This window comes from Dasypus novemcinctus, chromosome 19 (genome assembly GCF_030445035.2).
Source record: "Dasypus novemcinctus isolate mDasNov1 chromosome 19, mDasNov1.1.hap2, whole genome shotgun sequence".
In the NCBI taxonomy this organism is placed as follows: Eukaryota; Metazoa; Chordata; class Mammalia; order Cingulata; family Dasypodidae; genus Dasypus; species Dasypus novemcinctus.
This window is the reverse complement of record NC_080691.1, coordinates 83,266,635-83,327,582: the sequence shown is the minus strand read 5'-3', so window position 1 is coordinate 83,327,582 and position 60,948 is coordinate 83,266,635. Positions and strand designations below refer to the sequence as shown.

At 65.5% G+C, this 60,948-nt stretch overlaps 5 protein-coding genes across 9 annotated transcripts in view; 2 read left to right on the top strand and 3 right to left on the bottom strand.

Annotated features, from left to right (window-relative positions):
• Window positions 1-674: 674 nt before the first annotated feature.
• PCSK4 (proprotein convertase subtilisin/kexin type 4) lies at window positions 675-9,814 on the bottom strand. Of its 4 annotated transcripts, none has more exons than XM_058282171.2 (15): window positions 9,626-9,814; window positions 9,329-9,433; window positions 8,038-8,130; window positions 6,915-7,043; window positions 6,758-6,834; window positions 6,590-6,678; window positions 6,097-6,269; window positions 5,812-6,024; window positions 3,914-4,014; window positions 3,741-3,844; window positions 3,523-3,640; window positions 3,137-3,224; window positions 2,813-2,937; window positions 1,504-1,626; window positions 675-1,373 (listed from the first exon to the last, which is right to left on the bottom strand). In XM_058282171.2, the coding sequence occupies exons 1-15, from the start codon at window positions 9,812-9,814 to the stop codon at window positions 695-697; spliced, it is 2,406 nt and encodes an 801-aa protein (XP_058138154.1). In that variant the 3' UTR covers window positions 675-694. The 4 variants fall into 4 exon arrangements, with proteins under 4 accessions (XP_058138154.1, XP_058138155.1, XP_058138156.1 ...); XM_058282172.2 differs by having other exon boundaries at window positions 837-1,373; window positions 3,045-3,224; XM_058282173.2 differs by having other exon boundaries at window positions 837-1,373; window positions 1,553-1,626.
• Window positions 9,815-10,578: 764 nt separating this feature from the next.
• REEP6 (receptor accessory protein 6) lies at window positions 10,579-15,777 on the top strand. The gene is made up of 5 exons (XM_058282170.2): window positions 10,579-10,745; window positions 13,067-13,160; window positions 13,282-13,420; window positions 14,094-14,262; window positions 15,602-15,777. Exons 1-5 carry the CDS (start codon window positions 10,631-10,633, stop codon window positions 15,637-15,639), a joined length of 555 nt encoding a protein of 184 aa, XP_058138153.1. The 5' UTR covers window positions 10,579-10,630; the 3' UTR covers window positions 15,640-15,777.
• Window positions 15,778-20,580: 4,803 nt separating this feature from the next.
• Window positions 20,581-26,377, bottom strand: ADAMTSL5 (ADAMTS like 5). Of its 2 annotated transcripts, XM_058282169.2 has the most exons (13): window positions 26,201-26,373; window positions 25,354-25,557; window positions 24,901-24,973; window positions 24,722-24,813; window positions 24,442-24,502; window positions 24,172-24,280; window positions 22,928-23,055; window positions 22,508-22,619; window positions 22,141-22,227; window positions 21,917-22,065; window positions 21,517-21,715; window positions 21,377-21,448; window positions 20,581-21,106 (listed from the first exon to the last, which is right to left on the bottom strand). In XM_058282169.2, the coding sequence occupies exons 2-13, from the start codon at window positions 25,371-25,373 to the stop codon at window positions 20,805-20,807; spliced, it is 1,404 nt and encodes a 467-aa protein (XP_058138152.1). In that variant the 5' UTR covers window positions 25,374-25,557; window positions 26,201-26,373; the 3' UTR covers window positions 20,581-20,804. The 2 variants fall into 2 exon arrangements, with proteins under 2 accessions (XP_058138152.1, XP_058138151.1); XM_058282168.2 differs by having other exon boundaries at window positions 21,377-21,715; window positions 26,201-26,377.
• An 8,962-nt stretch (window positions 26,378-35,339) lies between these two features.
• PLK5 (polo like kinase 5 (inactive)) lies at window positions 35,340-39,910 on the top strand. Its single transcript, XM_058282167.1, has 11 exons — window positions 35,340-35,474; window positions 36,326-36,421; window positions 36,525-36,641; window positions 37,071-37,200; window positions 37,282-37,369; window positions 37,440-37,535; window positions 38,069-38,267; window positions 38,352-38,478; window positions 38,648-38,715; window positions 39,064-39,135; window positions 39,483-39,910. The coding sequence occupies exons 1-11, from the start codon at window positions 35,367-35,369 to the stop codon at window positions 39,495-39,497; spliced, it is 1,116 nt and encodes a 371-aa protein (XP_058138150.1). The 5' UTR covers window positions 35,340-35,366; the 3' UTR covers window positions 39,498-39,910.
• Window positions 39,911-60,909: 20,999 nt separating this feature from the next.
• Window positions 60,910-60,948, bottom strand: part of MEX3D (mex-3 RNA binding family member D) — a 5,844-nt gene continuing 5,805 nt past the window's right edge. The window contains exon 2 of the mRNA XM_058282158.2: window positions 60,910-60,948. This exon is cut by the window's right edge and continues 1,333 nt beyond it. The gene's annotated coding sequence lies outside the window, so the exon portion shown is untranslated.

Here is a 60,948-nt window from a genome sequence, read left to right as displayed (position 1 = left end):
TTCACCAGGCACAGGCCTGCCACTTCCCATTTTCTCCTTGCTGCTGACAGGTACGCAGGTGTGATGGCTGGATCTGGAGCAGCTGCTTTGGACTGTGAGGCAGCAGCCACAGGTGGAAAATAATAACAGCAAGAATATGGGAGGTGGAGGGGCCACCCTCCAGCCCGGGACCCGGATTTAACGTGACGGAGAAATCAGCTTCTATGCTGAAGCTTCTGTAATTTGGGGATGTTTGGTTACGGCAGCAGAATTCTCGGCTTCGGGTTTGTGGGCCTCCCTACACAATTCTACACACACACACACACAGGTTCACACAGGAAGAGGACAGGAGAGGCGTGCGCCAACGCCAGCCTGCCGGCTTCATGGGATGCGAAGGCTGCAGGGTGTTTGTTTGTCTCGTTTGGCTGTACTTTGGGTTTTTTCTTGGAGGTGTCTTATTTTAAATGCCAGCGAGAACAAAGGAAGGTCTAAAGGTAAAAGAAAAAAACGTTTCCAACAGGATGGGAAAGAAAAAGGTGGGGAAGCGGTGGAGGCCACGTCCCGGGGCCTCGGGGCCCTCAGGCCCCCGTGTCCTCTGTGACCCAGGGGGTCTTCCAGGAGCCCACGGAACTGGGGGGGTGTCTGGTCCCCTGGCCACGGGGACGGCCCCCGGCGCCCCACGGCAGCCCTAAGACTTGGCACCTCTATACAACCTTTATTTGCAAATTTCCAAGGTCAGACGCAGCACCCGAGCCTGTTGGGTGCTGTCGTTTTGCTCCCTCCGCCTTCCCCAGGTGGCGGGGCAGGGAAGGGATGATCGGGGTCCCCGGGCCACCCCAGCCTGGGCAAGCGGCCTCTTTCTCTTCCACACGGGGCCGCCCGGCGCAGGCTGCGGGATTGCACACACCCTGCCCCAGGCCTGCGGGCGGCGGGGGGCCAGCTGGGGTCTCTCGGGGCCGGCTGGTTCGCTCGGAGTCAGGGGTCCTGACCAGCGACTCTCCGGGTGAGCTGGGGCGCTGGCGGGGGCGACCCCCAGTGGCCGAGCAGGCTGCCCGCGGGGAGGACGCCGCGGAGGGCGACGGCCAGCAGGGCCAGCGCCATGCCCCCGGGCGGGCGGCGGCAGGCGGCGGCAGCGGCCAGCGGGGGGCCGGCAGGGCCGGAGCAGGAGCCGCGGCGCGCGTCCAGCGTGGCGGGCGGCGGGCAGGCGGTGCAGTCGCGGGCAGAGCCGCCCTGGCAGGTGTAGCAGGACGCGTGGCAGCTGGCGCACACCCGCAGGGCGGGCACGGCAGGACGCCCAGGCGCGGGCGTCACCGCCCGCCGGGTGTGGTTGAAGTACCGCGGGGGGCAGTAGGCCAGGCAGAGGTGGGCCAGGAGGTAGGCGGGCCCGCGGCATTCTGTGCGGGGCGCGGGCGACCGGGCGTGAGGGTGTGGGGCCGCGCCCGCCCACCCGCTGCCCGCCCCGGCCGCACTCGCTCGCTGCCCGCTGCCGCCGCCCAGGGGGTCCTCGCCGCGCCGGGCACTCACCCTGGCACAGCCCCTCCGTGTCCCGCTGCACGCACGCGCTGCTGGTCACCTGGGAGCCCGTGGGCCGTGCGGTCATGTCCTCGGCCGTCCCGTAGAGCAGCAGCGTGTAGCGGAACAGCGTCCCTGGGCAGGCCGCGGCGGGCGCGGGGAGGGGACAGGCCGTCAGGCCGCACGGCGGGGCCCCCCCCGCCCTGGAGCCACATAACCTACACGCCACATAACCTGAACACCTACTGTGCACCAAATAATCTGAATGCCTACTACACGCTGAGTTCCTGGACACCTGCTGTGAATTGAGTTCCTGGATACCTACTGTGCACCAAGTAACCTGAACACCTACTGTGTGCATCAAGTTACTGGACACTCACTGCATGCCTAGTAACCTGTAATCTGAACACCTATTGTGCGCTGAGTTCCTAGACACCTGTGTGTTGTTTTTGGACACGTACTGTGTGCTGAGTTACTGAACACCTACTGTGTGCCTAGTAACCGGAATACCTCTGCAGGCCGAGTTCCTGGACACCTACTGTGTGCCGAGTTCCTGGATACATACTGCACACCAGTAACCTGAACACCTACTGTATACTGAGTTTCTGGGCACCTACTGTGTGCCTAGTTACCGGGCACCAAGAATCTTGAACACCTACCTCAAGCCAAGTAACCTATGCTCTGAGCCCTACTGCGTGCTGAGCTGCTGGACACCTACTTCACGCCAAATTCCTGGACACCTACAGCGTATTGAATTCCTGGACACCTACTGCGTACTGAGTTCCTGGACACCTACTGTGTGCCAAGTTACTGGACGCCTGCTGCACTCAAGTTCCTGGACACCTACTGTGCACTGAGTTCCTAGACACTTACTGTGTGCTGAGTTCCTGGACACCTACTGTGCACTGAGTTCCTAGACACCTACTGCGTGCCGAGTTCCTGGACACCTACTGTGTGCCAAGTTCCTGGACACCTACTGCGTGCTGAGTTACCAGACACCTACTGTGCACCAAGTTCCTGGACACCTACTGTGTGCTGAGTTCCTGGACACCTACTGTGCATTGAATTCCTGGATACCTACTGTGTGCCAAGTTCCTGGACACCTGCTGCACTCAAGTTCCTGGACACCTACTGTGCACTGAGTTCCTGGCCGCCTACTGCGTGCTGAGTTGCTGGACACCCACTGCATGCCTAGTAACCTGAGCATCCCTGCTCTGGGTTCGGGACACCTACTGTGCGCAGTGGGCCTGTGCACAGGCGTCTCCCGTCGGGACGCCCCTGCGGGGAGCTGGAGCCTCCGCCCCCCGGGCCCGGGCCTCACCCGTGTTGAAGTAGTAGCCCTTGTTCTCCAGGGTCAGGGTCCACGTGCCCTGGGGGTCCTCGTCCCAGAAGTGGGTGGACATGAACACCCAGTTGTTGTAGCCTTGGCCGCTGATGTCGAAGGGCCTGGGGGAGAAGGCGAGGCGCGGCTTCGCGAGCGCAGCACACACCACCGCTGCGGCGGCCCTCGGGCAGGGCCCGCGCTGAGACGGCGCTGCCCCGGGCCCGCCCACCTGACGGCCACGAGCGTGGAGCGGGTGCCCATGGGGCTGCTGAGGGCGATCTCCAGGTCCCCGCGGCGGCTGTAGGTCAGCGAGAGCCGCACCTGCACGTGCTCCAGCGAGCGGACGTGGTTGGCGTGGCCGGCGCAGGCCGACACGTTCTTCCTCACGTGCAGCAGCGGCTGGATGGTGCTGGGGGCGGGCGGGCCGTGAGCGCCCAGGAGGCCACGCCCACAGCCTGCGCCGCCCTGTCCCCTGGGGGTGGGGCAGGGGTGCAGGGCGGGCTGGGGTGGCCAGGGGCCGGCTGGGGGTGGCCTGGGGTGGCGGGGGCCGGCAGGGGGGCGGCCTGGGGTGGCGGGGCCGGCGTGGGGGCGGCCTGGGGTGGCGGGGGCTGGCAGGGGGGCGGCCTGGGGTGGCAGGGGCCGGCGTGGGGGCAGGCTGGGGTGGGGGGTGGCGTGCGGGGAGGCTGGGGGCGGGGCGGCGGGCTCACGTGGGCGTGTGCACCACGCGCACGGCGCACTTCTGCTGGGGCCGCGTGGGCGTCCAGGCGCGGGCCAGCTCCACCAGCAGCGCGGCGTCCAGCAGCCCGTAGCCGTAGTGGTGGCTCACTGCACAGACGAGGCAGCGCTGGGCTGGGGCAGGGCCCGCCGTGCCCGGCCGCCCCCTCCTGGCGCCCACCCGTCCCCTGCCGGCCCCTCCGCCCCTCACCTCGCCGCCCCACGCCGTTGACGCTCCAGTCCTCGGCCTGCAGCTGGGCTGGGCGCGACGCGCGGACCACCAGGTGCTGCATGTCCCTCCAGGTCAGGAACGGGCTTGGGGGGGGGGTGCTGGGTGAGCAGGGATCGGGCCGCGGGGGGCCTGGCCACACCCCTGTCACCTACTTGGCCTCCAGAGCCAGGGCGATGATGCCGGCGGCCAGCGGGGCGGAGGCCGAGGTCCCCGTGTGCTTGTCGGTGCACTGGTGATGCAGGTCCGTGGTGACCTGGGAGGGTGGAGGGGTGCAGGTAGAGGGGCGCACGGGGCTGGCTGCTGAGGACCCGGGCCCGCACTCCAGGGGACACAGGGCAGGAGGCCGGGCTGGGGGGAGGCAGTCTGGGCAGACTGCCTGGAGGCGGTGGGGTGTGGGGGCGATCCAAAAGGAGAGCTGGCAAGGGTGGGATGGGGGAAAGCATTGGGACAGGGCGAGCCACATGGGCCGAGGCCTCGTGTGGGGGGCAGGTGTGGGGGGCAGGTGGCCCAGAGGCAGGCCAGGGGCAGGGTCGGGTCCTCCTGAGAGCCTCGGGGAGCCTGGAGCAGGCTGGGGGCAAGCGCGACTGGAGCTGAGTTATAGGGGGCTCCTGGCAGGTGCAGGGAAGACCCCATGGTTGGGGTGGGAGCGAACGGGGCTGGAGAGGAGGTGGGGTGGAAGGGAAGGTTTGGGACAGGAGTTAAGGCGGCGGGCCCTGGGTCAGTCTGGGCAGCAGAGGCAGAGCTGTGGCATCAGGCAACGTGGGGCAGAGCTGTGGCGCCAGGCAACGTGGGGGCAGAGCTGTGGCACCAGGTGACGTGTGGCACTAAGTGACGTGGGGGCAAGCCATGGCATTAGGCAGCATGGGGCCACAGCCATGGTGCCAGGTGATGTGGGGGCAGAGCCGTGGCACTGACTGACGTGGAGCAGATCCGTGGCACTTAGCAGCATGGGGCAGATCTGTGGTGCTGGGCTGTTATGGGGGTAGAGTGTGATGCCAGGTGATGGGGGGCGATGGGCAGAGCTGTGGCACTGGGTGATGCGGGGGCAGAGCTGTGGCACCAGGCAAAGTGGACAGAGCTGTGATGCCAGGCAATGTGGTGTCAGAGCTGTGGCACTGGGCAACGAGGGCCAGAGCCATGGCCCCGGGTGACATGAGGGCAGATCCGTGGCACCGGTTGACGTGGGGGCAGAGCTGTGGTACTAGGCGGCATGGGGGCAGATCTGTGGCACCAGGTGACGTGTGGCACCAGGTGATGTGGGGCAAGCCATGGTACTGGGTGACGTGGGGGCACATCTGTGGCACCACGTGACAAGGGGGCATATCCGTGGCACCAAGTGACATGGGGCAAAGTTGTGGCACCGGGTAACCTGGGGCATCAGGTGATGTGGGGCAAGCGTGGCACTAGGTGGCATGGGGCAGGGCTGTGGCACCGGGTGATGTGGGGTAATGTGTGGACAGAGCCGTGGCACCAGGCGGTGTGGGGCAGAGCATGGCGCCAGGAGACGTGGAGGCACTGTGGCACCGGGCAGCGTGGGGGCAGAGCCGTGGCACCGGGCGGTGTGGGGCGGAGCGTGGCGCCGGGCGACGTGGGGGCACTGTGGCACCAGGCGGCGTGGGGGCAGAGCCGTGGCACCGGGCGGTGTGGGGCGGAGCGTGGCACCGGGCGACGTGGGGGCACTGTGGCACCGGGCGGCGTGGGGGCAGAGCTGATGTGCTGGGTGGTGTGGGGCAGAGCGTGGCGCCGGGCGACGTGGGGGCACTGTGGCACCGGGCAGCGTGGGGGCAGAGCCGTGGCACCGGGCGGTGTGGGGCAGAGCGTGGCGCCGGGCGATGTGGGGGCACTGTGGCACCGGGCGGCGTGGGGGCAGAGCTGATGTGCTGGGTGGTGTGGGGCAGAGCGTGGCGCCGGGTGACGTGGGGGCACTGTGGCACCGGGCGGCGTGGGGGCAGAGCCGTGGCTCCGGGCGGTGTGGGGCGGAGCGTGGTGCCGGGCGACGTGGGGGCACTGTGGCACTGGGCGCGTGGGCAGGCGTGGCGGGGCCACTCACGATCTGCAGGTCGGCGGCCACGCCGCTGCTGTAGGTGGTGGTGAGTGTGGAGGCACAGGCCTCGCTGTACCAGGGCACCTGGCCGCGCTGCGTGGTGCTGCCCACCGACAGCGTGTGGATGCTGTTGGTGTAGCCGTCGCAGTTGCAGTTGTCGTAGTGCAGCCCGCCGTTGCCCGACGCCCACACGAAGAGCGTGCCCAGCCCGCCGCGGCCCTGCCGAGGGGAAGGCCGCGTCAGCGCGCGCCGCGCGGGCACGGGCACCGGGGGGCGCGGGCCGGGCCTCACCTGGGTCACGCCGCGCCTGAAGGCCTCGCGGGTGAGCACGCCGGGGCCGTCGACGGTGCGGCCGTCGTCCTCGGGGCCCCAGCTGGCGCTGTAGATGTGGATGTGCTGCGGCCGCAGGCTCAGCGACTGCGCCTCGATGACGTCGGTGACGGTGCCGTCCAGCATGCGCACGCCTGCACGCGGGGGTCGCTGCAGCCCGCCGCCCCGCCCCGCCCCGCCCCGCCCCGCCCCCGCCACTCGCAGGCCCCGCCCCCTCCCCGCCCCACCGCCGGTCCCGCCCCGCCCCCGCTGCTCGCAGGCCCCGCCCCTCCGGCCCGGCCCCGCCCCCGTCGCCCACAGGCCCTGCCCCTCCCTGCTGGCCCCGCCCCCGCTGCCGACAGGCCCCGCCACCCGCAGGCCCCGCCCCTCCGGCCCGGCCCCGCCCCCCGTCGCCGGCAGGCCCCGCCCTGGTCCTGCCCCGCCCCCACAGGCCCCGCCTCTGCCGGCCCCGCACCTCCGATGCGGGCGTTGAAGGCGACGCCGGCGCCGCAGACGCCGTTGTTGGCCGTGGCCGCCACCTCCCCGGCGCAGCGGGTCCCGTGCCTGCGGGGCGACGGGGCGCGTCACAGCCCGCCCGCCCCCGCGCGCCCCCCGCGCGCCCCCAGCCCCCCGCCGCACCCACCGGTTCTCGTCGCTGGCCGTGTAGCGCGGCTGCGGGTCGGGGTCGTCGTCGTTGAAGTCGTAGCTGGCGAGGGCGTCCTGGGGCGGGGCGCGGCGTCAGCGGGCGCGGGGACCCCCGGGCGCCCCGCCCCCGCCCCCGCCCCTGCCCGCGCGCTCACGTAGTTGGCCCAGAGGTCCGGGTGGTCCTTCTCGATGCCGTCGTCCAGCACGGAGACCACCACGCCCTGGCCCGACAGCCCCTGGCTCCAGGCCTGCAGCACGCGCAGGTCCGGCTGCGCCTCGTTGTTCTAGGCGCCGGCCCGGGTCGCGGGGTCAGAGGCCGGGGTCGCGGGGTCATGCGCCCACCTGGCCCCACCCAGACCCGGCCCTCGTCTGGCCCCACCCGGCCCTGTCACCCACCCACCGCCCTGCCCTCACCTGGCCCCCTGCCCCCACCTGGCCCCACCTGGCCCCCTGGCCCCACCTGGGCCCCTGCTCTCACCTGCCCCCATCTGGCCCTCTGCCCCCACCTGGTCCCCTGTCCCCCACCTGGCCCCCTGCCCCCACCTGGCCCCCTGCCCCCACCTGGCCCCCTGCTCTCACCTGCTCCCTGGCCCCCTGCCCCCACCTGGCCCCCTGTCCCCCACCTGGCCCCCTGCCCCCACCTGGCCCCCTGGCCCCCACCTGGCCCACTGCCCCCACCTGGCCCCCTGCTCTCACCTGCCCCCACCTGGCCCCCTGCTCTCACCTGCCCCCACCTGGCCCCTGGCCCCACCTGGTCCCCTGCTCTCACCTGCCCCCACCTGGCCCCCTGCTCTCACCTGCCCCCACCTGGTACCCTGGCCCCACCTGGCCCCACCCGGCCCTGTCACCCACCCATCCCCCTTCCCCCACCAGGCCCCCACCTGTTCCCCTGCTCTCACCTGCCCCCACCTGGCCTCCTGGCCCCCACCTGGCCCCTGGCCCCACCTGGTCCCCTGCTCTCACCTGCCCCCACCTGGCCCCCTGCTCTCACCTGCCCCCACCTGGTACCCTGGCCCCACCTGGCCCCACCCGGCCCTGTCACCCACCCATCCCCCTTCCCCCACCAGGCCCCCACCTGTTCCCCTGCTCTCACCTGCCCCCACCTGGCCTCCTGGCCCCCACCTGGCCCACTGCCCCACCTGGCCCCCTGCTCTCACCTGCCCCCACCTGGCCTCCTGGCCCCCACCTGGCCCCCTGCTCTCACCTGCCCTCACCTGGCCCCTGGCCCCACCAGGCCTCCCTGGCCTGCCGCAGTGCCCCCGCCTGCCGCCCGCTCACCATGTACCACTGCTTGGAGAACCAGGGGTCCATGGGCGCCACCCAGGAGCGCTTCACCCGCCGCCGCAGCGTCTGCTGCTCAAACCACTGAACCTGGAACGGGGCCGCGCTGCAGTCAGCCCCGGCCCCGCCGCCAGCCCCCTCCTCGGCAGCCCCCTCCTCGGCAGCCCCCTCCTCGGCAGCCCGCCTCACAGCATGGCCCAGGGTGGGGAGAGGGCTGCGGCCACGGGCTCGCGCTTTGGGGTCCCTGCCCGCCCGGGGCTCTGTCTTCCACCAAAGTGCTCGGCCACCCCCTTCCGGGGTCCACGGACGCGCGGGCGGCGGCGGCCCTTACCCCCTCCCCCAGTCCTACCCCTGTCCGCACGGTCAGCTCCAACTCTTGCCCATCTGCCCGGGCAGCTCCTAAAGCTGCCCCTTCTGGCTGAGCCCCCTCCCCAGGCCAGCTCCGCCCCGGGCAGCTGTCCTCTCCTCGTCCCAAGTCACCCAGCCGCCGTTCTGCCTCCCACTGCTGTCACCTGTAGACGCCCCATCGTCCTTACCACGGCCCCCATGGGCAACCCCCCCCACCTCCTCCGGCCACAGCTGTGCCGTTCCGGGGTCCTGCCGACTGCTCTGCACCCCAGACCCTTAGCACATGCCGTTGTGCCTGCTTGGGCTGCTCCTCCCGCTCTCACCACCGGGCCTCCCGTTCCCTAAACCAGCTCCTGACCCCATCTCAGCAGCACGGCCCCTCTTCCTTCCAGCTGCTCCCCTGCAGACTTGGCGGCGGACTCCGTCCTCCCTCCTGCACGCCGTCCGGTGAACCGGCCTGTCCACACCCGGTGCCTGGCTCCCAGCTGCCGCAGCCCGTCCCCTCAGCTCCCCGCCCATCCTGTGGCTTGCCAGATGCCGCCTCCCCTTGACGACTTTCCTCGCCTGGCCCCCTCCCCGGTCCCAGCGCAGCCACTAACGCACTGGGGGTCCCCGGGCAGGCCCTGCGCCCTGTGGAACCCTGTCCTCTGTTGTGAAGGGAACCAGTTCCCTTGTGTCCATCCCAGGAGCTGGGGGGCAGGCAGCGGACTTGCCCGCCGGCCCCTCCCGGAGTCGCAGGCGCCCCTGATCTTTCGGGGTGAGCCGCGCTCTCTAAGCTGCTGCTCTCCTTTTCCCGGTGAGGTCCCCACGGAACAGCCCTGGGAAGGTGACTTTCAGGGGTCACACAGCCAGGCCAAACGACCGGGAGAGCAGTGGGGCAGGCTGGCTGGCCGCCAGGAGGTGGCCGCGACCCGGGGGCCGGCCTCCAGGTCAGGCTCACCTGGGGGTCTTTCTTCAGCCGCAGGCGGTGGCCCCAGTGGGGGTTCAGGGACTGCTGGGCCGCGCCCCGGTGCCGCAGGTGGAAGTACTGCTCGTCGGGGAAGATCTGGGAATGTGGGGGGCAGCTGCATGGCCGGGGCTCCCCGCTGCACCCCTGCCCAGGCCAGGCCTCCAGCTGGGGAGGCTTCGGGCGCCCCCGGAAGCCCCAGGCTCTGGGGGCAGCTGGGCTCCCGACATGCGTGTGGGTGACTGGGGTCCAGCCCGCACCCCCTCCGGTCCTCCCCCGGGGCCCACCCACCTGCCCCAGGTTGACGAAGCCGAACTTGCGCGCCAGGCGCTCGGCCTCCCGGGGCCCCTGCGACACCCGCACGGCCCAGCTGCTGACATAGATCGGGGCCCGGGCCGAGGCCCGCCCCACTGCCAGGGGGCCGAGGAGGCCCAGGGCCAGGGCCAGGCGCAGCCAGAGCGCAGTCCGGGCGGGCCGCATGGCGGCGGCGGGGGCGGGGCCGCGGCGGGGGCGGGGCCTCCGAGAGCCCCTCCCTCCGGCCAAACCGCCGCGTCGGCCCGGCCCGCCCCCGGCGCCATAGCAACCCCCTGCGGGCTTCAGCTCCCAAGGGCCCTTGCGGCGCCCTTCTCAAGGGGCGCGAGGCCCCGGCAGGAATGGGGAGGGGTCCTCGCCGGTCCCGACTCTTCCGCGGGCCCAGACCCTCTGGAGCCTCAGTTTCCGCATTTGTGACCCAAGTCTAAATGAGCGGGTCAGTCCTGGCCACCACGGACCCACCCCTTTATCTGGCCCCGCCCCCCTCGCTCCGCCCCCCTCCCCCTGGAGGCGGCTCTGCTTCCTCTCCGGGCCAACCAGCGTTGTCCTTTCGGGTTAGCCACGCCCTGCCTCCGCCTCCTTTATGATCAGCCACGCCCCTCCAGTGACGCCCTTCCGGCTTCTCCAATCAGCGCGAGTCTTTCTTCCGCTCCGCCCACCGGCCCCGCCCTCCCCAACACGTTCCTATGTCGCCAGCTCCGCCCCCTCTGAGGCGCGTCCAATAATCTCCGGCCCCGCCCCTCCGGTGGTCACGCCCCACCCCGCCCGACCAATAGGCGCCCGCCGTCCGCCGCGCCCCGCCCCGGCCCGCCCGCGTCGCGGCAGCGCGGGCCCCGGCCAGCCAGAGGGCGATGCGGCGGGGGAGCCGGGGCGGGCCCCGCCTCCTTTGTCCGCCTTGCCCTCCCATTGGCCGGCGCGGGTGGCGGGGTCGGCGCTCGGGGGCGCGCGCGGGCGCGGGCGGCCAGCGCGGGGCCGGCGGGGGCCATGGACGGCCTGCGCCAGCGCTTCGAGCGCTTTCTGGAGCAGAGAAACCTGGCCACCGAGGCGCTCGGTGCGATCGAAGCCAGGACTGGAGTCGAGAAGCGGTACCTGGCGGCGGGTGAGCCGCGGCGCGGGGGGCGTCCGCACGCCGGCGCCCGGGACTGCGGGCTCTCGGTCCGCGCGGAGCTGCCCTGCCCGGCGGGGAGGCCGGGGACCCGGGGTGGGGGGCCCGGGCCGGGGTCTCGGTCCGCCCGGAGCCCCCGCCCCGGCCCCGCCCCGCGCCCCCGGGCGACGACCCCCCCCACACCCCCCCTGTGCCCGCAACCCCTCCACGCGTCCCGGCTCCCAGCGGGTCTGGAGGCCGTCCCTGCCCCCTGCCCGGCCCTGGGGACCCGCCAGGCCCAAGGCCGGTTCTTCCAGTTCCCAGCCGCTCCAGGGGATGACCCGCATCGCCTCCCAGCGAGGGCCCCGGCCTGGACGCAGGTGTAGGGAGCAGGTGTAGCAACTTCCTGTTTTTCCAGGGGGGACCTCGAAGAGAGCGAGGGGCGCTCCCAGCTCGACCCCCAGCTCAGGGGCTTATGTCCGGTGCTCCACAAATATCGTGGAGTTGGGTAGTTTGACCGCTGGGTGGGTGGGGGGCGATCACGAGCTGGGTTCCAGGCTCCCTTCCCTCTCCTTCGGGGACTTTGGGGAACCCCTGCCTCTCTCTTGCCTCTCTGCCCCTTCTTTGCGGCTCCACCACTTCTGCCGCCTCTTCCAGGAAGCCTCCCTAGAGCGAGTTACAAGTATATTTTGTCCGGACCCTCACGGTTTGGGGGCAGCTCCTGCCTGGGGCTTCTTCCCACCAGCCAAGGGATTCCCTTGCCAGGCACTCCGTGGAGGGTCCCCAGAGGCCCGGGGTGCCTGGCCCGGTGTGGCCTTCAGCCAGGCACGGAGCGGGGCTGGACTCGCCCTGGGCAGTCCCCGCCCTGCGCCCTGGCCTCCGTGCCTGGCCGGGGTGAGCGCAGTTGAGATTACAGAACACCAGGGAGAGAGGCAGCGGGGAAGCGCCAGCTGGGAGCCTGGGTGTTGCCAGGAAGGAAACCGAGGCACAGGGAGGCTGGATCCGCCCTGGCGGGAGCACCCCCCCCCCCCACCGGGACCCATCTGTTGCTGATCCCTGGGGCTCCCCCCACCCCAGCCCTGACGTCCGCGCCGTCCTCCTGGTGCTGAGGCTGCAGGAAAGGAGATTTGGGGGGGGGGGGGCAGGGAAGCCTGGGAGAGCCGCTCCCACCCCCAGCGATTCCTGGGGGGGGTGACATTTCTCCACCCCCGTTGAAGGTGCTGGACCCCGGGGGCCGCCCCCCGCCCAGTCAGTTGGCCAGTGTCCCAGGTGGCAGGAGGAAGCGGGTTGGAAGCAAGACGCCTGGACTCTGGCACCTGCCACTGCCCCCTCCCCCCAGCTCCTGACCTTGGACCCTGGGAGATAAAGATTAATGCTGGGGAGGCGGGGGCTGCCCTCTGGTCGCAGAGGTGGCCTTGGGGGAGGAGGAAGGGGCTGGAAATGCAGCTGTGGCCCGGAGCTCGGAGCTCGCTGCCTGGCCACCTCTGAACCGAGCTGCCTCCCTCTGAACCGGGCCGCCTCCCTCTGACCCTCCCTTATTTTCTGGCCTTTGAGATAAGGCAGGGAAGAGCCCGGCACGCAGCGATCGCTTTAGAAACACAGCAGCTGTTATCGGCTTCCCAGCGAACTTCAGAATGGGGGCGCCCACTCCTGGCTCCCCTGGCACCCTTGCCCGCCGGGAGGGGGTGTCCGTGTGGCCCCACTGTGTCCAGCAGGCGCCCCAGAAGTGCCGGGAGAGGAGGGGGAGGAGGAGTTCTCTGCCGGATGGTGTTTAGCTAACCCCACGGCACCCCGGGGAGGCCGGGGCTGGGATCACCCCTGTTACAGGTGGGGAAACTGAGGCCCCACAGGGAGCTGCCTGCTTGGTGTCAGGCTTCGAGTGCCCACAAAAGCCGAGGTTTCTTCTCCGGGTCCCAGCACGCTTCGCTCCAGTGGGTTTCGCTGCCTCCAATTAAGACGGGGGACCCCAAGGCAGTTCTGTCCCCAGGGTCACCGGGCAGTCCCCAGGTGTCCCCAGGGCACCGAGAGGGGGGAGCCCAGGGCGGCCACTCCACCCCTTTCCCGATGCCAGCCGCGCCGAGGGACTGTGGCCTTTCTTAGCCACCAGGAACCCAGTCTTGAGGACAAAACAGCCCTATTTTTAGGCCCCCACGCCCCTCGTTCCCAGCCCGGAATGGGGCGGTTGTAGCCGCAAGGTGATTGCTTATTCACTCGACAAACCCTGGCCAGGTGGCCATTCCGGGGGGACGCGGTGGTGGCCTGGGGCCCGGTGGGGCCCAGGGAGTGCCCCAGCTGCCGTGTGTGAGCGTGAGCGCCCTGCCCGCCCCTCTCGGCAGGCGCTGCGGCTCTTCTCAGCCTGTATCTTCTGTTCGGCTACGGGGCGTCACTGCTCTGCAATGTCATCGGCTTTGCGTACCCCGCCTATGCCTCGTGAGTGCACGCCGCGGGGGGCCGGGGGGCCGGGGGGCCGGGGGCCGGGGGGCCCAGGCTGCGTCGACCTGCCCTGACCCGCGCCGACCCTCTGACTGGCGCCGACCCGCGCCTCCCCCAGTATCAAGGCCATCGAGAGCCCAAGCAAGGAAGACGACACTGTGTGGCTCACCTACTGGGTCGTGTACGGCCTCTTTGGTCTGGCGGAGTTCTTCAGCGACCTGCTCCTGTCCTGGTTCCCTTTCTACTACGTGGGCAAGGTGGGCGCGGGGGCGCGGGGCCGGGCGGGGGACGCGGGGGCGCGCGTCCCGGGCCGTCCCGGAAGGAGCTGCCCACCCACCCTGGGGGCCTGCTGGTCGGGAGGAGACCAGGAGGGGTGGGAGGGGGAGCAGACCCTGCCCTGGGGGAGTCTGATGGGGGAGGCCCCAGTGGAGAGTCTGAGGGAGGAAGCCCAGGCCCACCTAGAGAGAGTTTGACAGGAGAGACCCAGGCCCACCCAGGGAGTGTCTGATGAGGGATGCCACAGTGGAGAGTCTGAGGGAGGAGGCCCAGGCCCGCCCAGTGAAGAGTCTAAGGGAGGAGGCCCAGGCCCGCCCAGTGGAAAGTCTGAGAGAGGAGGCCCAGGCTTGCCCAGTGGAGAGTCTGAGGGAGGAGGCCCAGGCCCACCTGGGGGGGTCTGAGGGGGAAGGCCTAGGCCCACCTGGGGTGTGTCTGAGGGAGGAGGCCCATGCCTGCCCAGTGGAGAGTCTGAGGGAGGAGATCCAGGCCCTCCTGGGGGGTGTCTGAGGGAGGAGATCCAGGCCCTCTTGGGGGGTGTCTGAGGGTGGAGGCCCAGGCCCGCCCAGTGTGGAGTCTGAGGGAGGAGGCCCAGGCCTACCCGGGGGGAGCCTGCAGGGGGAGGCCCAGGCCGAGGGTGACACGGGCGGCCCGCAGTGCGCCTTCCTGTTGTTCTGCATGATGCCCGGGCCCTGGAACGGGGCGCACGTGCTGTACCACCGGGTCGTTCGGCCGCTGTTCCTAAAGCACCACGAGGCCGTGGACAGCGTCGTGAGCGAGCTCAGCCGGCGAGCTCTGGACGCGGCAGCCGGGGTAGCCAGGGACGGTGAGTGGGGGCTGCGGCCGCCGGCCTGCGCGCCGCTTTCCGTCCCTCGGGCCTGCCGGCTGTCTGCCGGGTCTCCGTCTGTCTGTCCCTCTGGGGCACCCGTCCAAGTCCACCTGCCCCACCTCTCACCCTCACACGGGCCTGCGCCCCTGCCGCCCCCTCTCACTGTCCACCTCTCTCCCACGCTCTCGGGGAGCAGTCCTGCGCGTCCTGGCCCGCGGCCGGGCCCTCGTCACCCCCCTGCCGCCCTCAGAGCTGACCGTAGGTAACGTCCCTGGGGGAGGTAGAGGCTGCAGGTATGTGCGGGGTGTGTGCAGGTGTGCAGGTGTGTGCATGTGGGAGCGTGTGTGGGTGCAGGTGAGTGCAGGTGCGTGGGTGCAGGTGCGTGGTGGGTACAGGTGTGTGCACATGTCAGTGTGTGCCTGGGTGCAGGTGAGTGCACAGGTGTGTGCATGTGCGAGTGTGTGTGTGGCTGCAGGTGAGCATGGGTGCAGGTGTGTGTAGGTGTGTGGTTTTGAGCCTGGGTGCAGGTGAGTGTGTGTGCACATGGATACAGGTTAGTGCACAGGTGTGTGCATGTGCAAGCACGTGCATGGGTGCAGGTGTGTGCAGGTGAGTGTGTGTGCACATGGATACAGGTGAGTGCACAGGTGTGTGCATGTGCAAGCATGTTCAGGGGTGCAGGTGTGTGCAGGTGAGTGTGTGCACATGGATACAGGTGAGTGCACAGGTGTGTGCATGTACGAGCACACGTGTGGGTGCAGGTGAGTGCGCAGGTGTGTGCATGTGTGTGTGTGCATGGGTGCAGCTGTGTGTGGGTGTGCATGGGTCCAGGTTTGTGTATGTGGGTGCATGTACATGGGTGCAGGTGAGAGTGCAGGTGTGCACACACGTGAGCCTGTGCCTGGGCACACGTGTGTTTGGGTGTGCCTGGGTTCAGGTGTGTGTATGTGGGTGCATGTACATGGATGCAGGTGAGTGTAGGTGTGTGCGTGTGCAAGCACATGCATGGGTGCAAGTGTGTGTGCATGTGTCCATGTCTGTGTGTGCACGTGCAGGTGTGGGCGTGCAGGTGTGTGCACATGTGAGTGCAGGTGTGTGCATGTGTGAGCATGCGCCTGGGTGCACATGCAAGTGTGTGCCTGGATGCATGTGTGTGTGGGTGTGCCTGGGTGCGGGCGTGTGCATGTGTGTGCAGGTGTCCGTGTCCCTGGGTGCAGGTGTGTGCACATGCGAGCGTGTGCCTGGGTGCAGGTAACTATGGTCTGGCTCCCTGAGGCGGCTCGTGGAGTCCCCAGGGCCCCAGCCCCCCTCACCTGCTGGCCCCCTCTCCCCGCAGCCAAAGCAAGCACAGCGCCGACCCCGAAGGACCACTGAGGAAGCTGACCAGCCCGGCCGAGGACCGGGCCGCGCGGGAGCCTGGCACGTCGGGGCCCCACGCCTCGACGGGTTCCTCCCCGGAGCCCGCGGCGGAGCCCCCCGCCAGCCCCCTGCGTGCGCCCTCGGGCCCGCAGTCCCCCCAGAAGCCGCTGCCCGGCGGCTCCGCCAGCTGCTCCCGGCTGGACGGCAGGGCCCCGGGCCCGTCGGGGGCGCCCAGCAAGGCCTCCAGCCCGTCGCCGTCGCCTGGCCCACCATCCGTGGCCTCCCCCAGCCCCTCCTCGTCGCCCCGGAAGAACCCAGGCCCAGGGCGGCCTGCCGGCGGCTCCGCCAGCCTCACGCCCCCCGCCGGCCAGAGCCCCAGCGCCCCCGCCCTCCCGGCGCCAGCCACCGGGGAACGTTCCGGCCAGAACCCCGGGGACGGCCCTGGCGACTCCACCCCCGGTGGCTCTGTCCCCGGCAACTCCGCCCCCAGGGCCGGCCGGGGCCTCCCGAAGCGGCCCCCGCCGCGGCTGGCCACCAGCTCCTGCCACTCCTCGTCCTCCCTGGACTACAGCTCAGAGTCCACCACCGAGCTGACCTGCAGGTGGCCCCGCCACTTCCCCCGGCTGCGCTGCCTGCAGCACTGCTGGCGGCTGAAGCACCTGGCCTGCTGACGGGGGCGCAATAAATGCAACCTGGACGACCCATCCTCGCCCGTCCTTGGGGCCGCCGGGCCTGGCGGAGGGACGGCCACCTGGGGCACGGGGGCTGTGGGCATCGGGGCCCCTCTTACGGATGGGGAAACCGAGGCAGAGTAACCTAAGCAATCTCCTTCCCCCGGCCTCACCTGGCTTCCCCCGGAGTCGAGTGCAGGTCGTTTTCTGGCAGGGACCCCCCATGGCTGAGCGGTGGGCATGAGCCTGGGGAGGGAGGAAAGTGGGCGAAGGGAGCTGGGTCAAGGCGGGCCCGCCTGCGGGCAGCTGGCAGGGCGGTGACTTGCACCCCTGAGCCGCGGGCGAGGACGCCAGGCTGCCCGCGCGCCACGCCTGCCGCCACCCGGGGAGGAAGGGGGCTGTCCCGGGGAGGAAGGGGGGCTGTCCGTTCGCACAGCCCCTCTGTAGGGCCCCCCGCAGAGGCCCGCGGGCTGCAGGCTGACGCTCGGAAGAGGGGAGGCGGGCGTGGGTGTGCGTGAGCCTTCTGGAGCCCGCGTTCCCTTCGGCGAGGCCACGCAGAGACGGAGCGAGAAGGGGGAGCGATGGGGGGCGATACGCCCGTGTCACCATCGCCAAGTTCTAGCAACGCACACCCAGCGGGGTTTAGAAACCAGAGCCCCCCCCCCCAAGTCCACACGGGGCTCCCCGGAGCAGAACCTGAGGCGGGGGTGGGGGAGAAGGAGCCGAGCAGGGAGGTGGACGCCGCGAGTCCCGCCTCAGGTCGGGGGGCTTCTTCCGCTCCCCCACACCTGCCCGCCCCCACTGTGGGCAAGCCCGCCCTGAGGGGCCCTGCGGAGGGGCCCAGCACCTGGGCGGGGTCCCGCAGGCTCCCAGGGTACCCCCCCCCCCAGCCTCTGCCCTCCAGGCACTGCTCTTCCAAGAGTCAAGTCGGTCCCAGTTTCTGGAAGAGCCAAGAGGGGGCGAGCGGGATAAACCACAGACGCTCGAGGCTGTGACACTCAGTGGTCACTCAGCAGTCCTCTGCCGTCCGACACAGAACCCCGCTGCGCCCCGGCTGTGAGGTTTTTGTGCTCTGCCCGCAGCCACCAAGCCTCCCAAGGGCCCCAGCTCCTGCAAACCCAGCACTGAAGGGGACCCCAGCTCGCTCATCAAGTACCGAGCGCCCCGTGGGCGCCAGGCTGTGCTTCGGGAGCCAAAGGCACCGCGGCGGCCCTGAGAAGCCGCCAAGGGCAGGTGCAAAGGCCCTGAGGCCGGGCTGGCGCGGGGCGCAGCGGGGGAGGTGAGCCCGGGCAGGTGCGTGGAGGCCCTCGACGCAGGAGTGTTGGCAGGGAGGGTGCGAGGATGACCGTTAATCCGCCGGGCCCCCGCCGAGCAGGCGCTGGCACCAGTGAGCGGCTTATCTCGGGCTCAGCTCGCCAGTGACCCTGCGGGCAGCACCGGCCCCCGACCCTTATCTCGGGGGTGCCAGCAAAGCGGCTCAGCCCTGCCTCTCTGAGGACCGGGCCAGCCCCCGCAGGTTCCCCGGGGGGAGACGAGCCGCCAGGCGCTGAGTGCGTGGGGTATTTTTTTATTTTTATGGTGGTAACGTGTATAGGGAACATTTTTGCCATTTTAACCGTTTGAAGCGTAATTCAGTGGCTCTCCCGCCCCAGTCGTCCTGGAGCAAAGCTTCTCCGTCACCCCAAACAGAAGGTCTCCCCCTTAAGCCCCGCCCCTCCCACCCCCTCCCGAGCTCAGGTCTGCTCTCCGTCCCGGCAAACGCGCCTGTTCACGCACGGGGGTCACACGCGCGCGTCCTCGCACGTCTGCCTTGCGCCGCTCAACACGCCTTCGAGGTTCAGCCGTGTTGGGGCTGTGCCAGACCTTTGTTCCTCTTCACGGCCGACTAATATTCCACCGCCCAGGAGGCCCCCGCTGTCGTGAGCCGCGTAGCCGGCGAGGGACCCCGGCACTGCCTGCTCCTCCGGGCCGTCGGAAGCGTGCTGCGGCCAAGGCGCGAGCCGGCTGTCCGTCCCCCTCCCGCTATCGGTTCCCTGGGTCAGCACCCACGGCTGGGTGACACGGTAACTCTGACTCTTTTAAGAACCCGCTCAACCGTTTTCTGCAGTGGTGGCATCGTCGTACGTTTCCTGTGGGTGCCGATTCCCCCCCATCCTCATCAACACTTGTTATTATCGCTATTTTTGATAATAGCTAGCCAAGTGGGTGTGAAGGGGTGTCTTGTTTAAAATGGGCAACGGGGCGGCGGATGTGGCTCAAGCAGTTGAGCGCCTGCTTCCCACACGAGGGGGGGTTTGGGTTCAGTCCCCCGTGCCTGCTAAAAACAAAACAAGCAAAACGAACAACAGCAAAGAACAACTCAGGGAGCCGATGCGGCTCAGTGGTTGAGCGCCGGCTTCCCACGTACGAGGTCCCGGGTTCAATCCCCAGCCCAGATTACTTCCCCCCAAAAAAGTGAAACGGGGTGTTGTTTGTGCTCGGTGAGGGCAAACGTCAGTTCCTATGTGAAACACTTCGCTGGATTTGAGTGTCTTTAAAGCCGCAGTCTTGGGAGCGCGCATAGCCCGGTGGCTGAGCGCCTGCTTCCCAGGTCCGAGGTCCCGGGTTCGATCCCCGGTACCTCCGAAAGTCGCCGGGTCTCGCCTTTCCATTACTGCTCTAAAAGGAAAGGAAGTGAGGCGGTCGCGCTTAGGGACGCGGTCAGCTCTTTCCGGGGCGCGGCTGCCCGGTAGGGCAGGGTGTGTGAAGCCCCTGCTCCTGGCCTCCTTGCCCCCCCCTTCCCGGCGTCCGCGCCCCCAGCAGGCCTGGGGTGGCCCCTCCCGGCGCCCCTTCTCCCACCGCCTCGCCCAGGCCCCTGCAGCTCCGCGCAGGCGGCCCGAAGCCCCCATTCCCCGACGTCTCCCTGGGCCACGGCGCCCGCGGGGCAGGGGCAGCTGGAGGGGCCCCCGAGGCGGGCGAGGCCGCTGGGGCGCTGAGTGGCCCGTCCCCGCCGCCCTGTCCCGCGTGCCCGCCAGGGGGCAGCGGCACCCGCAGCGCTCGGGACCCGCGGCGTGCTCTGTGGGCCGGGGGCGGGCAGTGGGGCTCCGGGGACCCCGCGGGCAGCGCGGCGCTGGAGACGGCGGGAGGCGACGCCAAGTGGGCGGGGCCGCGGCCTCCCCCGGGGCCGGGCCTGCCTCAGGGCTCCTGGTAGACAGTAGGCGCTCACTAAATACTGGTAGGAATGCGCCACTGCGCGGACCCCTCCCCACACAAGAAGCGGCGGGAAGGGCCGCGTTTGCACGACTCCTGCAGTCAGAACAGGGAGGGGGGAGAGGGCATCCGCTAACCGATGGGGAAACCGAGGCAGGCGGGGGGCGGACAAGGTCAGATGCTGAGAGGGTGGAGACGCGCTCCCGGCTCGCCCCCCCTGAACTCCCCACCCCACCCCCCCCACCCCTCCTCCGTCTGGCTGCTCCCTGGAGGACTTGGGGTCCGCTGGGACCCTCAGGCACAGGGAAGGGCAGATAACCCACCAACCCCTGGCCCCCCACAGCCCGAGAGCACAGCGCGGGCAGCACACAGCAGCAGAGGGTCCCCGTGACAGTGTGGGGGTCGGGGGAGAAGGCGGCCCCCTCCCCAGGAAGGTCCCAGAAGGCCCAGCGGGAGGCAGGCACTCTGAGCCGCATCCCTGGGGGTCCGGGCCCCCACCTGCACCCCAGCCTCACACAGGTCAGCCAGGCTGGGGGGGGCCGGGGGGGATGCGTGTGCCCGCGTGTGCGCACTCGCTGTGAGCGTGCCCGCCTCCACCAGCGTGTCCCCAGGTCTCCACGGCTGAGGGATGTCCTGTTAAATAAACGGGGAGGGGGCGAGTGTAAAAATTACCCAGGAGCACACACGGCAGTGCTGACTGGACAAATGCCAGCCGGAATCACGGAGGCAGGCGGCAGGCTTCTCTCTGAGCTTCCCGGTAGCCAGTGCAAAAGGGGAACTTGGCACATTACAGTGCCTGGTTTTCTTAGGGACATGCTTTTATGACAGGGACTCTGAACACATGAGGATGTGGATGTGAGTAACAGAGCGAAGAGGGAGCATGGAGGGTCAGGGAGTAAAACAGCCGTGAGCCTCCTGGTAGCCAGGGCAAGAGGGGAAACCAGTGCATTACAATGTTTTGCTAGGCATGCCCGGCGCTTGTCTGTGACACTGTCTCTAATTAGGTGAGTGCGGGACAAGGGGAATAAAAGCAGACACAGCCTTACTGGGCATACAATGGGTGTGAGCTTCCTGGTAGCCAGGACAACAGGGAAAATAAGAGTTTAAGAGTCTGTTTAGTGTGTACCAGTGCCTGCCTGACGTGGCAGTGAACCTCAGTGCGCGCAGGGTCCCTAAGAATGTGAGTGCCAGAGGAGCCCCATAGTTGCAGAGGGGAGAGATCTCTGAGCTCCCTGGCAGCCCAGATGAAAAGGGCAATGTGTAGAGTTGGAGGCCGGTCAGCGTCTTTCCCGCCGCGCACGACGGGGCCCGGGCTGGGCCTTAGGCCGGGCAGCGCCGGGCAGCCAGGCGCGCGCGGCTGTCCTCGGCGGGGCTCCAGGGCCGGGCGTAGCCAGCGTGGGGCAGCAGCAGCCGGTCCTGCGTGCCGTCGGGGCTGAGCAGGCGCCGCGCGGCCAGCAGGTACTCGCGGCGGGGGGCCAGCGGGGGGCAGGGGCAGCGCCCGGGCGCCCACACGTACTCGTGGGCCCGCAGCGGCGAGCGGTTCTTGTAGACGAGCTGGACGCGCACCTCGTAGCGGGTCTCCTGGGCCTGGCGCTGGCGGCCCAGCACGAGGGCCCGGAACACTGCGGGGGGCGGGCAGGTGGGCGCCGGCTCCCTGAGCGCCCGGCCCCCGCCCTCCACGCGCCCCGCGGCCAGGAGGGGAAACCGAGGCGCCGGCGGGCGATCGGGGGTCTCGGGGGCCTGGGCAAGGTGAGGCCAGGGACCGGCGAGGAGCTGGGGACCCCCGGGGTCGGGTGACAGGAGAAGTGGGGGTCGGGTCAAGGGATCAAGGTCATGTTGGGGTCGGAGGTCAGGCTAGGGGCGAGGGCTGGCTGGGTGAGCCGGGGTCTCACCAAAGTCGCTGCCGCAGTAGTGGAGCAGGCGGTGGGCGCGGCCGCGGGCGTCGGGGCAGGGCGCGCAGGGCTCTGCGGGGACGGGCGGTGAGGGCGGCCTCCTCGCCCGCGCGCGCCCCCGCCCAGCTCCTGCGCCTCACCTGGGGCCGGGGTAGGGGTCCGTGGGGGTACGGCGGCGGGGGCGGCGGGGGGCGTGGGTGGCGGGGGCTCCACCTCCCGAGGCTGCGGTTGCCGCAGGGGCCACCCCAGGGTCTGCGCCCGCGCCTGGAAGGAGCCATAGCGCTCCCGCGGCAGCCAGAATTCGAACTCGATGCCCGGGTTCGGTTCCTGCAGGAGCACCTGGGTGGGGCGGGGGTGTCGGCAGCTGCAGAGCCCGCCGGCCTCGGCCTCCCCCCTCCGACCTTCAGTCCCGGCCTCCCCCCTCTGACCCTCACTCCCAGACCCCCCCTCTGGCCCTCAGTCCCGGCCTCCGCCCTCTGATCTCCCCACTGCAACCCTCAGTCCCGGCCTCCCGCCTCCGACCCTCAGCCGCGCGCGCACCTGCAGGAGCAGGTCTTGGGAGGTGGGTCCCGCGGCGCGCAGCGTCTCCTCCGGCCCCGCGGCGGTGCGGGTGTAGACCACGCGGGTGCCGGCCGCCTCGTAGGTCCCGGGGGCGCTGAGCACCGCACGCCCGTCGCCGCCCCGCAGCACTGCAAGCGCAGGGTCAGCCGCGCCCCGCTCCACCCCCCCCGCAGGCGACACCCCGCGCCCCCGCCCCGCCCTACCCAGGTGGTTGCGGCTCCTGTGCGTGACGCGGATGTGCCTGGCGCCCTCGGGGATCAGGGTCACGTTCCAGTAGCCCGAGAGGGCACCTGCGCGGGGGCGCGGAGGCGTTAGGGCGCGGGGCGCGCAGGGGCGACGCGGGGGCCAGGCGGCCAGAGAGCGCCCGGGACGCGCGCGCAGTTCGTGGTTCGGCTCCCGCGCGGCAGGGGAAGGGTTAAAGCCGCGCGCGTTCAGGGCAGGGCGGGACAATCTGGAAGCGACCAATCAGAGCGGCGAGCGAGAAGGCTGGGCCGCGGGCTGCCCAATCAGCGCGCGCCCCCGCTTCCGGGCCCGCCGGCGGGTTAAAGGGCCCGCGGGGAGCGCGGTCACCGGCGTCGCGGATCACGCGCTGCACCAGGAGGCACGAGTCGTTGGCGCCGCCGCAGCGGCCGCAGCGGTCCTCGCGGGTGCCCGAGCCCAGCAGCCCGTCACAGCCGGCGTTCTGAAAGGCGGGACACGCGGGTCACGGCCCGCGCCCCCGCCCGCGGCCGCCCGGGGGGCGGGGCCTGGGGCGGAGCTCTGACCCTCAGGGGGCGGGACTGAGACCCGAAGGACGGCTGTGTGGGGGGTGTGAACTGGGGAGGGGTAGCCCGAAGGTCAAGGAAATGGGGGGCTTGGCCTAGGGGCTGGGCAGGGTCTGAGGGTAGAGGATCTGGAGGAGGGGCTTCTCTGGATGGAAAAGGGGGGCTCCTGGGCGAGGGAAAGGGGGGTGGGGGGTGGACTGGGGCAGGGAGGGGGGCACGTCCTCACGAGGCAGCGGCCGGCCACGCAGAGCCCCTCGGCGCCCGGACTGCAGGGGGTGCCGTCCAGGACGCGGCCGAAGCTGTGGTAGAAGGCTTGTCCCTGGGCCAGGCAGTTGAGGTCACACAGGTTGGGTGCTGGGTGCGGGAGGAGGGGGTGGGCAGGGAGCCCCCACCCGAGACCCAGCCCCCCTTTGCCCCTACGTCTCCTCCAGGCTGCCTTCAGAGTTACATTTCCTTGGGGGCAGATGAGGGGCTCAGCCAAAGCTGCACCTCGAGGCTGAAGCAGAGCCAGGACCGGAAAGCAGGCAGCTGCCTCCAGCACCCCGGAACCCTCCCGGGCAAGGGCTGCAACCATTCATTCATTCACTCGTTCATTCGGAGGCCTTACACGGACAACCCATTGTTAGTAAGACCACTACCCATTATGCCTTCATTTATTCTTTCGATCGTTCACAAGCACACATTGAGTGCCTCCTATTTTCCAGACACCTCTCTAAGCTGGGGGTACCTCGTGGGCAGGACTCCCTCTGCACAAGGGGCCTGTACCCAGCAGGTGCCCAATGAGCAGTGTTGGCCCAGTGCTGAGTCCCACCTGGGCTTCGGTTTCCCCCTTTACTGCGCAGGGGGGCTGCATGGACTGGTGAAGGCTGCCTGGCCACACCTGCAGCCCGACTGCCGTCTCTCCCAAGCCCCCTCTGGCTCCCACCTCCCCAAGCCTGGCTGGCAGACCCTGCCTGGAACAAAGCCATGCTGGCCCTAGTGGACCTCTGCAAAGGTGGGATTGTGGCAGGTTTCCACTAGTGCTTGGGGCAAAAATAATAATAATAACCCTGCGAGAGGCTGACATGGAACGTTCTCCATTCTAGGCTTTTCTTATCTGCCTGCCTTCAGTCTGGAGGCTTGCTGCCCCGGGCACACGCTTATATAACTCGCTATTTTTGGCTCAATGCAGTGGCATTTTCCTGCTACCAGGAAGAATTTGAGAACTGTGGGCCTCTGGATACAGCCCCAAGTAATCCTCAGCGGCTGTTCGACCCCCTGCAGTACGGACCCTGCCTCCCTCTGCCCCGGCCTCATGCCCCACACGTGCCGTTTCCCCTTCCCGTCACCAACTCCTACATATCCTTCAAAGTCCTAGTGCTCACGCCCCTCTCTCCGTGCAGCCCTCCAAGTCACCCGTCCTCCTCGGTGGAGCCCTCTCCCTGACAGCCTAGAGAGGTTCTCCTGAGCACAGGGGGCCGGGCCACTCACCCCCGTGGAAGGGCACCCACTGGTAGGTCTCCTGCGCACCCAGGACTGGGCGGCCATTGTAGAGGGCACACTGTAGGTCCCGGAAGGGCGTGGCTCCCGGGGGGCAGTCCTGGGGGGCAGAGGCGGGTAGGTCAGAGGCTGGGCCTGACCTCCAGGCACCCCGAGCCCCGCAGGAGCCGGGAGACCCCAGCAGTGCCTGGCGCTCAGGGCTGGGGAAGTGGGGGGGGGCGGCGGCGGGGCAGACGCGGTCGGAGCGGTGGGGGAACTTACTGGCAGCTGGCAGAGCCGGTACTCATGGCTGTCTCCCCAGCACGCCGCCTCCCCAGGAAACCTGGGGGGCCGGGGGGGCATAGTCAGGATCCCCGGAGCCCCCCTCCCCAGAGCCTCCCCGCCCTCCGCCCCCACCAACCCCACCCGGCATTCCAGCCTGCTCAGGAGGATTAAAGGGCAAAGCATGTGTGGGCAGGCGGAGGGTGTGGCCAGGGGCTGGGCCCGGGGGGGGGGGGCAGGGACCCCCGCGGCACCCCCCCAGGCCCGGCCCACGGCTCACCGGATGCAGCGCCGGCTCCGCACCGAGAGCCCCCGCCCGCAGGAGCTGGAGCAGCGGCTCCACGCGCCCCACGGGGTCCACTCGCCCCGACCCTACTTGGGGAGAGAGGGGTGCGGTCAGCCTGGGGGCAGGGGCTGGCCCGGGCCCCTTCCGGCCCGCGCGCCCCCGCCCCCCCTTACCTGAGCGCTGCCCCCGGGGCCGCAGTGCAGGAGGGCGCCGAGCAGCAGCAGCAGGCTCTGTGGGGGACAGCGCCTGGGGGGACAGAGGGGGCGGCTGCAGGGGCGCTGCCAGGGGGCCCGGGGGAGCCCCGGCTCGGCCCTGACAACAGCTTAACCTCTCGGAAGCTGGCCTCCTGTCTCTGAAAAAATGGGGTGATAATGGAGCCCCCCTTACAGGAAAGTTTCCAGGGTGCACCGGATAAGAGGGAAACCTCAGGAGCTGAGAGGCTGGCAGGGAGGGTGCGTCCAGAGAAATCTGCTCTTGTAATTATTGGTCGTATGTTCTCTTAGGACACACACAGCTGGCGCTTAATAAATGCTTGATGGAAGGAAACCTCCTGGGCTGGACGGTGTCCCCGAGGGTCGGAGAGCCCTCAGCCCTCTCCCCAACGTTGCTTTTACCTTACCCCTTACCTGGGCCTCAGTTTCCCCATCTGTGCAGCGGGAGCCAGCAGGCCTCAGTCCATCCTGGTTGTCAGAGCCCCCCCAGGGGGCGTGGCTTGGGGGGACCCCCGGGGTGGGGGCGGGGCGAGAGAGTCGACCTGGCCCCGGGCCTGTCCCGGCTTCCGTCCCAGGCACCTCGGGGGACATAGGCGCGGCGACGGGCCCCGGGGTGCCCTGCAGCGGGGACAGGGGGCTTTGGGGAGGCTGGGGCGGGCGGTCTGGTGTCCCTGGCCTCGGTTTCCCCATCCGCCAGGGAGGAGGATGAGGTCACTGGCCAGCCGCACCCTCCGCGTGACGTGCGGGTGGGAGGAAGGGAGGGACACCCGCCAGGCCGCGAGTCCCTCCCGGGGCCAGAGGGAGGGGCTGGAGCCGGGCCCCCTGGAGCCTCAGTTTCCTGGGTTCTCAGGCCCCCTTGCCCCTGACATTGGGACTTGGGAGCTCTCGGGGTCCGGGGCCCACGGGGCTGGGCCCGCGAGCCGCCGGCGACCCCTCCCTGCGCGCCTCCAAACCCCCTGAGTCCTGGCTGGCCCGGGACAGGAAGGAGGCGGGGACCCCGCGGGGGGTGGGGGCGTGACCTTCCCACACCCCCGCACAGTGGCCGGGCGCCCGGGTCTCCGTGATGGAAAATGGGGGGCCCCTCCCCGTCTTGGCCGGACCCCTGGCCTGCAGCGTGATCGCGGGGGCAAGCCCCACCGCTGAGACTCAGTTTCCCCAGGGGGGGATTGCTGCCCTCACGAGCCCGACCCGGCCCAGGGACGTGGGGGCTGCGGATCGCAAGGCTGGCGGGGATAGTGGAGGGATAGGAAGAGGGACTTACCGGCTGCGTACAGCGCAGGCTGCGCGTCCGGGCTCCCCGGCGGCCCCAGGGCGGGCGGAAGCGGCGGGGCCGAGGTAAGGGGCGGGGGGAGCCGGCAGAGGCCCCGCCCACCCGGGCCTCCCCGGGCGCGCCCGGACCGGGGACCCCGGGGGCGGCGGCCCCGTGCGCCCCCGCGCGGCTGGCGCGCGCCTCGACGCGGATCTGCCGCGGGGGACGGCCCGGCTCGGCGCGGGGTGCAGCCGGGTGTCGGCGCGCCCGGCGCCCGTGACCTTGGGAGGCCGGGGCTGCTATTCCGGGCGCCGCGCTCAGGGCCCGGGAATGTCCCCCGGCAGAGGTGGCCCTGCCCGGGTCCCTCCCCGCCGACGCCCCGAGCGCTTCCCACGGGGATCCCCTTACGCGGCCTCCCCCCGCCTCCCCGGAGGGCACCCTCCTGCGGGCGGGCACCCCCGGGCGCAGGGGTTCCCCCCCCCCCCGGGACGCGCGCCCCCGCGGTCTCCGCACGGGGCCCCGGCGCGCCGGGGAGCAGCTCAGCCCCGGGGGCCGGGCGCGGGGGAGCGGGGAACCCCCGCGGGCCTCCGCATTCCCGGGCGCTGCTGTCACCGAGGACGCGCCCCCGCCCTCCGGGGCCTGCGCGCGGCGGCTGCGGAGCGGGTTCCAGAGCCCCCCCCCCCCCCGACTCAGTTTCCCCTTCTAGGCACTGGGGCCGGCAAGGGGTCTCCACTGAGGACTTCGTGGCCGGGCCTCAGCTCCTTGCACCGCCCGGCCACGACAGGGTGACACCGGGGGTCCCCACGCCAACCCCGCCCCGCCGCCGGGGCGTCTGCGCGGCACGCCCTCCCCCGGGGCCCCGCGCTCGCGCCCCACGGCGCCCTCTGGCGGCCGCGCTGAGGGATGGGCAGGTCCGGGGAGCAATTAGGAGACCCCTCCTCCGCAGCGGCGCCTCTGTCCCCTGGGCTCCGCCCGGGTGCGCAACGTGAGTGCCCCCTCCTCCAAGAAGCCTACCCGGCTTCCCCCTCAGTCTTATTTTTTTTAAGATTTTTTTTTTATGCTCCCTCCCCAGTTGTCGCTCTCTGTGTCCCTTCGCTGTGTGTTCTGTGTCCACTTGTATTCTTGTCAGCAGCACTGGGAACCTGTTTCTTTTTGTTGCGTCATCTTGCTGCGTCTGTTCCCCGTGTGTGCGGCATCATTCCTGGGCAGGCTGCGCTTTTTCCGCACAGGGCGGCTCTCCTTGCGGGGCGCACTCCCTGTGCGTGGGGCTCCCCTACGCGGGGGACACCCCTGCGTGGCAGGGCACTCCTTGCGCGCATCAGCACTGCGCATGGGCCAGCTCCACACAGGTCAGGAGGCCCGGGGTTTGAACCCTGGACCTCCCATGTGGTAGGCGGACGCCCTGTCCGGTGAGCCACGTCCGCTTCCCCCCCTCAGTCTTGAGTGAAGGGTTGCCGCATCTGCCCTCCCTCCTGGGCCTCATATCAGGGCCCTCACTGCCAATCACGCCACATTTATTGAGCACCTACTATGTGCCAGCACCACTGTGGACAACCCAGCCAGTCCCAGGTGGGGTGTGTAACCCCACCTTCCGGTCGGGACCCAGAGAAGATGTCCCAGGCCTGGGGGCGCGGTCGGGAAGGCCTCCCCTGGGGAGGTGGCACGGCAAGGAGGCGGGGGAGGGGCAGCCCAGGCGGGGGGAACAGCCAGTGCAAAGGCCCTGGGGCTGGTGGGTGTCGGGCGCCCAAGGGACAGTCGGGCGGGAGAGACGCGGCGCAGAGGTGTCGGGGAGTTGGCTGGAGCTGGACGTGTAGGTGCTGGTGGCCCAGGGTGATGCTCAGGGTGGTGGCAGCGGTCATGCGGTGCGCAAGGGGACAGAGCGGACACCGAGGCTGGGTCTCAGGGGCTGCCCGGGAAAGGGCACGGGTGAGCGGGAGGCCCCGAGGCCGCAGAGGACGGCGGCCTGGGGAGGATGTTGAGGATGGAGGGTGGGCACGGCGGGCAGATGGGCGGGGGCGCCTGTGACCTCGAGCGGTGGGGGCTGTGGAGAGACTCGCACCCTGCGCTCACGCACGTCCGCAGGAGCGAGTGCAGACACCCTCTGCTGGGTCTCCTGAGCCCCTACTCTGGGCTCCCTTGTCCAGCGCAGCCAGGGCCCTGCCAGGTGGACAGTTGTCCCCTCAGATGTGCCCCCTTCCCGGAGCCCCAGGACCCCTGCCCCGCAGGGAGTGCTTGCAGCAGGCGCTGTGTCATACAGAAAGTGCATACAGCAGGCACTGTGTTCTGCAAGGAGTGCACGCATCGGGCGTGGGCATACAGGGAGCAGATGTGGCTCAAGCGGAGGAGCGCCCGGTTCCCAGACGGGAGGTCCTGGGTTCGGTCCCCGGTGCCTCCTTAAAAACAAACCAAGCAAACAAGCAAGCAGGGAAGCGGACGCGGCTCAAGGGATAGCGCTTCCGCCCACCACGCGGGAGGACCTCGGTTTGATCCCTGGGGCCTCCTGGAGAAAAAGAAGAAGAGAAAGCATGCCTGCGCGGCGAGCCAGTGCCCACACGAGTGCCTGCGCGGTGAGCCGAGTGCCCGCGCGGTGAGCCAGTGCCCGCACAAGTGAGTCCCGCAGCAAGATGATGACACAACAGAAGAGAGACAAGGGGAGAGTCAAGGTGAAGCGCAGCAGAGACCAGGAGCTGAGGTGGCGCAATTGCCCAGGAACTTCTCTCCACATCAGAGGTCCCCAGGATTGAATCCCGGTGAATCCTAGAGGAGAGAAAACGAGAAGAGAAGACAACACAGACAGCAAAAACAGCAGGGCGGAAGGAGAGGAAGGGGGGAAATAAATAATTAAAAAAAAACAACCAAGCAAGCAAACAAAGGGCAGCCAATGTGGCTCAGTGTTGAGTGCCAGCTTCCTTCCCACATATGAGGAAGAGGAAGGGAAGGAAAGGGGGGAGGGAAGGGGGGAGGGAAGGGAGGGGAGGGAAAGAAAAAAGAAAAGAAAGTGCATACAGCAGGCACTGCACCCTGCAGGAAGCATACATAGGAGGCACCGTGTGCTGCAGGAGTGCATGCAGCAGGTAGTGTATTATATAGAAAATGCATGCAGCAGGCACTGTGTCATATGGAAAGTGCATACAGCAGGCACTGTATCATATGGAAAGTGCATGCAGCAGGCACTGTGTCATATGGAAAGTGAATACAGCAGGCACTGTGTCATATGGAAAGTGCATGCAGCAGGCACTGCACCCTGCAGGGAGTGCATGCAGCAGGCACCATGTCATATAGAAAGTGCATACAGCAGGCGGCGCTCCCCGCGCGGGGCCCACGCGCTTGTGGGATGGGCTAGATGGGGTGGGCGTGGGTGCTGGGGTCCTGAGCCCGGCCGGGCCCAGTGGCCTCCGTCTCCCTCGTCCCCTGCCCCCGCCCCGGCCCCTGCCCCGGCCCCCGCCCCTGGACCCCGCCCCTGGACCCCACCACGCTCCCAGGTTCCCAGCCGAGGGTGCGCCAGCGGCTGCACTCCCGGGGGCTCCCGCCCGGCCCCGGCCGAGGGGTCATCAGGTGCCCCCGGGCCCACGTGGACGAGGCTCAGCCGGGCTCCTGCGCAGGAAATCCCCGTGAGCAGGTCTCTCCCCACCCCCGCCCCGTGGCCTCCCGGGAGCCCCCAGTCCGGGCCCCGGTCTCCAGGCCACGGAATGGAGCACGCAGAGGGGGACCCGCCCACCCCTCCAGCCCCGGTCTCGGACCCCCGCGGCCGTCGCGGGCCGTGATGTGGGGGGCCACAAACTCGGAGGCCGTGCACGGCGGGGCCCGGGATCTCCAGGCACCCCGCGCCCCGGCCAACGCAGGGTGCCCGGGATTCTTCCCAGAGCCCCTTCCTGCCCCTCTGCCTCGCCCCGGCCTCCCCGCCGCCTTCCGGGGGGCTGGCCCTCCACCTCCCCATTGCATCGCATGGTCCCTGCTTGGCCGACCGGGAAATTGTCTCCCCGGCCACAGCGATTGGTCCAGGATGAGCACGTGACCCAAGTGGGCCAATGAGAGCCTGCCCTGGGACTCGCTCTGGGCATCTGGGGGAGCAGTTCTCTCTGTCTTCCGGGGTTACCAAGGGAGAGTTGGGGCTGCTGGTGTCTTTGCCGCCACAGGGAGAGCCGCCCCAGGGAGGTGCCAATGCGAGGGCAGGAGGGGAAAGGGCAGATTTCTCAACCCTTGTCTGAGTCCCTGAAGCCGTCTACTTTTTCCTCCTAGTTCTTTTTTAAGATTTTATTTATTTCTATTGCCCTCATTGTTTGCACTCACTGTCTGCTCTCTGTGTCTGTTCATCTTTCTTTTCTTTTTTTTAAAGGCACCAGGAACCAAACCCAGGACCTCTTATGTGGGAGGGAGGCACCCAATTGCTTGAGCCACACCCACTCCCTGCTTGTTACGTCTCTTGTGTCTCCTCATTGTGTCATCTCACTGCATCAGCTCGCCATGCTAGCTCATCACATCAGCTTGCTGTCTTGCTTGTCTTTTTTTTCCCTTTAAGATTTATTCATCTATTTCTCCCCCCCACCCCCCGCCCCATTTCCCCCGTTGTCTGCTCTCTGTGTCCATTCGCTGTGTATTCTTCTGTTTCTGTTGTGTTCTCATTAGGCAGCTCTCGGAACTGATCCTGGGACCTTCCAGAGTGGGAGAGAGGTGATCACTCTCTTGCACCACCTCAGCTCCCTGGTCTGCTATGTCTTCTTATTGTCTCTCCTCTGTGTCCCTTGTTGCGTCATCTTGCTGCGCCAGCTCTCCACATCGGCTGGCACTCCTGTGCGGGGCAGCACTCCTGCATGTGCCAGCTCGCCACACGGGCCATCTTGCCCTCACCAGGAGGCCCTGGGCATTGAGCCCTGGACCTCCCATATAGTAACCGGGAGCCAAAGTGCTTGAGCCACAGCAGCTTCCCTCATTCGTCTTCTTTTATGAGGCACCTGGGAGCTCCCATGTGGGAGGCGGGTGCCCAACTCCTGCCTCCCTATTTTCTGTTCTCTCTAACCAAAGGGTCCTGGCTTCGGGCAGCCGTGATCCCCGGGGATGCTGCCTGGCCCTCGTGCCCTAATCCAGCGACCGTGAGCCCCCCAAGGGCAGCAGTGAGCCGCCTCGTGCCCCGGGAGCCGGCCGCTGCCCTGGGGGGCTCACGTCTGCCGGGCTGCCCCGCGAGACTTGACAGGCCAGTGTCCGAAGGCGGGGTTCCGTGTCGTTCCTCGCACCACAGCCCTCCGCAGCTCCAGGCCGGCAGTGGACCCCTGGGTGGGTCCTGCACCCTCATTCTCCAGCTGGGGTGGGGAGGGCCCGGGCAAGACTCCCAGCTGCGGGACAGCTCCGAGCCTCAGGGCCCGGCCAGGGGTTCCCAGCTTCCTCCGTCCTCACAGCATGCGTGGGAAAAAGGAAACGGAGGAGCTGGGGCGAGGGCGGCGGGTCCTCAAAAGGCTGGCACGGCGACGCGATGGGACCTGGCAACGGCGCCCCAAACGCCTGGAAACAGAAGTTGCGACGGAAACCTGCGCTCAGGCGTTCCCCGCGGCGTCACTCACAATGGCCCAAAGCCGGAGGCGAGCCGGTGGGCCTTAGTGGACCCCTGGAGAAGCAAACCGTGGTCCGGCCACGCACCGGAGGATTGGTCAGACACCCAAAGCGTGGCCAGTGGGGATCTGCGCCCCAGGGCGGCCCTTAGGTCCAACTCCTAGCCGCCCCGCAGTGCCCCAAGCCTCCACGCCCCAGGACCCCCGCCCTCCCCCAGCCCCAAGGCAAGCTCTGCCGTCCAGATGGGGCTGGGAGGGGAGGGACCGGCCGCCCACTCCAGGCCGCCATGGGGCGAGCCCGGCCAAGTGACCTCCCTGTCATGTCAGCAGGGCTGAGGGCCACAGGGTGGAGCCCCGGCTCCAGGTGCAAGGTTGTCACGCGGACGCGGAGAGGTGGAAAAAAATCCGTAGGGCCCAGGAGGACAGGGACAAGGACGGGGGGACGTGGTGCCCAGAGACCGCGCCGGCCTTGGGGTTACGGGTTTCTGGGGGGCGGCGGCACCGGGGTCCCTCTGATGGCTTCTGCTGACGAAGCCGCCATCCCCAAAGGCTGCGACGGACAGGCCGAGAGCGCGGGGGACAGGCCCGGGGGCTGTGAAGGCCAGGAGACTTGGGGGGGGGGGGTCCCGGGCCTCCGCTGGCCCCGCTCCCTTCCCCCGAGCCGCCCGAGGTCCCCCGGGAGCCCGGCCGCGGGGTGCTGCGTCAGCGCCCTCCACCTGCGGGCAGGTATTTTAAGCCGCGCTCCCTGCGCTTCTCCCGGGAAATCTGCTGAGGCTGGAGAATTAGCTGAGGTCACGAGAGAAGAGGCTGGAAGGAAAGCGGGCTCCGCAGGCCGGGGCGCTCGGGGCACCCACGGGGCAGGCCGAGGGGCTCCAGCCGGCGCCTTGGGACCCCGGGGCGGGGCTCGGCATGGGGAGGCCGGCCCCCCCCGCCACGTCCCAGCCCCGCGCGCCCAGGCACGTCCCACACACGTGCCTCGGTTTCCACGTCTGTAAAGTGGGGCCGTCAAGAAGCCCCACGAGGCTGTGGGGTTTTGGGGCGCGAGGGGGCGCAGCCGGGGCACCTAACGATACCCTTCGCGTATCGTGATTGGAGAGCTCACTTCCTTCTGGAACAGAGGGCGAGAGAGAAGGCCGAGGGCCCCCGCCATGGCCTCGCGTGGCTCAAACCCCGCCGACGTGCAGGACACGTGCCCCCCGTTTCCACAGTCCCCGTCGGGGACACCGCCCCCTTGGGCAGGCCGGAGGGCCCTCCCCGGCCCACGTGTCCCAGCCCGCCACCCCCTCTGCTCTCCTTTGCCTGGCAGCCCCCGCCCCGCCGGGCGTTCTCGCCCCTCCTCGCTGGGTGCTCCCTTCTCCCCTCCAGGACGGGCCACTGGGGTCTCGCTGTTCCCGCCCCAGGGCTGCGGCTCCGTGAATACCCGCTGTGAACGGCGAGTAAAGAACGAACGGGGGGCGCCGATGTGGCTCAGGCGACTGGGCTCCCGTCTAACATATGGGAGGTCCTGGGTTCGAATCCCAGGGCCTCCTGGTGAAGGCGAGCTGGCACGACAAGACAATGCAACGAAGGAGACACAGGAGGGACAGAGGGAGGCGCAGCGAAGCAGGGAGCTGCGGCGGCTCACGCGGTGGAGCGCCTCCCACGTCGGAGGACCTGGGATGGGTTCCCCTAAAAGACATGAGGGAAGCAGATGTGGCTCGACCGATAGGGCGTCCGCCTACCACATGGGAGGTCCGCGGTTCAAACCCTGGGCCTCCTGACCCGTGTGGAGCTGGCCCATGCGCAGTGCTGATGTGTGCAAGGAGTGCCCTGCCACGCAGGGGTGTCCCCCACGTAAGGGAGCCCCAAGTGCAAGGAGTGCGCCCCGCAAGGAGAGCCACCCAGCACGAAAGAGGTGCAGCCTGCCCAGGAATGGCGCCGCCCACAGGGAGAGCTGGTGCAGCAAGATGACAACAAAAAGAAACACAGATTCCCGGTTATACCGAGAATCCAAGCGGACACAGAACACACAGCGAATGGACACAGAGAGCAGACAAGTGGTGGTGGTGGGGGAAATAAATAAAAATAAATCTTTAAAAAAAAATAAAAGAGAAGGCAAGCAGACAGCGCGCGCACAGTGAAGGCACACGGAGAGAAGACAGCGAGCGCACAGTGAAGGCACACAGAGAGCAGACAGCGAGCGCAAAAACACAACAGGGTGTGTACATAAATAAATAAATAAAAGTGTAAAAATCTTTTAAAAAAAGAATGAATGAACGAATGAGAAGACGCTCTCGGGAGCAGAAGCAGCTTCCAGGGAATGTGTCTGGAGAGGGCGCCAGTGTCGGGGGTCAGGCTGGGGTGGGCGGGGTCTGGGGGCAGCTGCTCAGAGGGGCTCAGGCGAGGACAACAGGACCCCTGCCCCGGCTCAGCTGGGAACGAGGGGGGCAGCGGGGTGGGGGGGCTGGCCCTGGGCACCTCCTTCTCCCAAGATCATCCGGGCATCCGGTCAGCTCTGCCGCCCGCCTGGCGCCCGGGCTCTGCCTGGCACTGCTCCGGGAGGCTGCTGGGGGCAGTGCCGGGGGCAGGCCAGCTTCACCACAGTCCGTCCCCGACCCAGCCTGGGTGTGACATGGACAGTGTCATCGAGGTCCTCTGAACTGCCGGGACCTTGGGGGTCCGGCAGACTCCGTGTATACAGCAGGTGCTTAGCAAGTACCTGAATTCACCCGGGGTGGAGGCGCACTGTCTGGGAAGAACCGGTGCCCCGCCTCCGTGGGTTCTGGGGTGACGGGCACGACGCGGCCCGGTCTGGCCCGGTGCAGTGCCCCCGCGGGGGCCCCCGTGCCCCCTTCCGGCGCAGGTGCCCTGTGCTCCTGGTGGAAAGTCTGGATCCCGAAATCTGGTGTCTGGAAAATTCCAAGGCCTGATGCCAGCCCGGGGAGCTCTGCCGGCCCCTCCCCGCTCCCGGGTTACGTAATGTTGGTGCAGGAACGCCGGCGGCCCGGGTTCAAGTCCAGCCGCCCTGCCTTCCCTGCGGGGGAGCCTGTAGCCTCCTGGGCCTCTGTTTGCTCACCTGTAAAATGGGACAAGGGGCTGCAGGGGACAGCCGGGGCGGGGCCGCAGAGTGGCCGCAGGGGCCCAGGCCGTCCCAGGTCTTCTCATCAGGTCGCCCCCCACGCCCCCCACTCAGGGCCCTTGGACCCCAAGCCCCGTCCCTTCTTGCCGACGCCCTCCACCCCTGCGCGAACCCAGAGCCCCCCCCGGTTCCCAGCCCTGCCTCACTCCTCCCCCGGCTCCAGCCGCAGGGGTGCTGGGGCTTCCCGGCTGCTCCACAGCCTGCCTTGGCTCCCCGGTGCCAGCCCTATCACGCGGGCGCCGGGGAGCCCCCCAGGGAGGAGCCACAGACTGACACGTTCAGGCTAACTCCGTGCCCCCGGGGGGGAGGCCCCCCTGAGCCTCAGTTTCCAGCCCAGGGAAATGGGGCGCTCCGGAGCCGTAGGCAGGGGCGGGGCTGCGGGGGGAGAGCGCCCAGGCCCCGCCCCGCCTCCCGCAGCCAATGGGACGCGGCCCCCGCCCGCGGGCGCCCCCAGAGCCGAGGCGCGGGGAGGCCGCCCCGGGCTGCGCCAGTGCCCGTGCGGTGGCCTCGGAGCGCGATGGAGCCTGGACCGCGGCGACGGCGCACGAGCCACCCGCTGGTGGCCGCCTTCCTGCGCGACCCGGGCTCGGGGCGCGTCTACCGGCGCGGGGAGCTGATCGGCAAGGTGGGGGCTCCGCGGCCAGGGGCTTCCCGGGGCGGCCAGGGGTCCGGGGCAGCGGGGGGGGGGGGGGGCGGGCGGGGGGGGGGCCAGCGGGGGGGGTCCCAGTGGAGAGGGACGGTCCAGGGCAGGGTGGGGGTCTTGGCAGGGAGGGAGTCCAGGACAGGGTGGGGGTCCCAGCGAGGACTGGAGGGGGTGGTGGGGGTCCCAGCGGGGAGGGGAGGGGGTTCAGGGCAGGGTGGGGATCCTAGCAGGGAGGGGGGCCCGGTGGGGAGGGGGTCCTGGCGGGGTGGGGGTCCCGGGCCCTGCAGGGAGGGGTTCCCGGGCTGGGTGGGGGTCCCGGCGGGGTGGGGGTCCTGGGCGCTGCAGGGAGGGGTTCCGGGGCTGGGTGGGGTGGGGGACGGGGCCGGCCCCCCAGGCTGCAGGCGGGCAGGTGTGCCCCAGCGTGGGGCGCCAAGTGGAGTTGTGCTCCCATCGGCCCACGCGCCTGCACAGGGCGTGCGGGGTCTGCCCTCGCCTGGGTCCCCCGCCCCGAGCTGCAGTGGGCACTGGGTCAGCGGGCGACAGTGGCGGAGGCGCCCTGGCCGTGGCCTGGCCGGCACGGATCCTCCGCAGCGTCAGGGCCGGGGGTGTCACGCGCACGCACCCCTCACCCCCTTCAGACCTGACGGTCATCCAGCTTCCAGGTGTGCTGCGTGCGTTGTGTGCTCAGGTGTGTGTGTCCAGGTGTGTGTCTAAGTGGCTGCACGTCCCTGTGCCTTTGGCATCGGTCTCCGTGTTTGTGGCGCGGGGTCCACGCCTGAGCCTGGGGGTCGTGGGGGGCCCCCCTGGCCCGCCTGAGCCCTCCCTCCCCGCAGGGCGCCTCCAGCCGCTGCTACCTGCTCACCGACATGTGCTCCGGCGCCGTGTTCGCGCTCAAGGTGGTGCCGCGGGGCGGGAGCCTGCGGGGGAAGGTGCGCAGCTGCCCTCGGTGTCCCAAGGGCCCCGGGGCCCCGGGGGCGGGGGGGGGGGCGCGTCCAGCAGGGAGGTGAGGCCACCTGGGGGCCGTGCCTGCAGGTGGAGCGCGAGGTGGCCCTGCACAGCTGCCTGCGGCACCGCAACGTCGTGGCCTTGCACGGACACTTCGCCGACCGCGACCACGTGTACCTGGTGCTGGAGTACTGCAGCCGCCAGGTGCCCGCGGGGCGGGGGCTGGCCTGGGCCCACCCCCTGCCCACCTGGGCCTGCTTCTACCTGTGCCCGCGCCCTGCCCATTTTGCACCCTTGACCAGCACCCAGTTAATGCTTTCTGTGCCCATGTATGCCCCTCTGTGCCCTCCTTTACTCACCTGCCCAGGTCGGTGCTCTGGATCTACTTAGGCACACCTGAGCCCACCTGCGTCTACCTGCCCAGCTTACGCTACAGTCATCAAGCCCCTCCCCTTGTCACCTGTGGCCACCTGCGCCTTTCTGAACACATGTCTTTCTCCTTGAGCCCACCTGAGCTCCCCCCAGGCCCACCTGGGCTCACCTGGGCCCACCTGGGCCAAGCTAAACTCACCTTTGCCTTCTTGGGCCCGCCTGGGTGGCCCGGTGCTGGCGGCTGCCTGCCGGTCCCCGCAGTCCCTGGCCCACGTGCTGAAGGCGCGGCAGAGGCTGACGGAGCCAGAGGTGCGCTACTACCTGCGGGGCCTGGTCAGCGGCCTGCGCCACCTGCACCAGCGGCGCATCGTGCACCGGGACCTGAAGCCCAGTGCGTGTGGGTGAGGGGGGCGCGGCAGGGCGAGGGGCCCGGGGGGCGGCTCTCGCCCTCACCCCGCCCCCCCTGCCGCAGGTAACTTCTTCCTTAACGACTCCATGGAGGTGAAGATCGGAGACCTGGGGCTGGCCGCCAGGGTGGGGCCCGGGGGCCGCTGCCACAGGTGAGACCAGGAGGCTCTGGGTCTGGACGGGACCCCAGCCTTCCTGAGCCCCCCGTTATCCCCCTCCTAGAGTGCTCTGTGGGACCCCAAACTTCCTGGCCCCAGAGGTCATCTCCAGGAACGGGCACTCCTGCCAGTCCGACATCTGGGCTCTGGGCTGCACCATGTGAGTGGGGCCCTGGAAGGTGGGCACGACCGTCCAGGTGGGGCCAGGTGGGACCAGGTATGGGCAGGCGGGCGCATGCCCAGAACAGAGCGTGACAGGTGTGTGCAGCTGTGGGACAGGTGGGCACGTGCACTTGGTGTAATTCGACTGCAGGTATGATCGTGAGGTGTGGGGGGCTGTGGGGCGAGGGCGGGCAGGTGTGAGCACGCATGGTCAGGTGGGGACAGGTGGGCGTGGCCCGGGCATGTGGGCTCATGTTCAGGTGTGAAGCGCATGCTGGAGCGCAGCAGGTGTCCACGGGCATAAGCCCGAATCGGACAGGTGCAGGCAGGTGGATGGCCAGCTGCTGGCGTCTGAGCAGGAATGGCCAGGTGTGAGCAGGCACTGGGGAAATGGACGCAGAGTATGTCTGGCGCAGGGGCGCGTGGGTAGACAGGTGTGGCCAGGTGTGCACAGGTAGGTGCGCGCAAACCCTGGCTGCCCGGGACAGGTGTGAGCGGGCACCCAGATCCCCGCCTCGCCCCCCGGCCCAGGTACACGGCGCTGACGGGCTCGCCGCCCTTCGCCGGGGCGCCCCTGGCGGAGCTGTTCCAGAACATCCGCGCGGGCCGCTACGCCGAGCCGGCGCACCTGTCGCCCGGCGCCCGCCGCCTCCTCGCCCGCCTCCTGGCGCCCGAGCCGGCCGCGCGGCCCAGCCTGGACCTGCTCCTGCAGGACGACTTCTTCACGCAGGTGCGCGGCGCTCGCGGCCCGGGGCGCTCGGCTGCCGGCCCCTGGGGGCCCGCGGCGCGCTGACGCCCGTGTCCCGCGCCCAAGGGCTTCACTCCGGAGCGGCTGCCCGCGCACTCCTGCCGCCGGCCGCCCGGCCTCGCCCTCCCGCAGCCGCTGCGGGTGATCCTCCGCAAGGTGGGCCGGCTGGTGCTGAGCCCGCGCCGGGCGCCCGGTGAGTGCCAGCTGCTACCTGCCCACGCCGCGCGCCTATCCGTGGCCCGCGGGTGCCTGCCCCCCCTCCTGCGTGCGGGGGGCCCCCCATATTCCCTCCTGCCCGCGGGTGCCTGCCCCCCCCTCCTGCGTGCGGGGGGGCCCCCCATATTCCCTCCTGCCGCCCTCAGGCCCCTCCACAGAGGTGCCTGGCCCAGAAGCGGGTCTGGAGACCGAGTCCGCGGCGTGGGCCAGCGAGGTGAGGAACTGGGGGTCCCCGGCCCCCCCGCCGGACAATCTGGGCTGCCCCTGGAGCCCCCTCCGCCGTGCTGGCCTCCCTGATCCGCCGGGGTCTGGGGTTTCCCCGAGGACTGGGCCCCGGGCCCGATCCCACCCATTCCTCTGTCCCATCTGCACTTATTGAGCGCCAGCTGCATGCCTCTGAGCTGCTCGGAGGCTGTGTCCCAGGACAAAACCAGTCTCCGTGGGTGCCCGGGGCACGCCGGGCGGAGTGGGGAGAGCAGGGGGTGCAGGCTGGCTGGGCCCCTCCCCGCCTCAGGCCCCTCCCAGGTGGCTGGCGGCCCCTCACCCCTGCCCTTCTCTCCAGAGTGGAGGGCTCCGGGCCCCGAGCCCCCCACCCACCCGCTCGCCCGAGGGAGCCTCAGGTGGGAGCCGGCAGGTGAGCAGGCCCCAGGGAGGAGGAGCCGGAGGCGGGGGCTTCCTCGCCTGTAAAATGGGCGCGGGGCCCCGGGTGCCCGTGGGAAAGAAGCCTCCCCTTGGTGGGGGAGGCCCAGGCTGGGGATAAGACCCCAGGCCTGTCCATGTCCCCTACCCAGACCTGTCCCCCCAGGACCGGGGTGGAGGGGGCCCCAGGTGGCAGCGCCAGCCCAGCCCCCAGAGCTCACCTCTCTAAGTCCTAAATGAACCCCTGCACCGTCCGGGCCCCTCCTGGGACACCTGGGGCTGCCCCGGGGTGGGTGGGGGGAGGGGGGCGGGGCCTCAGCCTCAGGTGAGTCTGGGCCTCAGTTTCCTCCCCTGTAGAACAAGGCTCGGAAAGAGGGCGCCGGGCCCTGGCGCCAGCGGGGGCCTGCCCGGAAAGCCGCACGGGTGGGGTCCAGGTTGGCACCCATAAGAGACTCAGCACAAGGAGTGGGCCCTGCTGGGGGTCCCCGGCACCCGGCGGGAATCTGTCAGCCGCCCGCACGAGCCCCTGCCCACACCGCGACGGCGCAGGCAGCTGAGCCCACCGCCACGCAGCCGCAGCCACACCCGGGCCCCGGACGAAGACCAGGCCCTCTAAATCGGGGGACCTCAGCCCTTCCTGTCCCACGGACCCCTTTGCCCGTCGGGGGGAGACCACGGGCCCTGCCCAAGTCCACACTGCGCCGGGGGGTTTAATAAATGCATCACGCCCGCACGTGCCCACGAGAGCGGCGGGGGTGCTGCTGCTTAAAGATTTATTTTTCTATTTATTTCTACCCCCTTCTCCGCCCCCCCCCCCCGTTGTCTGCTCTCTGTGTCCATTCGCTGCGTGTTCTTCTGTGCCTGTTTGTCTTCTCATTAGGCGGCTCCGGGAACCGATCCTGGGACCTTCTGGAGTGGGAGAGAGGCGATCACTCTCTTGTGCCACCTCAGCTCCCTGCTGTGTCTTCTTATTGTCCTCCTCTGTGTCTCTTGTTGCGTCATCTTGCTACACCAGCTCTCCGCGTCAGCCAGCTCTCCTGCGCGGGGCAGCTTTCCCACATGGGCTGGCAGTCAGCCTGGGCCAGCTTGCCCTCACCAGGCGGCCCTGGGCACCAAACCCTGGACCTCCCATGTGGTAGGCAGATGCTCTATCTGTTGAGCCAAATCCGCTTCCCAAATTTCATTTTTTAATACGCTTTAAAAAAAAAAAGATTTATTATTTATTTTTCTCTCTCCCCTTCCCCCCTCCCAGATGTCTGCTCTCTCTGTCCATTCGCTGTGTGTTTTTCTGTGTCCGCTTCTATTCTTGTCAGCAGCACCAGGAATCTGTGTCTCTTTTTGCTGCGTCATCTTGCTGTGTCAGCTCTCCGTGTGTGCGGCGCCACTCCTGGGTGAGCTGTGCTTTTTTCACGTGGGGTGGCTCTCCTTACGGGACGCACTCCTTGTGCGTGGGGCTCTCCTGCATGGCAGGGCACTCCCTGAGCGCATCAGCACTGCGCATGGGCCAGCTCCACACGGGTCACGGCCCGGGGTTTGAACCCTGGACCTCCCATGTGGTAGGCAGACGCCCTATCCACTGGGCCAAGTCCGCTTCCCTCTTTACTTTCTTTTAAAGGTTAAATTCAAAATTAACACGCTTTTAGAGTAAAAGCGGCCAAGCCTCCCCAGCCCCCCGCCTCGCTGCGGCTCGGCTCACCCTCATCTGCTCCGTCCTCTGGGTCCCGGAGGGGGTGGACTGTTCCAGCAAGTACGGCTTTGGCTCCCAGCATTCTGACACGGGCAGTGCCGAGAAGGCACCCGCTTGGCCCGGCTCCCCCCAGGGGTGTGAGTCCTGAGGCTCCTGCCCCTCTCTTCATTCATTCCTCGAGCATTTATTAAGCACCTGCTGTGCACCCCTACATGCTCACGGCCTGGTGGGGGGAGCTGGACACTGAACAATGAACGGCTCAGCGGATCTCAGGTGGTGCTTTCCTGGAGGGACGCAAACAAGGTGGGGAGACCAAGCGAGAGGGAGGGGACCCTGCAGCGTGAGACGTTGATGACGAAAAGGGACCTGTCGGGAACAGCGTTGAAGCCACAGGGATCAGCATGTGCAAAGGCCCAGAGGTGGGACTGATGGGGCGCACTTGAGGAAATCAAGGAAGCCGCGAGAACCAGGGGAGTCCAGGGAGCCTCGTGGCCCCTGCAGGCTTTGGGGCAGCCACCTCCCTCCCAGGCCGGGGGTGAGGACACAGGCGTGAGCCCAGGAGCCAGCGGAGAGGTGGCTGCTGCACTGGTCCAGGAGGGCAGTGGCCCAGGCTCGGGTGGCGGCTGCAGAGGGGAAGGGTGTCCACGGGCCTGGGGGGCCCAGGATGGGGGCCCCTTCAGCCAACACGGCCCTGCACCCTCGCCACCCAGCCAGGCCTGCTACGCGCCCCGCCACGGGAGTGGGAAACACGCCCCCCGAGGGGGGTGCCAGCAGCGCCGGGCCCCCAGATGGCCGCCTGCGGCTCTTCTCACCCTCCAAAGAGCGGCGGCAGCGAGAGGTGAGGGCGGGGGGCCTCTGAGCCCCCCTTCCATGCATCGCCAGCCGCACGTGCAGGTGAGCACCTCGGACTGGAGGGCAGCTGCGTTGCAGGCTTCCAGGGGGGCCCAGGCGACTCTGGTTCCTGAAAGAAGGAGGGAGGGGAAAGTAGGCATCGGCCTGTATGCACGAAAAAGGCAAAATTGAAAATAAAACAGGGAAACGGACTTGGCCCAGTGTTTAGGGCGTCTGCCTACCACATGGGAGGTTCAGGGTTCAAACCCCGGGCCTCCTGATCCGTGTGGAGCTGGCCCACGCGCAGTGCTGATGTGCGCAAGGAGTGCCCTGCCACACAGGGGTGTCCCCCGCGTAGGGGAGCCCCACGCGCAAGGAGTGCGCCCCGTAAGGAGAGCCGCCCAGCGCGAAAGAAAGTGCAGCCTGCCCAGGAATGGCGCTGCCCACACGGAGAGCTGACACAACAAGATGATGCAACAAAAAGAGACACAGATTCCCAGTGCCACTGATAAGAATACAAGTGGACACAGAAGAACACACAGCGAATGGACAGAGAGAGCAGACAACTGGGGGGAAGGGGAGAGAAATAAATAAAAAACTGGCGACCAGATGCTGTTTTCAGGCATCTTTGTGTGGTTCAGTTGAGCATCCGTAAAAATGTCGTTTTGGGGAAATCACTTTTAGGTCCAATTTTTTTTTCCCCGAGCAGTGATGATGACTTCTACGAAATCATTGCCAGTCCCAAAAGGAACGTGAAAGCAATATTACCAAACGCTCTCCTTGTCATTTTTTCTTTTTGATTTACCATGAGAAACAGTTCCAGCAGGACGGGGTGGCCTGGGCTCCAGTAAGTTGGAGGGACATGCCCAGGCGACCGCCTGGACAGCGGGAGCCCACCACGCAGGGGCCTTGACGCCCCGAGGTCGTGGTCAGTGGAAGGGGCTCAGACCTGGAGTGAGCGCGGACTTTTGCTGGGAGAGCCTGTCTGAGCCTCAGTTTCCCCGTCTGTACAGGAGAGCGCGGGGCCACAGGCTGCGTGAGGGTCGGGCGTTACGACTCATCCCAGCGGGCTCTCAGGCTGGTGCCCAGTGTCTCTGTGCCCAGAGGGCCAGGCCTGGGGGAATCCCCCTCCTTGACGTCAGCTCCCCCCACCTGGGCAGGCGAGGGCGAGGGGAACGAGGCCAGCCCGGCGCCTCCCGCCCGCTGGACGTCCTGCAGAGCCAGCCACCCTCCAGCACCTCCGCCAAGCTCTCCGCGTGCTGCACCGCCTCTGGTGCCCCTGAGGTTCAGAGTGGACCTCTGCTTGATGGTGCCAGGGACCGAGGCACCATTTCTGTTTCCGTTGCTCCCCAAGGCGGGATGTCCTTTGGGGAGAGAGGGGGGACGCAGGGAGTTCGGTCGTGTGCTGACCGTTGCCCCAGATTCCTGCTTGCCCATCCTTCTGTCATTAGACAGCGCGGCTCTCTATTCTGTTGCCAGCCTGTCTTTGGGATAAAGCAATGGGGGCTTTGGCAAGGGGCTTGTTAAACCCGCTGTGCCTCTGGCGTCCTTTGTGGGAGACGGGACTAGATGTCCACCAACTCAGGAATGGGTACCCAAGTCCGAAATGTGTGGCAGTCGTTTAGCGGGCGGCCGGGGAGCTCGGGGGCTGGGCGGTGGTGCCCCGTGTTGTGAGTTGCGAAACGTTTGGCAAAATCCCCACCCGCAGTAACTTGGCAGTGGACGATGTGCTCGCCGCACCGGCGGCTCCGGGCAGGGCGTGCTGAGCGCGGGAGCCGGCGGTTCACTGCAAGTTATTTTAAGAGAGAGATGAATTCAGGGGAGACCTGGCCAGCTAGCAAGCGGACTTTCAACACAAGAGTCAGAAGTCGGAGCCTCCCGGGACCGGCCACGGCAGCTGCTCTGACTCCAGATCAGGAGATGGGGTAGAAAAGGCTTCCGGGCACGTAGAGCCAGGCTCGCGTCCCGCTGACAGGCTGACGGGAGCCAGGCCGCCGGAGGTCACCGGGCGCTTGAGTCCTTTCCACATTACACACTTTGAAAAGATGACGATTGTCTACGAGCCGCAAATGTCCCCTGCTGGGTCCTGTCAACGCTTGGGAGCCTGAAGGATGATAAAATCGCCCCTTTGTAAGCCACTTAGTTTTGGGGTGATTTGTTACACAGCAACAGGCTTTGGTGGCTGTTGCAGAAACTGGCTCTTGGTACTCCCAGCCCAGCTGTGACGACCTCAAGTGTCCCGAGATCTTGTCGCATGTTCCCTGGGGGGCAGGGTCACCTCCAGTTGTGGCTGGTCTTTGGGGGGACAGCACTGCCTAGTGATGCCTTGATTTTGACCTTCTCAGGGCCTCAGAACTGTAAGTTTTTAAGTCGATAAATCCCCCTTGGAAAAGCCGACCCACTACCTGGGATACCGCCTCCGCAGCTTTAGCAAATGAGAACACCAGCAGATTAAAAACCCAAAGGTCATTGACATAGACGAGCGACAATTTCACGATTCAACCTCTTCGTTTCCTGCCTGTTGAACAGAGGAGGGGCCATAGGACAAGTTCTTGTCCGTGGGACGGGCTGGAAGTCTGCTCACCACTTTTAGCCCTCGTCATCCTCTGTGCTCACTTTCTTTGCTCGGTGGCTGGATGGAGCCGGAGAAACAAATTGAGAACTCTGAGCTGGCGCTGGGACCTAAATCCATCAGAGAGAAAGGGCGGGGATCCCTGAATCACCACGAGGAGGGTCACCTACGAACACCCAATTGCACTCTGACCTGAGCGAGATTCTGGGCAGGTGCTATTTCTTACGCAGTTAGCGATAACTGTCCTGACTGATACATGCACGAAGCATTCTCTCATTTAAAAATAGCAACAGCTGGCATTTGGTGACTGGGGCGGGGTCTGTGCTGGGGGGGGGAGCCCAGAGGTGGGGTCTCCATGCAGAGCACATCAAGTCCTGGCTTTGTTGCTTACAGGCACGCTCCAGACTCAGTTTCCTCGTCTGTATAAGGGGGACACGTCTGCTAGTCCAACAAGCAGTGTGATGATGTGTGACACTCAGCATTAAAGTTCCACTTGTCGACAACAAGGAACTCATTGTGAAAAAGGGGGCAAGTGACGATGATGTAGGCACTGCCAGAAAGAAAGAGCTGTGCCCTCCTGCCCGAATCCCTGTGTGTGTGTGTGTGTAGGATACACAAGGTGAACAAAGGGACATTGGTGCCTATTAAAGAATTCTTGGTATTTTTTAAAAGTGTGTATGGTGGGAGAAAGATGTGGCTAAAGCAGTTGGGCGCCTGCCTACCACATGGGAGGTCCCGGGTTCAGTTCCCCGTGCCTCCTAAAGAAGATGAGCAAGACAGTGAGCTGACGTGATGAGCTGGTGTGGCAAGCTGACGCAACAAGATGATGCAACGAGGAAACACAATGATTGACATAACAAGCAGGGAGCGGAGGTAGTGCAAGCAGTTGGGCATCTCCCTCCCACAGGGGAGATCTCAGATTCAGTTCCCAGTGCCACCTAAAGAGAAGACAAGCGGACACAGAGAGCAGACAGCGAGCACGACCAACGAGGGGGGAGAGAAATAAAATAAATCTTAAAATTAAGAGTGTGTAATGTTGAAGTTTTGTTTCAAAAGTGCCCTCCGTTATCCCCCAAAGCAGAGGTCCTCAGCTTGGGGTGATGCTGCCCCCCAGGTACATGGGACAATGTCTGGAGACACTTGAGGTGGTCACAGCTGGGAGGGGGGGGAGCCCAGGGAGGCCGCTCACAGCCCCAGGGCCCAGGACACCCACTCCCCAGAGAATGACCTGGTCCCAGATGCGAGCGCGCCGAGGGGGCGCGAACCCGCTTTAGGGAGACGAGCGGACGCCGCGTGTCGTGTCTAAGTGTGTTTCCTTCAGAATCAGGAGACGAAAAGGTAGAGAAGGAGAGCGGCGGCTCCTGCAGGAGAGCGGGGGGCTGTGGGTCCCCCGCGGGGGCCAGCGCGAGGCCAGGCTGGAGGCTGCCCCTGGGGGACCCTTTCCGCTTCCCTGGGACCTGCGGGCACCCCCTGCAGACGGGCTGCGGGCACAGCTCCACACGGGCCGGGAGGGGGCCCCGAGCCCAGGCCCACCACGTTCTCCTGGAGATTTACTCTCAGGCCCAGAAAAAACGGTGGCGCAGACGCTGTGACAGTGACCTTGGGGTAAGCCTCGACTGCCCCAGCATCATCTTGTCACCCCGGGGTCCCCTCCGTTTCTGGGGGAGGTCACGGGGTCCCTGTATGAGCCCTCCATGGACATATCTTAACATACCCAAGGGAAAAAGCCCCCCCCCAAGTGGGGGCCGCAGGCGTGCACCCCGCTTTCCACTGCGGGCCTGGCTATGCTGCGCACCTGCCTCGTTCCTCGAATGCAACGACGGGACAGGGGACGGCTGGGAGAAGAGGGGAGCTCGGTGGCAGGGCCACGTGGGCGCGGAGGCATTCTGATGGTGGGAGTAGCTGTCTGCCTTGTTTGGTTTTTTTTTTTTAGGATTTATTTATTTATCCCCCGTCCCTCTCGTTGTTTGCGCTCACTGTGTGTTTGTTGTGTGTGTTCTTTTGGAGGCGCCAGAACCAAACCCGGATGTGGGAGGGAGGCACCTAATCACTTGAGCCACTTTTGCTTCCTGCTTTGTTGTGTCTCTCATTGTGTTTTCCTCCTTGTGTCTCTTTGTTGCGTCAACTTGTGTCTTCTCGCCACACCAGCCCGTTGTGCTAGCTTGCTGTCTTGCTCATCTTGTTTTTTTTTCAAAAAAAGATTTATTGCTCCCCACCCTTCCCTTGTTTTGTTTTGTTTTTAAAGATTTATTTTTTATTTATTTCTCTCCCCTTCCCCCCACCACCCCATTCGCTGTATGCTCTTCTGTGATTGCTTCTATCCTTATCAGCGGCACTGGGAATCTGTGTCTCTTTTTGTTGTGTCATCTTGTTGTGTTAGCTCTCCGTGTGGGCGGCGCCATTCCTGGGCAGGCTGCACTTTTTTTTGCGCTGGGCGGCTCTCCTTACGGAGCGCACTCCTTGCGCGTGGGGCTCCCCTACGCGGGGACACCCCTGCGTGGCACGGCACTCCTTGCGCGCATCAGCACTGTGCGTGGGCCAGCTCCACACGGGTCAGGAGGCCCGGGGTTTGAACCATGGACCTCCCGTGTGGTAGGCGGACACCCAATCCATTGGGCCAAGTCCAATTCCTCTTCCCTTGTTTTGTGCCCGCTGTCTGCTCTCCGTGTCCGTTTGCTCTGTGTTCTTCTGTGTCTGTTTGTCTTCTCTTTAGTCGGCTCCAGGAACTGATCCTGTGACCTTCCAGAGTAGAGCGAGGTGCTCAATCTCTTGTGCCACCTCAGCTCCCTGGTCTGCTGTGTCTCTTATTGTCTCTCTTCTGTGTTTCCTTTTGTTGTGTCATCTTACACCAGCTCACCACATGGGCCAGTTTGCCTTTACCAGGAGGCCCTGGAAATTGAACCCAGGGCCTCCCATGTGGTAGGCAGGAGCCCAATCTATTGAGCCACATTCGCTCCCTGCTTTGTTGTGTCTCTCATTGTATTTTCCTCCTTGTATCTCTTTGTTGCATCATCTTGTTGTGTCATCTTGCTGCACCAGCTCACTGTCTTGCTCGTCTTCTTTAGGAGGCACCAGGAACCGAACCCAGGACCTCCCATGTGGTAGGTGGGCTCCAGGGCTGTGGGTGGTAAGCTCAGGTCATGCTAAGGCAGGGGTGGTGGCAAGATGTTAGAGCAGCTGGAGGAGACGCAAGGGCACGTGACGTCCCAGACCCGGTCCTTTGAGCCTCGGGGACCCCCACGCGGCCCTCAGATGCCCCCAGGGGACACGCGGGCAGTGCCACGGTCCACGGGGGGAGGCACGGAGGCCACTGCTCGGCCCCCATCTTCGCCACACCCTCAGTCCCTTTCAAGCTCCTGGCCCCCACAAACTAGGAGCAGTCAACATTTCCTGCCATCTGAAGTCCCAACGTTCCGAGGCGCTTTGTTACGCAGCTGTCGCTAGCTACCTAAAGCAAGCACCTTGCAGTGCAAAGGGCTCAGCTCCGCTTTTGCCCGGGACGTTTGCTCCTGCGGGGAGAGGGGAGGGGGAGACAGAGCCCCGAGCGTGGCTGACAGCGTGTCTTGCGAAATGACCTACCTAGAGTGTTTATTTCCATCTGTCCGTGGGCGAAAGAATAGCAGCAATCTGCGAAGCCGCCCACGGCCCGGCCCCGATGGCGATTTATTAAAAATAAACCAGGCACGGAATCTATTAATTTTGTAATCCCCCGGGGCCATCGTCGGGAGATGACGGGAGGCGCCCACAGCCGCCCTCACCCGGGAAGTTTCTGGAACCTTCTTCGGAGGGGTCACTTGTGCGCTTCGAGAAGGAAAGCGATCAGCCCCCTCGCTCGGCGTGGCCGGGACACTTTGGTTTCCGTGCCCCCGCGGGAGGAGGGCATCCGCTCAGCCAGCGCCCGTGGGGTCCGTGTCTCCCCGGCCCCACCCAAGCCGCGGCCGCCGGGCCTGGAGCGCCTCCTCATTGGCCGGCGGGAGCAGGCCACCAGCGCCTCCTCCAATCACACGTTCCTCGGCCTCCCGGGCGGCTGTGGTTGGCTGCTGCCGTGGCAACCGCGTGTGGCATCACAGGCGCTTCCTCCAATCACACGAGGGCGCAGCCCCCCGGGCGGCCGTGGTTGGCTGCTGCCGTGGCAGCAGCGTGTGGCATCCAGGCGCCTCCTCCAATGACACGAGGGCACAGCCCCCGGGCGGCCGTAGTTGGCTGCTGCCGTGGCAACCGCGTGTGGCATCACAGGCGCCTCCTCCAATCACACGAGGGCGCTGCCCCCGGGCGGCCGTGGTTGGCTGCTGCCGTGGCAGCAGCGTGTGGCATCACAGGCGCTTCCTCCAATCACACGAGGGCGCAGCCCCCCAGGCGGCCGTGCTTGGCTGCTGCCGTGGCAACCGCGTGTGGCATCACAGGCGCTTCCTCCAATCACAAGAGGGCGCAGCCCCCCGGGCGGCCGTGGTTGGCTGCTGCCGTGGCAGCCGCGTGTGGCATCACAGGCGCTTCCTCCAATCACACGAGGGCGCAGCCCCCCGGGCGGCCGTGGTTGGCTGCTGCCGTGGCAGCCGCGTGTGGCATCGCGGCGCCTCCCAGCGGCCGCCTGTGCGCTCCCTTCTCCCCAGCTCACCGGCCAGGAAATCGGGGAGCAGGGAGCGGACGCAGGCGAGGGGCGACCCAGAGGCCACGGGGGCGCCCTCGCCGTCCCCGTCCCTCCAGGGAATTAGGTCACAAGAGGGAGGTCCTGCGCCCGCGTCGCCGCAGCCCCGGACGGCGGGTCAGAAATGGGGCGCTGGGCTTGGCGGGAGTCCGGCTGGGGGGTTGGGGAGTGGCCGCACGAGCCTCCCGGGGACACCTCTTGCACACGAGCGTGGAAGGCTGGGGACGTCAGCTCCAGGGCACGGGCTGCGTCCAAGGCGACGTCCCGCTGGTGAGCTCGTGCCAGCGTGTGGCGAGACCGCGCCGCGGGGCCCGCAGGATGACGGCGCCCCGCGTTCCCGCGGGGCTTTCCGACGACGGGCTGGGAATCCGCCACTCTCAGGACACAAGTGTCAGGGTTAAAAATCCGCAGGGCAGGTCCCCAGAGAAGTCAAACAGAAGCCCTCGGGGTCGACAGGGCAGGCGCAGATACCCCTCCAGGCGGCGACATGTGACACGACCCAAGTGCCCACGACAGCGGGGTTTACCCGCCACAGAATATTATCCCGCCACGGGAAGGAAGGAAATTCTGAGTCAAGTGACCACGTGACCAAGGATCCAGCACCCCAAGGCCACACGACCCCGTGGATATGAGACACGAAACTCCTGGATCAGGCAAATCCATGGGGATGGAAAGTGGACATGTGGCTGCGGGGGGACGGGGAATGGGGTGACTGCCAAGGGGGATGGGGTCCCCTTTGGGGAGGTGGAAAAGTTCTCAGTCTAGTGCAGACACTGGCAGGAGGTGTTTAAAATGGCTACACGGTAACATTTCCGTCACGTGTCTTTTCCCACACACACAGATGCCTGATTCCCAGGCCACGCCCCAGACCCACCAGAGCAGAATCTGGGGGCTTGGGCTGGGGCGTCGATTTTTTTTTTAGATTTATTTATTTATTTATTTCTCCCCCCTCCCCCCCCCCCCCGCTGTCCACTCTCTGTGTCCATTTGCTGTGTGTTCTTCTTTGTCCGCTTCTGTTGTTGTCAGTGGCACGGGAATCTGTGTTTCTTTTTGCTGCGTCATCTTGTTGTGTCAGCTCTCCGTGTGTGCGGCTCCATTCCTGGGCAGGCTGCACTTTCTTTCGTGCTGGGCGGCTCTCCTTACGGGCGCACTCCTTGCTCGTGGGGCGCCCCTATGCAGGGGACACCCCTGCATGGCAGGGCACTCCTTGTGCGCATCAGCACTGCACATGGGCCAGCTGTACACGGGTCAAGGAGGCCCGGGGTTTGAACCTTGGACCTCCCATGTGGTAGGCGGACGCCCTATCTATTGGGCCAAGTCTGATTCCTCTTCCCTTGTTTTGTGCCCGCTGTCTGCTTTCCGTGTCCGTTTGCTCTGTGTTCTTCTGTGTCGCTTGTCTTCTCTTTAGGCGGCTCCAGGAACAGATCCTGTGAGCCACATCCGCTTCCCAGGAGCTGAGTTTTGCTGAGGCTGCTCCGGGGCAGCTGAGATTGGGAGTGGCTTAGATGAACCCAGGTCACATCAACTAAATGCAGAATTAAAACAAACCAAGAGAAACAACCGGGAAGTTTAAACACCGACTGCGTGCTTGCTACTAAGAAATGCATGTTAACGTCCAGCCGACGGTGCCAGGGTGGCTGCACGTCTTACAGGCCATCCTTAATTTGGGGGAGAAAGGGGGCCGGGGCAGGGAACAGGGGATGGACACGTCTGGCCTCCGCTGGGAATGTCCGGGGCCGAGTCCCGCGGGTTGAGTCTTTGTTTCTCTCGGCTTCGACGTCCGCTCGACGTTTCCCACGGTGAAAAGTTTTATCAGTCAAGCACGAGCCGTTTCAGCTCGGCAACGACTCCACCGTCAGGGCTGCCGGGAATAAACCAAACTCGGGTTTGTACACCCCCGCCCCCCAGTGTCCCGGCTCCCTGTCCCCAGGGCCGAGGAGCAAAACCCTGGTCCAGCCAATGAGGGGGGAAAGACCAGCTCGTATTGGGCCAAGAGCACCCTCTGCGGAAGGGCTCATATTAAAAATCCCGCTTCTAAAGACCCCGTTTCCAAAAAAGGGCCCAAACGGTTCAGCTCAAACCGTCTTCGGGGACACAGCTCGACCTCGTCACACCGTGCGTGCGTCCACTGGCACGAAAGCCCGCGGGATCGTTTCACTGCCCTGAAAATCCCCTGCGCACCACGAGTGCCCGTAACAGCTCTAAACCTTTAGGTGTTTTACTTTTTCTTTAAACTCACCACCGATTCCAAATTCTCACCACGACTTGCGTCCCAGAAGGAGAAACTTCCAGAACACCGTAGGAACAAGCCGGCTCCTTGACTAAGGAAAGCAAAGACATTGTCTCATGTGAGCTTCCTTCCCCCGCCAGGAGCCCAAGCCTGTTCGACGAACCCACGTGGGAAGTTTATCCCCTCGTGGTGGAGATCAGGCAGGGCTGGATCCAGCCACTTTCCTGCACGGCTGGGTCTTGAAAACGCCTCTGATACTGCTGGTTTTTTTTTTTTTTTTTTAACATTTTCTTTTTTTAGAACAGTTTTAGACTTACAGGAAAATCGCGGAGATGATAGAGTTCTTCCGTACCCACAGACCCGGGTTTCCTCATCGTTGACACCCTACCTAGGCACAGGGCACACTTGTCACGATTAAGGAGCTGATACTGCTACAGCATCGAGAACCAAAGCTCATCCCCTAGTCAGAGTGCCTCTGTTTTGTCCTAATGTCCTTTTTCTCTCCCAAGACCCCCCCGTCCGGGCTCCCCACTGACATTTAGTTGTCCCGTGCCCCGAGGCTTCTCAGCCTCTCCTTGCTCCTGGGGCCCTGGGCAGGCCTGTCCATCCCGGGTCTGGGCCCGCCCGCTGTCGTTTCTTCTGGGCGCACTGGGGGAATCCTCCCCACTGAAATCTCCAGCTCCCTTCCAGGCAAAAACAAACGTGTTCCAATTAACATCTTGGGAGTCTAGAATGTTCTCTGGGGCCAGTCTTTCCTGACCCTCAGAGCGGGGACTGTGTCCTTCCCCTTACCTAATGCCCATCGGGGACCCCCGGCTCACCTGGCTCCCCGGACCGCCCTCTGGGATACTCGAGGCACATGTGGGAGCTCAGGAGAAAAATCCAGGGGGCCGGAGTGCTTTCCGCGACTGGGGACGGCGGCAAAATTCTCAGGGAGGTGTTCAGGTGACTGCCACCCCTGACACCGGGCAAGAGGGACCTGCCTGAGTTCAAAGCAGCTCTAGCTTCTTTCTGCTCTGTCATTCAATCAACAAACATTTTTGGAGCGCCTACTCCATGCACTCTCTGAGCTGCTGGGCGAGGGATGATCAGAGGTGAATGGTGAGAAAGGAGAGCCCCTCTGTGCCCAGGTGGAGCTCACAGCCTGGGGGGAGCGAGGGGTCCTTCACCCCCACTTTACACCAAGAAACCAGGTTTCCCTCCTGCTGGGGGTACAGGGTGTAATGTGCCATACTGGCCACACGGTGGCGACAGAGAACGGGAAGTTCTGGTCCACCCCCCCGGGCTGATTGGCAGTGAAATGGTTGGGGGGCAAATATAAGCCCTTGGGGGGTTCTCAGGCTCACCCTGCATCATGCCCCAGAGCAAACCCACCCCCCGCTCTGGCGGGGACCCAGTGCCCTGTGGCTCTGCACACATACCTGTGGAATGAGTCGCCAGCCCAGGTCCCTGCACTCTCCCTCTCGTTGACGGCCTTTGACCTTCACCTCCCGTTCACCTGCAAGGGCGGCAGGACTGGGGGAGCACGAGCCGGAGCTCGGGGGCGCGTCCTTGCCACTGTGGCTCCAGCAGCTGCTGCCTCTTCTCCTGCATCCTCCAAGCGCCGCCAGATTCAAACCCGGGACGCCCAGTTCCAGCCCCCGTCGTCGGGGACTCGTTAATTTGGATACGGCTGTCCTCTCCCAAACACGGCAAGGGACGTCACCCTCCAAGATGACCCGTCAAGTACTCGAAATTCGAATTTACCCGTGGCCTGGATCTCCCAGGACGCATCGTTCCAACTTTGGCGGTCAGTAGAGCTTTCAGTTGGCACGCGGCGGCGGCGCTTTGACGTGTCCCCATCATTGTGGTTTTTTTCCAAGCACGTCCTCGCTTCCTGGAGTCACCAGACGCTGCAGGCTCACCCGGGAACCCCCGCCCAGCCCCTCAGAGCAGCCGTTCCTCCAAGGAGCCGCCTTTCCACACAGCTGTTAGTCTCCTGTCGCTGCTGTAACAGCTCACCACAAACCGCGGTGGCTTAAACGACACCGACGAATTCTCATAGAACGTTCCGGAGGTCAGAAGTCCCAAAAGCGAGGTCGCGGCACAGCTGCGTTCCTTCTGAAGCTTCCGGGCAGAATCCGTGTCCCTGCCTGTGGCAGTGTGATAGTATTGATACATTTTTTTTTTAAAGATTTTTTATTTATTTCTCCTGCCCTCCCCCCACCCGGCTGTTGTCTGCTTTTTCTGTCCATTCGCTGTGTTCTTCTGTGTCCTCTTGCATTCTTGTCAGCGGCACGGGAATCTGTGTTTCTTTTTGCTGCATCATCTTGCTGTGTCAGCTCTCCGTGTGTGCGGCGCCATTCCTGGGCAGGCTGCACTTTCTTTTGCGCTGGGCGGCTCTCCTTACAGGGCGCACTCCTTGCGCGTGGGGCTCCCCTATGCGGGGGACACCCCTGCGGGGACACCCCCGTGTGTCACGGCACTCCTGGCACGCATCAGCACTGCGCATGGTCCAGCTCCACACGGGTCGGGGGCCCGGGGTTTGAACCCTGCACCTCCCATGTGGCAGGAGGACGCTCCATCCGTTGAGCCAAATCCGCTTCTCTATTGATAAGCTTTAAAAAAGAGATCTAGAGCTTGTGTTTGTGAACTGGTCTGCTCCTCTAGGCGTGATGCCCCTGGATTGTTTTCAATTCAAAGGCTTTACGTTTACTTGATTAAATCAAGATTAGGGCTGTGATTCGACCGCGCCATTAGGGCGCGGGGGGTCGTGTCCCTGCCCCCTTGGTGGGCTGTATAAACCGACACCCGCACGGGGAAGTAGATACTCGGAAGAGACTCGGCAGAGGAGAAAGCTTGGTTTTGACACTGGAGCCCCGGAGAGAGGTGAGCCGGCCCGGTAGTTTACAGCTGACCTTGTGAAGAGGACAGGGCGGCCGAGAAGCCCCGAGAGCCGAGCCCCATCCCAGCCCACAGCCGAGCTGGGCAGGAGCTGGGCCCACGGGTCTTAGAGGAAGAGGGAGGCTGGGCCGCGCAGACGTCGCCGCCATCTCGGTCACCACGCGGCCAGTGACTGGGGAGGAAGGACCTCTCATGGTGCCTTGAGTTGGACTCTTTAGGGCCTGTGGACTGTCAGCTTCTACCCCAATAACTCCCCTTTATAAAAGCCCCCCGATGCTGGGGTTTAAGATATATCTAGGGGATTTGAATCTCTGGACTGACCATGTGATAGCCAGGCCCTGAGCCTCAACAGACTTCAGCTCCTGCACTCTGGTTTATTGGACTTACCCCACTCAGCTAACATGGAGTTGAAGAATGTCAACCACCACACCAGGGAGCCTAGAGTGCCCACAACTGAAAGCAGGAGGATTGCATGCAGTATCCATGTGGAATTTAAGCCCCCTCTTGACATAGATGTGGAGTGGACACAACCAATCCAAGGTCCACAGGAAGGAGGAATACAGTAAGGATCAGAGTGGACTTAATGATATTCTATTCATGAACTATTGTGGTTAATAATCGAGAAAATGTGGCATTGGTGTGGGAAGGGTGGCCATGGTGGCTGCTGGGTGCGGGGAATGGGAGGAGGAGATGTGATGTGGAGGCATTTTCGGGACTTGGAGTTGTCCTGGGTGGTGCTTCATGGACAACTACGGCACATTGTAGATCCCCCCAGGGCCCACTGGATGGAACGTGGGAGAGTGTGGGCTATGGTGTGGACCACTGACCATGGGGTGCAGCGATGCCTGGAGATGTACTCACCAGATGCAGTGGATGTGTCATGATGAAGGGGGGGAGTGTTACTGTGGGGGGAGTGGTGGGGTGGGGGCAGAGGGGGTGAATGGGGGACCTCATATTTTTTTAATGTAATATTTTTAAAAAAATGAATAAATTGAGTAGAATTTGGGGAAAAAAAAGCCCCCGAGTCCTGGTAATTTGCACCAGCGCCGCTTCGGCCGACGACCACCGCCTGTTCCCGCTTCTGGAGGCTCCTGCGCTCCTGGGCACGGGGCCCCCTCCTTCGCCTGCGCAGCCTCAGCAGAGCCTCCGGGCCCCTCTCCAAGTCCGCCCCCTGCCCCCCTCCCCAGACAACCCCGTCTCAAGGCCCCTCCCTTCGCCCCCTGCCACGGCAGGGACCCTTCCGCGGGGGTCACGGCGGGCTCCGCTCCGCCACCCCCACAGCCCGCATGCTCTGCCCCCCACTCTTGTCCCACCCCGGCCGGGACCCCCACCCACTCCCCCGCTCTTGTCCCCATTTCCGGGCATCCTGGCGTCCCAGCCTCCCCCTCCACGGCCAGCTCAGCCCAAGACTTGGCTTTTGAAGAAATCATCAAAACTACACCCGTCAAAGTAAACATAAACGTGCCAAAAAACACAGTGTCTTCGACTGCAGCCCGACGCTCAGGATCACATTCTCGCCGGGCGTCTTACACGCCTGAGCCCTCTGCGTCGCTTGAAGAGCATCTCAAAGCCCGCAGAGCAAAAAGAGTTTTGCCGGCTGCTTCTGCCTTTAAATTAAGGCTAAATAAAAGGAAAACTTGGGCTTGGTGCTTGCGCCGGCCGCGTTCAAGTGCGCGATCGCCACGTGGGGCTGGCGGCTCCTGCACTGCTTGGAGCAGATCTAGAACATTTCCAGCATTGCAAAAGTCCTACTGGACAATGCCACTGGAACATTCTAGAGATGCTGCCTGGTACAAAGCCACCAGCCACGTGTGGCTATCGACATTTAAATTTGAAGTCATCAAACCTTTTTGAGAGGTAGTCTCCTTGGGAAAAGTGGACATGGTGGCTGATGGATATGGGGAGTGGCAGGAAGAGATGAGATGTGGAGGCGCCTTTGGGACTTGGAGTTGCCCTGGACGGTGCTGCAGGGGCAATCACCGGACATTGTAAATCCTCCCAGGGCCCACTGGATGGAACGTGGGAGAGTATGGGCCATGATGTGGACCAATGACCATGAGGTGCAGAGATGCCCAGAGATGTACTTGCCGGGGGCAATGGATGTGTCATGATGAAGGGAGTGTTGCTGGGGGGGGAGTGATGGGATGGGGGGGGCTGAATGGGACCTCATATATGTATATATATTTTTTAATGTAACATTTTTACAAAATCAATTTTTAAAAATTAAAATTAAAATTAAAAAAAAAAAAAATAGAGGTAGGCTCCTTTCCACAATCACGGCAGCTGCGTTTTAAGTACACAAAATGTAGACCTTTCCATCGTCATAGAACGTTCAGATGGACAAGACTGCGCTCTCGAGGTCCCAGTTATTTTCTGCAGGTCCACAAAACCCCGCCAGGGCCACAAACGCCAGAGTCAATATTTTCAGCTCTGGGCAGACGGCCTTTGCCACGGCCCCTCAGAGTGCAGGGATGATAGGAAGTGAATGGGTGAGGCTGTGCACAAACCAGACTTGATTTACAGACACTGGGAGTGGGCCAGATTTGGCCTGTGGACCGTAGTTTGCCGAACTCTGTTCTAGAAGGTTCTTTCTCAGTGAACAGAGCGTAAAGTCAGCTTAGGAACAAAAAATGCTCCAGCATGCTTTCCATGCCACAGAAGGGTCAGCTTAACATACTGAAACAATTTTCCCTGCAGTTCACACATTCATACCGAGATTAAACCAGGGGTAGCTCGGCTAGCAGCGCGCGCAGGTCCCCACGCATCACGTGGGGGAGGGATTCCCACGGCAGCGCGCGCGGCTCGACGCACGTCATGGAGAGGGTTTCCCGCAGCTGTGCCGCTCGGACTGCATTTTCTCAGCCAAGTCCGGGATAGGATCGGCTGTGCTTCGCTACACAGTTGTTTTAGAAGCTCCTGGACTAAGATTTGCAACCCAATCAGTTCTTGATTAATCCGCCCAGATCAGAGCAAATGCCAGTGACAAATATCTTCACAAGTTTACCCCAAAGAAAAGAAAAAGGTCTCTCTCACACAGACGCAAACCCAGTTGTGAAAGCCGTTTCCCCTCTGATCAAATCACTCCCGCCGCTGCTTTAGGTTCAAGATGACTCATCCTAAATTCTTCGGAAAATGAAACTGTTGGGTGCTGTCAGGGCACAGCCCCCCAGAGGGGTCTGCGTGAGCAAAATATCCTTTTTGCTCTGCTCGGCGTCGAATTCTCCTCGAGCAGTGGCTTACCGGCTCCCCACGCGGCTTCACGCTCCTTGGCCCTGTCTGGACGAGGGACAACGTCCAGGTCTTGAGCCTCGTTCTTGCTCCGTCCCCGCTGCCTGCGGCCACACCCTCCGACCTCTGGCCCCGTACCCGCTGCGGCCACAGCCCGCAGCTTCCCCGACCTCTTGACGGGGTCAGCCGCGAGGAGCCACCCCCGGCTCCACCCGGCTCCAGCAGCCTCGGCTTGCTCGGGGCCAGGGAGCCCTTTGGAGCTGTGCGTTTTCAGGGTCCTACGCCGGGCTCTCCAGCTGTGGGCCCGGGCTCGGACAGCTCACGGGCTCCTTCACCCTCAGAGGTTCTGACAGTACTCACGGGGCTCCACCTGCTCTTAGCCAACCCCTGCATCTAGCCAACTCCTCTGGCCAGCTTGCCTCTGAATCTTCAGACAGAATTCACGTACCCTCCCTTGAGCTCCTGCACACACCCACCTCCATCCATCCACCCATCTACCCACCCATCCATCCACCCACCTAGCCATCCATCCATCTGCCCACCCACCCCTCCACCCACCCACCCTTCCACCCATCCAACCACCCAACCATCCACCCAAACACCCATCCATCCAACCACCCACCCACCCATCCATCCACCCACCTATCCATCCCCCATCCATCCATCCATCCACCCATCCGTCTTTCCATCCATCCATCCATCCATCCATCCATCCATCCATCCATCCATCCACCCGTCTAACCACCCATCCGTCTTTCCATCCATCCATCCATCCATCCATCCACCCATCCACCCATCCATCCATCCATCCACCCGTCTAACCACCCATCTGTCTTTCCATCCATCCATCCATCCACCCATCCACCCATCCACCCATCTAATCACCCATCCATCCAATCATCCATCCACCCATCCACCCATTCACTCATCCAACCATCCATTCACCCACCCACCCACCCTTCCACCCATCCATCCATCCATCCACACAACCACCCATCCATCCACCCATCCACACATACATCCACCCACCCAACCATCATCCATCCACCCATCCATCTTTCCACCCACCCACCCACCCATCCATCTACCCAACCACCCATCCATCCACCCATCCACCCATCCACCCACCCACCCATCCATCCATCCATTTATCCACCCATTCACCCATCTAACCACCCATCCATCCAATCATCCATCCACCCATCCACCCATTCACTCATCCAACCATCCATTCACCCACCAACCCACCCATCCACCCATCTGTCTTTTCATCCATCCACCCACCCAACCATCATCCATCCACCCATCCATCTTTCCACCCATCCATCCATCCACCCATCTAACCACCTATTCATCTACCCATCCATCTTTCCATCCATCCATCCACCCATCTAACCACCCATCCATCCAATCATCCATCCACCCATTCACTCATCCAACCATTCATTCACCTACCAACCCACCCATCCACCCATCTGTCTTTTCATCCATCCACCCATCCACCACCCATCCATCGACCCATCCACGCATCCATCCACCCACCCAATCACCATCCATCCACCTATGTCTTTCCATCCATCCATCCATCACCTATCCATCCATCATCCATCCTTCCCTCCACCTATCCAACAAATATTAAGCACCAAGTGCTCAGGCACTGTTCTTTTGCTGTGTTTGTTGGATTCTTCCTGGCCTCAGAGCAAGGGGTCTGTGTCCAGCCCGAGCCCGAGGATTGTCAGCACCTTGAGGGCAGCGACCCCCTGGGCCCGAGGGGGACCCTCACGGGCCAGCGTGCATTGAGCACTTGCCCTGGGCCAGGCTCTCAGTGCACCTGCAGGCAGGCTCTCCAGGTAGGTGGTGGCCCGCCGGAGCAGAGCCCTGGGCCCGAGCCACGGGACCTTGGCACGGTCACCGGACACCGTCTTGTCCTGCTAGCTCCTCCCAGCCTCCTCTGGGCATTTTGAGGTACCTCGGCTTTCTCCAAATTTAGGGCATGTAACTGATAAGCTGACCCCACCTGCTGCTCCCGTGGCCGAAACGCCCAAAGACACTCAGCTTGCCCCCTGCAGGCCCCTGCCCCCGCGGCCCCACCCATCTCCTTCCCAAAGACTCCCTCCCAACCACCTTGCCTTTCCCGTGACCCCGGCTCCTTGCGGGTGGCTTGCCCCCCACTTCCTGGCCTTGGCACCCCACTTCCCTGTGCCCTCCCCCATATCACCAGGCCCAGACCCACCCCTCCCACTCTGAGTCCAGGCCCAGGCTCCCCCCAGAGCTGGAAGGCCGGAGGGGTCCGAGCTAGGAGCCCCCCGACTTACAGGTTGGGGGGGTTCTGGGCCAGCACCAGGCAGGGCTCTCCTGAGACCCCCGCCCGCTCCACAGCCCAGGACAGAGCTCCGTGTCCGGGTGTCCTGCTCTCAGCAGGAGGGGCTGGGGTCTGCGCGCAGGCGCCGCCTCCAGCTCTGCGGCTCCTTGGCCCCTCACTGGCCCTTGTGGCACGTGGACACAGGTGTCCCTGCCCGTCTCGGGACCCCCCCCGCCACGCCTTCGCAGAGGGCTGTGCTCCCCGCTGCCCACCCCTCCCTGCGGGCACCTCGGCCCCCTGCCCTGTCCCCAGCCAGTCCCAAGCCCTCCCTGAAGGCGGGCACCTGCTCTCCAGCGGGGTGGGTCCCAGGGTGGACCTCGAGGCCCCTGCTCAGCCCTCCGTGGGGGGCGGGCCCTGGACAGCTCCAGTCCTCGGTTCCCCCCACCTGCACGACTGCAGACGGGCTGATGGGGACACCCCCCGGCGGGGGCCCAAGATTCAGCCCTGAACTTGGGGGGCAGCTTGGTCCCCGCATCGGGGCTGCCTGCAGCCCACCTTCCCCTGGACAGTGAGGGTCGAGGAGCCAACGGTGGGCGTCCTGCTCCCAGTCTCCCCCGGCCCCCCACACCACACCGAGGCCGCGAGCTCACGTGTAGTAAAAAGACTTTATTAAGAAGGCTTTGAAGTCAAAAAATAAAACTCTTGATACAATTTTCTTAACCCTTAAGTCAGCTCAACAAATATATAATCAGTGATTTAGCTGGGTAAGGTTAAGGGTCCGTTATTTTATTTAAAATAAAATATATTTTTAGTTCTTAAAATTTATTCCATAAAGTACATATTTCCCTATAAATTCCCTACATATACACAAGAGGTAAAAAGTAAAAAAAAAAAAAACAAAAACCCACAAAAACAACAATAATAAACATAAAAATAAAATAATAAAAAAATTAAAAAAACAAAACGTTAGAAATCTCTGGGACGCCCCGCTCCCCCGCCCCGGCCGCGTGTGGTTGGTGTAGAAAACGGTAAACGGTGAGCCTGGAAAACGGAGTAGAAACAGCCCCACCGGCGGGGGTCGGCACAGGCTGAGAACCGCCGGGGAAAACAAATGCTCTCGGATCAGAAAACGGCTCCGTACAAAAGAACGATAACCCAAGGCTGTAAAAACTTTGTTGTTGTTTTTTCAAAAGCTCACTCCGCGGGAAGAGGGGGGTGTCTTAAACAAAAAAGTGCAAGCGGACCTTTTCTTCCTTGTTTATTTTAACCTATCGACTCAACACTGGTACTTAGGGACTGTAGCTCGGCCGCCGGCTCGCCGCCTCCGCGCCTGGGACGCGAGTTAAAGCTCCACCGGCAAGGCTGGCGGGCGCGGCCCCTGTGTCCCCCGCCCCGTCCCCCGCCCGCGCCCCCTCTCCCACCCCCCCTGC

Coding starts and splice junctions, on each gene's coding strand:
- REEP6 (XM_058282170.2), top strand. CDS start 10,631: ATGGACGGCCTGCGCCAGCGCTTCGAGCGCTTTCTGGAGCAGAGAAAC. Junction 13,161..13,281: donor GCGTACCCCGCCTATGCCTC/GTGAGTGCACGC, acceptor CGCCTCCCCCAG/TATCAAGGCCATCGAGAGCC. Junction 14,263..15,601: donor AGCCGGGGTAGCCAGGGACG/GTGAGTGGGGGC, acceptor CTCTCCCCGCAG/CCAAAGCAAGCACAGCGCCG.
- ADAMTSL5 (XM_058282168.2), bottom strand. CDS start 25,373: ATGGGGAAACTGAGGCCCAG. Junction 24,281..24,441: donor ACCGGCTCTGCCAGCTGCCA/GTAAGTTCCCCC, acceptor TCTGCCCCCCAG/GACTGCCCCCCGGGAGCCAC. Junction 21,716..21,916: donor CCCAAGACCTGCTCCTGCAG/GTGCGCGCGCGG, acceptor CGCCCCACCCAG/GTGCTCCTGCAGGAACCGAA.
- PCSK4 (XM_058282171.2), bottom strand. CDS start 9,814: ATGCGGCCCGCCCGGACTGCGCTCTGGCTGCGCCTGGCCCTGGCCCTG. Junction 6,835..6,914: donor CGGACCTCTGGGCCAACTAC/GTGAGCGCGCGG, acceptor GCCCCGCCCCAG/GACGCCCTCGCCAGCTACGA. Junction 2,938..3,136: donor GCTCGCTGGAGCACGTGCAG/GTGCGGCTCTCG, acceptor CTTCTCCCCCAG/GCCCTTCGACATCAGCGGCC.
- PLK5 (XM_058282167.1), top strand. CDS start 35,367: ATGGAGCCTGGACCGCGGCGACGGCGCACGAGCCACCCGCTGGTGGCC. Junction 35,475..36,325: donor GCGGGGAGCTGATCGGCAAG/GTGGGGGCTCCG, acceptor CCCTCCCCGCAG/GGCGCCTCCAGCCGCTGCTA. Junction 38,716..39,063: donor CCGCGGCGTGGGCCAGCGAG/GTGAGGAACTGG, acceptor CCTTCTCTCCAG/AGTGGAGGGCTCCGGGCCCC.